This window comes from Olea europaea, chromosome 5 (genome assembly GCF_002742605.1).
Source record: "Olea europaea var. sylvestris chromosome 5, O_europaea_v1, whole genome shotgun sequence".
Classification (NCBI taxonomy): Eukaryota; Viridiplantae; Streptophyta; class Magnoliopsida; order Lamiales; family Oleaceae; genus Olea; species Olea europaea.
In genome coordinates, this window is record NC_036241.1 from 7,486,978 (window position 1) to 7,553,965 (window position 66,988).

The 66,988-nt window shown below is 35.1% G+C and overlaps 2 protein-coding genes across 2 annotated transcripts; both read left to right on the forward strand.

The window, feature by feature from the left end:
- The first annotated feature begins 4,377 nt into the window (after nt 1-4,377).
- LOC111394525 (heterodimeric geranylgeranyl pyrophosphate synthase small subunit, chloroplastic-like) lies at nt 4,378-9,867 on the forward strand. Its single transcript, XM_023020379.1, has 2 exons — nt 4,378-4,900; nt 9,010-9,867. Exons 1-2 carry the CDS (start codon nt 4,544-4,546, stop codon nt 9,673-9,675), a joined length of 1,023 nt encoding a protein of 340 aa, XP_022876147.1. The 5' UTR covers nt 4,378-4,543; the 3' UTR covers nt 9,676-9,867.
- Nucleotides 9,868-24,399: 14,532 nt separating this feature from the next.
- LOC111394196 (serine/threonine-protein kinase ATR) lies at nt 24,400-40,689 on the forward strand. Its single transcript, XM_023019960.1, is given in 19 exon segments — nt 24,400-24,648; nt 24,736-24,955; nt 25,233-25,372; nt 25,709-26,040; nt 26,154-26,278; nt 27,051-27,195; nt 27,443-28,021; nt 28,100-28,193; nt 28,564-28,637; nt 28,639-28,694; nt 30,287-31,192; nt 31,430-34,856; nt 34,938-35,504; nt 37,009-37,632; nt 37,842-38,036; nt 38,188-38,390; nt 38,822-38,972; nt 39,391-39,654; nt 39,777-40,689. Coding segments are annotated over 16 exon segments (7,809 nt in total). The 5' UTR covers nt 24,400-24,491; the 3' UTR covers nt 38,356-38,390; nt 38,822-38,972; nt 39,391-39,654; nt 39,777-40,689.
- The last annotated feature ends 26,299 nt before the right edge of the window (nt 40,690-66,988 follow it).

The window sequence follows — 66,988 nt, forward strand, 5'->3', positions numbered from 1 at the left end:
GGCCTTCTTCACATACCAGCACACAAGCTTCTCCTTCGTTGTCCTCCCTCTCTTCTTCTTTTTCTTTATTCTTGAATTCATTGGCCAGTAAGTAATTATTGGCCACGACAGGAGGTAACGTACCAAACTGGATGGTAAGGGGCTGATTTTGATCTTCTCCATCCCTTCTGTCTCGTTCGAACTTTGATCTCCCAGAAGAAGTTTCTGGCAATTCCTTTATTGATTCGTCTGTACCGGTCTCTTCACTATTTTTGAGGATATTTTGATTGGCTACCTTGAGTAGTTTAGGCGCTTTAGGATGTGGCACTCCCTGTTGCTGCCTCATCATCCATCCGTAGTTTCGTTGAAAACGCCTTTGTTGGGTCCTAGTCATCTCATCAAAGGGTATTGTCCTTCCTGCATTGTACTGGAATGAATGCCATACATTTGGCCGGCAAGGTTGCGGCCTGAATGTTCTTCCATTATCTCCTGACCTGAACTGCCTCTCAAAAGGCGGTCCTCTATAGAATGATGTACCTCGCCCTCTACTAGGCTGAGTGTTTGGGAAGAAGGTAGGGCGATGAGGATGCTGCCATGTTCCGGGTTTCTCCGTATTTCCGTTCACTTCTCTTTTACACCTTGCACACAGGATGTCTTCGTCATTTTTTGGTTCTTTCCCCTTGATTCGTTCAAAGACGCTGGGATGTGGTCTAGGATCCTCTTCTCCATCATCTACGACCAACTTGAATTTTGGCAACTTGTTTTTAAATCCAGATGTCACCATGTTTACTCCAAGTGGCTGTAGGAAAGGATTTTCATCCACTGCCATCTTCTTCTTATCATCGAACGTAATTCATCCTGATTCAATGGTATCCTGCAATACATGGCGGAAAACCAAGCAATTGTTAGTCAAATGTGATCATGCATTATGCCACTTACAATATTTTTTACCCTTAATTTGTTCAGGGTTTGGCAATTTGTGCTTATCGCTCAACTTTATTTGCTTATCCCTATATAATTTATCAAATATAAGGTCAGCTTTGGTCACGTCGAACGAGAACGTTCTAGCCTTTATGTTTCCATCTTTTATGGGCTCATCTTTGCCCGATGGTCTAGGTTTGACCATTATGGGACAAGTATATATATCTCCTTTGACCAATTCGGCCAAACACATTTCGGCCCGGTCGTATGACTCATCACTGATGGTATTAACATCAAAATTTGGGTCTTCGTAATAAGTCCCTTTACTAGAATTTTTCATCTGTTCTTCCTCTCTTATCAGTCGTTCATACCTAATCACATTCGCACTCAACTGGAAAAGGTCAGGAAATTCCTTGTCTTGGAATTTCTTCTTTAAATCAAAGCTCAAGCAGCCCTGAGCAATTTTGACAAATTCTTTTTCGGGCAGAGGTACAAAACACTTGCTTCTTGCTGTCTTGAACCTTTGGAGAAAACTTTCTGCCCATTCGTTTGGCATTTGACGTAGATTCGCCAAATCAGCCAAAGTGACTTCAGACTCATTTTTATAAAACTGAGCGTGAAATAACTGTTCCAATTGTTGCCATGTTTGAACAGAGTTCGCTGGCAAGTTGATGAACCAGGAGAAAGCTACTCCTGTTAATGAACTAGGGAAAAGCCTCATTTTATGGTAATCGGTTACATCACCACTCTGCAATGTGAATCGCCTTATGTGTTCTAGAGTAGACACCTCTCCTAAATCGGTAAACAGTGAGAATTCTAGCACTTTGTACCCTCTAGGCCATGGATATGCTTAGTCTACCTAATCAGGGTGTGGCTTTGTGTACGTCGGCCTAATGACGGGACGCACCCCAAAAGCCATCTGATCATGTACGATTTCCATAATCTGATTCCTTAACATGACGTTGGGATCATATGGAATTCCTACAGGCTGATTAACCGGTTGATTTGCATGAGGCCTGATGTTTGGTCCTTGATTGGCAACAAAATTGCCATAATTAGGGCCATTACCATTAACCTGAACATCTATTCCCTCATTAACACGTGGGATGTGCTGTCCATTGTTTAGGGCATTATCTCTTATAGTTGGATTACCCCCAAGTTAGGCGTACCACTACCATTGTTTTGATTTGGCGCTGCAGTACCCCCTTAGTTTGAAGTAGAGGGACTAGAAAGTGGTTCTACCCCTTGATTCGGATTTAGGACTGAGGGATTATGTCCCACAATTGTCCTAATTTGAAAATGATTTGCAAGGGGTATAGCCGATTGACATAATTGGCCTACTAACTTATTCATTGTTTCGTTCAAAGTATTTAGTTGTTTGACCATATTGTCATAGTGTGCATTTCCATTTTGGGTAAATCTTTCCATATTATGAATACTTCGAAGATTTACCTATTCAACAACGTCTTGTGTGAGTTCTCCCAGTAATGCACGCATGGTTCGAGGACTCAACTCCGTCATTGGTTCGTAACGACTGTTACTGCTCTAATTCTGTCCATCTGTTCGTGGAGAGGCATGCTGCTCCTCATATCGCTCGATCACAGACTGGACTCCTTTTTGACTTGCTGCTTCCTTATCGGATCTCTGAGGCATATTGTTTCACCTTTTGTACTTTCAACACCAAACACCACTGTCCCACTGGGCGTGCCAAATTGTTTCGCGCGGGTTAATCGCTAACAATTAAAAAGGATCAGACGATTGTGTAAGGGACAAACCTTTTGAGACAAAGTTCCAAAAATGGGTGTTCTTTTATTAGCGATGACTTTACAATTGGGAATTAAAAACAAAGTGTCTCCAAGGGGCACAAGCACACGAGTTACTGAAAGAAAAGTGTTTAAGTCTTATTAAGGAAATTAAAATTACATGTTCTCTGTTCGAGAGTTTTTGATTCAGTCATTTGCTCTATGTTTTTTCTCCCTTTTATACGTCATGGACGATCTCTTTGTGATCAACCGCCTAAAAACTGCTTAATTATCCTATAACTGCCCACTTTCCTCGTGATGGCCAACTTGTCATGAAAACTGCCTTCTTTTAACTGCTGCCATTACTCTTCGTCGTTCAACCGCTTTCGATTGAATTCTTTGAATCGTGGAACGTGATAGGGCTACTTTAACAACTGCTTTGATAACTGCACTTCTTGATAACCACAACGCTTTATGTTTGTTAAGACCTTGGACGACTTGAAGGTTTGGGCGAGAATAGAGTAACAGCTCTAGGCGACTGTATGGTATTCCATTCACTCAGATTCTGGGCGACTTGCAAACTTGGGCGATGGCGTTACCGCGTTCTTGGGCCTCCCTATTTGGGCCTTCGTCTTGATTTGTTTGATTGGGCTTCGTTCTTTGGGCTATCTGATTTGGGGATCCTCCAATTGGGCTTCATTCCTTAGGCTGTTCGATTTGGGCTGAATTTTTATGTGTCAACAGCTATCCACTCTACACAATACTAAGGCCATGTTTGTGGCCCTTTAATTTCAAAAATTGGAATATGAAATAGTGATTGATGTTGAAATGTGTGGTTAAAAAGAAAAAAAAGTTTTTAATTTATGTGTAATATTATTTTAATGAAAAATGTGTAGTTGAAAATGAGTACTGTAGAAAAAAAATAATGTAAGAGAATGTGAGAAAATGGTTGACAAACAAGGGCTAAACGTGTTATACATCTCAATTGTACAAAGAAAAGAACGAAGAATAATTGTATATGTAAAAAATACCCTTTTAGCCCCCGTTTGACCCCCATTACTTGAAAATGAAAATGGAGGAAATAGAATTTTTTAGAAAAATGAATGATTGAAAAAGAAGGAAAAATTTTCGATTTACTTGTAATATTATTTTATAGAAAATTGTGTGGTTGAAAATAGGAGAGAGAATAATAGAATGTAATGTAATTGAATTTAATGGGAATCAAACGGGGGCTATGTCTTGCCTACGTTTTTCTGACACCAACCTTGTTAAACTAAGTCCTTGTTTGGCTTCCCATTTTTTAAAATTCAATTTTCATAAAATTTATTTTTAACCTCATATTTCATGGAATTCACAATATTTATTAATTTTTTAATCATACATTTCACTAACTTTTATCAAAATAACTAAAAATTTAATTTTTTATTCAAATTAAACAAAGACTAAGGATCTGTTTGACATGACTTTTGTTTTTGCATCATGTAGAAGAATTTTCAAAAGAAAGCTACCTTCATTTTTGTTTCGAAACTAATTTTTAAGATACTTCCTATTTTAAAAGTACTTTTACAGAAAATTACATTAAAACGACTTCCTCTAAAATTTCTTTTAATCAGAAAAATATATTTTCATAAAATTAATTAAATAAATTCAAAAATAACTTTTAAATCTCAAATTTTCCTTTTAATTGCCCTATTCCCTTGGAAAATAGAGCTGTAATTATACATTCATTTTCCTCATCGCAACGAGTCATCCTTCAGTGTGGAAGGTTGGAAGCCACTTCCAAAATCCCACTATAACACAATCTTCCACGTCTCTACCTCTATCTTAACCCCTCTCCATCTCTCTCTATCTGTGCATCTCTTCAAGTAGAAATCACAAGCACAATACATATACACAAAGAAATGGTCTTCTCAACAGTTATAACATCCTCACCTCAACTCCATTTCCCAAAAACCAGTTTTCCAATTATCCAAAGGGCAATTCGAACCTGTTCTGCTTCTCTTTCTACAACCCCACAACGAATTTCGACTTCTCAATTTGATCTCAAGACTTACTGGACTACTCTGATTCAAGAAATCAATCACAAACTCGATGAGGCAATTCCAGTACAGTACCCACAACAGATCTATGAGGCCATGCGTTACTCTGTTTTAGCCAAAGGTGCCAAGAGGTCTCCACCTGTCATGTGTGTTGCCGCCTGTGAGCTCTTCGGCGGCAATCGCCTTGCCGCTTTTCCCACCGCCTGCGCTCTTGAAATGGTCAGTGGTTTCCTTCATATTTCTTCATTCAATTTTTAATTATTATTATTTTCTTCTTTGGCTTCTATTAAAATTACTTCTCAAGTTTTTGGGTTTTCCTGTTTATTTTTGTTTGAATTTCTTGGTGATAAGAGCATGTTTAGTTAAGAATTAGCTTTGAACAAAATAAGTAATTTGACTTCCTTTTAAGCCAAATGAGGGTATATAATTGTTGGAGCTGGACCCAGCCAGCTATTTGCCCCTCAATTGGTGATTGACTAAAGAAATATTTAATTCTTTCAGAATGCTACAAGAATCAAGTTTTTTATTAGCCAAATAATGTAATATTAAATGGATATATTCATTATCACTCGAGCCTTTCTTGGATTGGAAGATAAAAACTTTAATTATGAATTTAAGATGTTACTGTTTCTTGAATTCTTGTTATTTGCCGTTTGGTGTCTATGGGTTTTCATTTGGCATTTAGACTAAGCCAAGAGGGATATAGGTTCTAATTGAAGCATCAAAGGTATCTTACCCTCTTTTATATAGACAACTTATATACTTATGTGTATAAAATAGAATTTGACTTAACATGAGTTCGCATTTCTTCTTTTTTCTGAAAATGGTAACATGGGATAAATAGCCACGCAATAAAAATACATGCATATCCACATTATAACCTCTGATGTTCATATAATGTATCCAGACAATAGACTGTGTAACCTTATTAAGACATGCTCACTTTGGGGTTACAAAAGTATTACCATACTATTTCACAAGTCATATATACATAATACAATTTTCCAAAATAAGTAAAAGGACTGTAATACCAAAAGATCAGTCCCCGAAATAACCCTACACGTCGTCATCCTGGTACATTGACTCTCGAAATCCTACAAGTTCTTCAGAGCCATCCATGTCTTTTATGCAATTATATGCTCGTCTATAATGCAAGAACTACATAAACTAATGCTCAGTAAATAAAAATCATATATGCCATGAATATATGGTATGTGTCCATAACAATTCCTTGGAAAACATTATGCTAGGGATGCATCATATTCAAGTATTCATGAAGCAAGCTTAATATAATTTCATTTTAAAACCTTTTTTCGTTGGACCCTTGACTCACCTACCATGCATCGAATAATGCTATGCGCAGTATCGGTATCAATAATCAGATAGCCAATATATAGTATCAACACAGTCCAGTGGACCATCCTCATGTAACCACTATAAGTGCATCCCCTATAATTACCCAAGAAGTATCCCACCTGCGGCGTTAATAATCACAATATTATAAAGGCACAATCAAGTGATTTATCCTCCCATGATCACCAAAGGTACATCCCCTATCTTTCTCTGTGATCACCCGGTAAGTCTCACTTGCGATAGCAACAAATATCACATAAGCATATCTCACATGTCTCGATTCTCTAATAGTGGTCAACTTTCACTTATATGTTATGGGCCTTTAAATGCATTCAATGTGTTGGGCCCAAATTTTAAAACAAGAATTTTAAAATCAGCCAATTGATAAAATTGGTTCCGGTACACCCCGATTTACGATTAATAGGCAAATATGCTGGGTCTTTTTGCAAGTTTTAAATTATTTAGGTTTTGAGAATTAACCAAACTGGATATTTAACCAGTTCCCGACATTTCATGCTCAACTGGCCAGTCCGGTTCGGTTTTGATAACATTGCTTTTACCACACATATATAATGTGTATATGAATGTAACAATGCCCTAAAATTGCCAAAAGTGAAGGGTTTAAAGCTTCAAAGTCAGTCCCTTTTTCAAAACACCGAATCAAGAATATCACTATGACTGTGTTGAGTTTCACTTGAATTAACATACCACAAATCAAGTTCTAACCTATCAAAAATAATTTGTAGATTTATAACTCTTATATAAAAACATTCAAATTGATAAATATACATTGCTTTCAAAGTATTAATGTCTAAAATTGAGAAACCATCAATTTCTGTCCATGGTGGTTTAACTCAAGTTCTTGCAAACCAATTACCCCTCTTTTGTTATAACAAAATCATCGACAACGCCCCAAGATAATCTTAATCAAGTTCAGAGTTTCAAGAGGTCATAATCACTCAAAAATAATGAAGACAAACCTCAAAACCGTGACAATACTTGCTTAGAAATTCAGTTCCTAGCTACTTGTTTCCTACTTCTCTTTGTTTCCTTTGCTTTCTCTCTCACTTCGAATCGATTGGAGGTAAGTTGGAAGAGTAAATCTCTTATTTGGGAGATATATAGAGTCTTAAAGTATTGGGGTCATGATACCTGCTTAAGGACTAAGAAAAATTATTGTTTGAAGTGTTACAAGCATGAGGTGTAATAAGCATGATGTGGCTTCTTGTAGTAAAAATCTGATTTTGCACTTATCCTTTTTGGAGATATATGTGACTTAGGATATACGTGAAGTCTTAAAGCAGTTGGAGAAATGAGGAAGGCTTAGGAGTGAAGGAATTAGCTATTAGGAAGACAAATCAACAAGCATGAGGTGTACTAAGCATGATGTGGCTCTGTGTAGTAAAAATCTGATTTTGCACTTATCCTTTCTGGAGATATATGTGACTTAGGGATATATGTGAAGTCTTGAAGGAGTTGGAGACACGAGGAAGGCTTAGGAGTGAAGGAATTAGCTATTAGGAAGACAAATCAACGAGCATGAGGTGTACTAAGCATGATGTGGCTCTTTGTAGTAAAATCTGATTTTGTACTTATCTTTGCAGGTACAAATCAAGTACTCATGACCTATTTTAATTTGTTTGCCACCTATTTTACTTGCCTTAAGATCCCAAAATATTTTATTGTGCGAATTCCTTAACCTTTCGTTCGATTGCTTACCCTATTGACGGTTCTCAACCTATATCAACACTTTGATCTCCAATATTTATTACTTCACATGAACCTTATATTATTACGTTGTGATCACGTCACTTCGTGCTTTATGTCCCAAGTATGTTAAGGACTTACCTAGAACTTGGGATAACCTGGATCATTTCAAATTAAGAGCATGTAACCTTATCGATAATAATTGTGGTACCTCTAAAATTACAATTGCTTAACAAATTAACCTCAAAACACATCGATGAACCTAATTTTCCACCATAAGTCAATGTAAAGTTCACTACCTAGGTCGGGAAGGCCGAAGACTAATACGACAAGAGATATTAAATTTCGATGATCAAATGTACCATTAAAAGGGAAAGCAATTATGGACAATCGATGCAAATGCAAATGGCAATGTAAATAGCATGAAATGCATGAATTATATTGGCCAAGTGTATAACGTGAAGTTCGGGTATTATGAAAGGTAGTTATGTTAACATTTGTTACTTGTATGCTGTAAAATTTTAATGCAGTTTCACTTGGAAGAGAGGTATAAAACAAATTCAGATAAAGCATGTTTAGGCGTGCTTGAAATAAGTCAAATTGTTGTAAGTTAATTACTTTTAAAGTTGATCTTTTAATAACCAATCTTACTTTTCATAACTTGCTATCTAGAAATAGCTTTTAAGGGAACATATGTGAGATAACTAAGAAGGGAACATACTAGGTTAATTTTATTTGGGCAGAGGGGGTACCAATTTAAGATCATCCTCATGTGAGAATTATGAATGCCAATTCAAGAGATAGATTTATGTGAAGTAGGGATAAATTAATGTCTTAATTGTTTCTCTCAAATCGAGTTTTAGTAAAATATTATGAATTACTGGGCATGATCAAATTGTTGCAATCTTGATTGTTTTTCAGGGCACAAAAAATATTTTAAGACGGCAATGTATATTTTTTAGGGTGAAATTTTTTTTTAAAAATAAAGTTCTTGGTTCCATCTTTCATAGAAAAATTAAGGAAAAGCTTAGTGTTTACCAACAAAATAAGCTAGTGATCAGTGCTTTGTTGGTATGGTTATATAAGCTTATAAAGGTCTGCATTTGTGAGACTTTAGACTTATGTTTTAGCAATTATATTAAAGGATTTTAGCAAATGAATCCCTATTACAATTAGTCTGTTCTTAAAAAAGTGTATAGCTCCAGTAATTAAGACCATTGATTCTGATAATTATTCTCTTATTCGTCATTCTGGTACATTTTGACTAGGTTCATGCTGCTTCATTGATTCACGATGACTTGCCATGCATGGATGATGACCCATCCCGAAGAGGCCAACCTTCCAACCACACAATGTTTGGGGTTGATATGGCAATTTTAGCCGGGGACGCCTTGTTCCCTCTTGGTTTCCGCCACATTGTTTCCCATACTCCAACTGACCTTGTCCCTCAGACTCGCCTCCTAAAGGTCATTGCAGAGATTGCTCGAGCCGTGGGGTCCACCGGTATGGCTGCTGGTCAGTTTCTTGATCTTGAGGGTGGACTGAATGGTGTTGATTTTGTCCAAGAGAAGAAGTATGGTGAAATGGGTGAATGCTCTGCTGTGTGTGGAGGTCTCTTAGCTGGTGCTTCAGATGAGGAGATCCAACGATTGAGAAGATATGGTCGAGCTGTTGGTGTTTTGTATCAAGTGGTGAACGATATGTTGGAAGCAAAAACGGATAAAGAAATCAACGATAAGAAGAAAAACAAGAGTAAAAGTTATGTTGCAGCATATGGTGTAGACAAAGCGATGGAGGTGGCCGAGGATCTTAGAGCACAGGCTAAGAAAGAGTTGGACGGCTTAGAGGAGTACGGTGAGAAGGTTGTGCCGTTATACAGTTTCGTGGATTATGCTGCTGATAGAGGTTTCAGTGTAGGTGACCAAGCTCAGTAATCAACCTTGGATTTTAAATGCCTCTGAATGTTCAGACTATATTATATTGATTTACCGAAATGAACTTTTTTTTTTTTTTGGCATTTAAGAATTTGACATATATATATACACACTACAGATATTATTGCTAGACCCGAAATTGGATGCTTGTTGAAACTTTTGTTGGGAAAAATTACAGAATATTATAATATATTTATTATACTGGAGAAGAACAAAACAGAAAATTAACAAATTGAGGCTTCTGTAAATACAATGTCCTTATGTTCGTCTTAAGTGGTTGATGTTTTATTGAGTGTTCTATTTTCCAGGATACAATGGAAAAACAGGTAGAAATTGATCTATGAACTTAATCTGAACTATCACCAAGACTAGGACAGGAGGAGGAAGATTCTGGACACGAAGATAAGAAAAATTTCTGACCAGAGCGGTGAGGCTTCTTGCTCTCTTTCCTTTGTGGGACAATGGAAAGAAGAGCTCTGTTACAGGCTTCAATGAATGACTTTACAGTCTGATTGTTACAGGTGTTACAATCATTATCACCGCCATCAGCCCGAATGTTAAGTCTCTCCATTAACCCGCATGAGATTTTCAGAAGTTAGAGAAGTTGGGAAGGTTTGTTAGAGAAAAAAACAAAGTAATAATAATATTAATAAAATATATAGAAAAGAAAGGCAAAACATGGACCCCTCAAAGGAGCCAATTTCGGTATGATATTTGTGTTCGCATCGCAGATCGTGCTTACACGAATTATTATGCGTTTTTGCTTAACCAGAAGAGACAACATGGCTTGATTAACCAACTCTAATTAGTTATTCGACCTTCCTCCCCCATAACCAACATATAGGTATATTTGTGAACATGGATTAAATGGCAGTGTCAACATTAAGAAGGATAAAATCTAGTTGGCTGTATGCCCACTATAGTCTAATATTACATACAAAAACATGGGTATTTGTCTTCACTTTGCTCGTGCTTTTCCATCAACTTTTGCAAATCCATCTTTAATGCTAAAATTTCCCTGGAATTCAAAAAACATTGAAGTAAATTTTTCATTTTGCTATTTAATTCTATAGCACGCATAATATATTCTTCCTATTATTGTCAGGTTGGAGACTATGCAGAGGAGAAATCATTTGGAGGACTTTTTCGAAAAAAATCTTCTTGAACAGGGCCACGTAGAGGGGGCGCCTAGACGGATAGTGCCTATGTGGCCCTGTCCGTCCAGCAGGGCTCTTTTTTTCGGCCCTAAGATATGGACATCACTAATTAAATAAATGAAAAATTCGTGAACATCTAATGTATCTTTGATTTTGGTTCATTCGCTCTCTTAGTTTTGTCTACACTATATAGTACAAGAGCATGTTTGATTTGGATTAAAATCTAATTTTACTCTAAATCAAAGTTAAGCAATCAATATTGTTGACGATCAACCTCCGATCTCACATCTATTGTTTGCAGGGCCCACCTCATATATGTGTGAGCTCGATCATAAGCTCAACTCGACATATTGTCGCCGTTACCTTAAAAGATAAAATGATTGCAGATTCCTTATATCATATCACATCATTCCTTCAATCACATACACTTGTAAAAGGTGATGTTAGCACCACCTATACCTACCAATCAACTGCCTTGGCTCCCCTATCCTTTGCAATCTATCATTACCTGAAGGAAAAAAGTGACGTGATGGCTATCGGCCTCATTAACCAATCACGGGAGAGGTTGGCGGCATGTGGTTTGAGCTCGGCACAAGTGACTGATTTGATTAAAATGACACAATTTTCGGTCAAGACCTTTATAAATAGTGGGAAATGATTCTCTTTAACGGGGTAAGAAAAAAGAAACATGAAGTGTACAAACTGATCTCTCAGAATGAACATGAGTGGTCCTTTTTCTTAAAGTAGACTTAAAAATTAGTCTTCACAATTTTTTACGTCAACAAATATTAACCACATTTTTTTTGTATTCTACAACTTTTCAACCACATATTTCAAAAACTTCTATCATAATCTACTAAAAAAGTTAATTTTAATCCCCACCAAACATCCATTAAAAGATAAATCGTTGATAATTTGTTTATTTGGGAGGACAATATTCCTCAACCTCCACAAGTAAATTGTTTAACTCAAATGTGGTTGTGGAAAGAAGTTGATGATTTTGTTATTACTTATTTTTTATTTATTTTTTTCAATTTAGAACAAGAGTATAATTATCCGTGAAATAGAAATTTGTGCATCACAAGCAGAATTCTCACTTTTCATCGATTTTCGTTGGGAGAGATAGTAGTCATATGAAAATTGAAAGTTTTTAAGATTTGCCTAGGAACTTTTGTTGATAAGTGTAGTTTCTATATTTATTTGGGATCATAAATGATGATATTTTGTTATTTTTTGAATAAATTAATACCTAATTTGTTATTTATTACTTTTATTAGAAAAAATTCATGTTTCAAAGAAGAATTTGAAGAAAGGAACGAAAAATGAGCAAAAATGAAAGAAAATTCAAAGTATAGGGATCAAAATGTAAATATCCAATGGTTGATTTGGACCACAAAAGATACTTTGAAGTTTGATAGGAGTCAATTGAATGTAAATTGAAGTAAAAAAAGAAAGATATATGATCAGAATATTACCATAAATCGACTTTAATTACATAAAATATCTTTAAGATTTTTGGTCAATCTGAGACCCATTTTTCGGATAAAAAACCTTCGAATTGGAAAAATTGTGTCTCTAAAAGAATTTTAGCTTTGAATTAACTTTCCAAGGCACTTTGAATCATCTCAATCGAACGCCGGAATATAAAGTTATGATCAAAATATTGAACGCTGTACAAAAACAAAATCATGCACGCGCGAAAGGAACTTTCCTTATTTAATTAAAACACTTTTGGAAAGCATTTCTGGACGTAAATTTTAACCAAATTTCATCATATAAATACAAGATATGGACAGCAATGAAAAAGTCTATTTCTTGCATCTTCATACACAATATTTTCATCAAATTCATCAAGCATAAGGGGTCAATTACTATATTTTGAGAAAGGAGATTAAACCATAGCAAGGAATTGAAGTTCAATTACATCAAGATTTTGAAGAATTCAATTTTGGACTTGAAGATCAACATCTTTTCTATTCATTCATGATCCGATGATATTTTTTTATTATTCTTCTTGTAATTTATATATTAATATGTTATGTGAGTTTTTCATTATATTGAATGAATGAAGAACCTTATTATTTGTTTATTTTAATTCAAGATAATTAATTTAGTATTTCATGATTTTTCTTAATTGGTTTTGTATTCCCATTGAACTATTTAATTATTTGGTTACCAATTAGATAGTAAGTTGCTTATTGTAGTATAGGAAGAATGCAGTAAAATCAACACATGGACAATATGTATTAAGAATAATATTTATAATATATACAATTATGTGTGATAAATCATGTAAATCAATGTATCTTATTCATATGAATTCCGACTAAGAATATGATCGGGTCGTGTTAAACATATGTTTAATATATTTTGAAAAAGAATATTGAATAAGAGTGAATTATTGATTATTTTGAATGCACGAATTTACTAAATTATGAATTAAGAGTTGAATTAAATGGTAATAGGGGATTCACGATTCCAATACAAATATTCATATATTAGAGTTCCGTTTGATTCTCATTTTTATAAAAATGTATTTTTCTTTCTCTTCTTGTTAGTCACACATTCTTGATTAAAATAATATTACACGTAAATCATTTTTTTAAATTTTTTATCCACATATTCTCCATCAATTTACCATTCTAAATTCATTTTCCCATAAAACAGGTGCCAAACACCCCCTAGATAACTATTTTATTTGCTTTCTTAGTTTATGATTGGTATAGAAAACATACAAATCACAACTCTCTTGATATCACTACACTTTGAATTTAATAACCACTATTGAACTACAGATTAGACCTTATTCCTCATGGAAACGATATTCTTAACTCACAAATCTTATTCCTTGTATAACGATCCCGTATGTTTGCATGTTTCACACGAACATTTGTCGAGGTTATGCAATTTTAAAATTATGATCTCGGATTATGAAATGCTCCCAAGTTGCTTAGCAAACTTAACGAAAAGGCTATCCGTGAATGCAAAATGAAAATAGTATTCGAGCACGTGGAATACTAAAAAAAAAAAACAACGTGGAAAGTGTTTATAAATAAATTAAATTATAATGGATAAAAATGAGTAATAATATGTATAAAAGAAAATGCTATTGTTTGTAAGAGACTCTTTTCTTTCAGAATCTTCAGAATTAGGTGTTTGAGCCCCATTTTAAGGGAGAGAATGAATTTTTGAACAGTGTATTGATAAAAAATGTGTAAAATAAGAAAAAAATTTAAATTTACATATAATATTATTTTAAAATTGAGAATGAAAAATATAGGCGCTATAAGTTCCACACAAGAAATAAAAAGTCAAATATAGTGATTTGATGTGATGGATAACGATCATATTTTTCATTTTAATGAAAAAATAATTAAGATCAAATAAGGCCTAAAATACTGTTGAAAAATGAATTTTTTCAAAAGAATGGGCTCAAAGCCTCGAACAAGGGCTGGTTATATAGCCCTTGTTTGACCCCCATTACGTGGAAAAATTAATTGATGGAATAGTATTTTTTTTTTGAAAAATGAGTGTGTTAGGAAAATGTTGTAATTGGCAATCTGTGACCAAAGAACCAATTTGTCATGTTTGTAAAGTCAAGGACTAAATTGTAAAGTTCTAATAGTTCAGGGACTTGTGTTGCAATTTTGCAAAGTTTATAGCATAGGTCTAGGGTAAGGTTGGATGCTTTGAAGATGCAAATGGCACGTTGATCTCGCTAGAGTTTCGCCCTGACCTCGCTCGAGCCTAAATAACAGAACTGTTGTCGCTAGAGTTTCGCTGAGGGGTCGCTCGAGCGAAGGTGCGTCGCTCGAGTTTCGCCAACACTTCGCTCGAGCGACAGTGCTATATGGCTTTTGGTAATTTTCCTTCCTCGTGAATTTTAAACGATCCCTACTACCAAAAACGACCTACTACATAAACAAAAATTCCGTTTTTCATTGAAAACCTTTGGCAAACACACAAATAACAATTTCTCTCTACAACCAAAGGATCTAGAGCCAAAAATTCTTTTTTTTTCATCTTATGATTCATTGAAGGAAAACATCAACCTTCACAAAACCAAAACACCATTCAAATCTCCATATCAACTTCGGGGAAGGAAATTGTTTGAAGAAATGGAGTGCTTGGTGATTCACGGGAGATAGAAGAAATTCAAGGCTGGGATTTTGGAGCCGATTTGCAAAATTCATGAGAGCTTTGGTTGATACAGTAAGGAGGTCAGAGTATTGTTAGAGTACTGTAAGTCGAAATCTTCTATAGTGGATACCTACTGGCTTGTGCCCGGAGTTTTTACTCAGTTGGGTTTTATTCGTCAACATTTTGTTGCGTTTTTACTGCTTTCTGTTGTTTTGATTTCAACCGGCAATTCAACGTAGGTAGCTAAATTATGTGAATGAATCTGGACAAAGCGTAATTTATGTGACATGTTGCATAAGTTAATTAAATTGTTAAATTTCGCATAAACACCTATTCACCCCCCTCTAGGTGATGTTTGGGTCGAACTATAGACTTTTCAAGTGGTATCAGAGCCAAATCTCGAGTCCTGACCCATAGTTGTCTAGATGAGTCAATCACTTTCTGTACCTCCGTATTTTGACGGAAGTAATTATGCTTACTGGAAGGTTAGAATGCGTGCGTTTCTTAAGTCTCTAGATGAGCATGTTTAGGTGAGTGTGCAAAATGGTTGGAAACCTACCTCCACTACCGTATCAGGAACTGTTAATCTTACTGACATATCACTATGGACTAAGGATGAGATAGCTGTAATTGGAATAGCAAGGGGCTTCATGCCCTGTTTATGCCCGTGTCTCCCGAAGAGTTTAGAAGAGTGTCAATGTGCGAAACTGCTAAAGAAGTTTGGGACATTCTTGAAACTACACATGAGGGAACTAAAACGGTAAAGAACTCGAAATTACAAATGCTAGCCTCTAGGTTTGAAGAAGTGAGGATGAAGGATGATGAAACTTTTGATGAATTTTACGCAAAACTGAATGATATCGTTAATTCTAGTTTCAATCTAGGTGAGAGAATTCCCGAGTCTAAAATTGTGAGAAAAGTACTTAGGTCCCGGCCCGAGAGATTTAGGCCTAAAGTTGCTGCTATTGAGGAAAGTAAAGACCTAGATGAAGTTAAAATTGAAGAACTGGTAGGATCCTTGCAAACTTATGAACTCACTGTCACATAACCTAAGAAAGGAAAGTCCATAGCCTTAAAATCCATCAAAGAGGATGAATCGTCTGATACTGAGTCTCTTAGGGATGATGAAATTGCATACTTTGTTAAGAAATTTCAAAAAGTTCTCAAGAATAGGAGAAAGCCTCAGGATAGAAAAAGTAGAGTCCCTAGCAGATTCTCGAAAGAAGAAACTGAAAGGTTTAACAATAAAGGGTCGAGTGATAAACTACTTTTGGTTAGGTGCCATGAGTGTCAAGGTATAGGTTACTATAGGAATGAGTGTCCTAGTTATAAGAAGAATCAAAGAAAAGGGAAAGGTAAGGCCTTAGTTATTTCACTTACAGATAACGAATCTGAGACCAGTGATAGGCAGGAATCATCTAGTAGTGAAGATGAAGGGAACTATATGGCATTTGTATTGACTGTTAAGAGTGAATCTGATAAGGAGAGTGACAAGGTTGAGAAAGAACTTCATAATGATAATTCTAGTAATGAGGATGAGGATGACATAAACATACAAGAGGCCTATCAACTTTTGTTTAAGGAGAGTCTTAAGATCAAAAAGGTCAATAAAGCCCTACTCAAAAAGGTTGATGAACTGGAAAGAGAAAAAGAGAGACTTGCTAGTAATCTTCGGGATTCACTTAAGAGTGGTAGTGAGTTAAAATGTGTCAACGAAAAGTTGGAGGACAAGGTTAAGACATTGGCTAGTGAATTGGAAAAATCTAATGCTCATCTTCAGACTCTCATAAGTGGGACTAAGAAATTGGATAATCTTTTGGGAATGAATAAGCCAGTGGGAGATAGGAGAGGTCTAGGATATGTTGAGGGTAATACACATGTTGCTGGACCATCTAAGACTGTTTTTGTATCTGCCTCTAAGAAGTCTAATGCTGTCAGTAGTTCAAATAAGGGTAAGAATGTTCCGAGGGAACAGAGTCATTAATCACGTAGGAACATCATGCCCAGATACCCACAGACATGTACCTTTGAGCCTGGGTTCATTCCCACCTGTCACCACTGTGGAGCTCTAGGACACACTAGGCTTAGATGTTATAAGTTAGGCAATGAGCGTAGAAATTAGAACATTCCTAGTCAGGTTAGCATTCTGTCTAATCAGGCTAGTCATTTGACTGAGAAGCTTACTAAGCTAACTAGGAGTACTTTGTCGCCTAAGAAAGTTTGGGTCAAAAAGGGTGATCTAGCTAGACATTCAGGTCAAGAACATTGTTATGTTGCTCATGTTGCGTTAAAAGCCCAAAATTATAATATGTGGTACCAAGACAGAGCATCTTCTAGGCATATGTGTGGTAACAAGGCTTTATTCACTACTCTTGATGAATGTAATGGGGGTATGGTTACCTTTGGAGATGGGGGTTCTGCACCTATTCTTGGCAAAGGTACTGTACAAATGCATGGATTACGTGTGATTTTTAATGTGCTTTATGTGGAAGGTCTAAAGTCTAACTTGTTAAGTATTAGTCAAATTTGTGATGCTGATTTTGAGGTTAGCTTTGTGCAAAAGAGATGTACTGTGTATGATTCATCTGGTGGGATGGTTCTTGAAGGGGTTAGAACATCTGATAATTGTTATGGAGTTCTACCTAATTCTAATTATATGTATAGAAGTGTAAAAATTGACATGAGTGAGGGGGAGAATGTTGAAAATTGTGATAGGATGGACAATAGAAAATGGCGATCTTATAAGGTCTAGTGATCCTACTGAGCCACATGTGTCTGAGTCATCTCTTAGGAAACCTGAAACACCTGAAAAGGAAACACATCCACAAGATCGAGGTAAAAATCCTAAGGACCCATCGACTAGGGTCAAGTCTAATCATCCTAAGGACAATATCATTGGGGATCTAGATGAAGGTATGAGGCTTAGTATGAGGGTACTGAACAATCTAGCTTACACTAGCTATGTTTCTCAGGTAGAGCCTAAGAAAGTTGAAGAGGCCCTTAGTGATGAGTGTTGGATGAATGCGATGCATGAGGAACTCAATCAATTTGCTAGGAACAATGTGTGGATCTTAGTTCCCAGACCTGAGAATTGTAACGTTATTGGTACTAAGTGGATCTTTAAGAACAAGACAGATGACCAAGGTACTATAACTAGGAATAAAGCCAGATTAGTTGCTCAGGGTTATACTCAAGTTGAGGGAATTGATTTTGATGAGACTTTTGCCCCTGTTGCACGACTTGAGTCTATTCGGATTCTGCTTGCTGTTGCCTGCACCTTAGGATTCAAGCTACATCAAATGGATGTTAAGAGTGCCTTCTTGAATGGACTTCTTCAAGAAGAAGTCTATGTGAAACAACCAAAAGGATTCGTTGATCCAAAGTTTCCCCACTATGTCTACAAACTCCACAAAGCACTCTATGGTCTGAAACAAGCTCCTAAAGCTTGGTCCGAGAGACTTACTTCATATCTTGAGGAATATGGGTTCTCTCGAGGTGGTGCTGATAGGACCTTATTTATTAAACATTTTGAAGAAACTATCACCATTGCTCAGATTTATGTTGATGACATCATTTTTGGTTCTCCTCTTGAGTCTCTAGTGTATGAGTTTGCCGAGTGTTTGAAGCAAGAATTTAAGATGAGTATGGTGGGTGAGTTGAGTTATTTCCTTGGACTTTAGGTGAAACAGACTGAGAATGGCTTGTTTATTTCACAATCTAAGTATGTAAAGGATCTAGTTAAGCGCTTTGGTTTAGATAGTAAGAAGCATACTAGGACACCTATGAGTACTAGCTTGAAGTTAGGTCGTGATCTTTTAGGTAAGAGTGTAGATCCTTCCCTAAATCGAAGCATGATAGGTAGTCTTCTCTATCTCACAGCTACTAGACTTGACATTGCTTTTAGTGTTGGAGTGTGTGCTCGATTTCAGGCAGATCCCAAAGAATCACACTTAAGCTCTGTTAGACGCATCATTAGATATGTGAGTGGTACTGTTGATCTAGGGATTTTCTACTTTAGAAGTTCTAATCTTGATTTGGCTGGCTACTCCAACGTCGATTGGTCCGGGAACGCAGATGATAGGAAAAGTACGACAGGGGGTTGTTTCTATATGGGTAGCAATCTCGTAGCCTGGTTAAGTAAGAAACAAAATTCCATATCTCTTTCCACGGTAGAAACCGAATACATAGCAGCGGGGAGTTGCTGCACTCAGCTTCTCTGGATGAAGCAGATGCTGAGTGATTATGGGATTAGTCAAGGGACCATGACTGTTTTCTGTGACAATACCAGTGCTATAAATATCTCTAAGAATCCTATCAGCACTCGCGAACAAAACATATTCACATATGACATCATTTTATTCGTGAACTTGTTGAAACACACGTTGTCTCCCTAGATCATGTCTCTATTGATAACCAATTGACCGATCTACTTACGAAACCACTGGATGGGTTGAGGTTTGAATCGCTTCGGACGGTTGTTGGTGTTTGTTTGCCTATCTAATCGTGGACTCTTGCATATTCATGCATTCATCACATCTGCACCTAGTTACTTCATATCTTGCATGTGATCTATGTGTGTGTGGTGCTTTTTGATTGTTTGCTTGTCGTTTAGTTTTATTTTATGTATTATGTGTGTGTTTAAAAAAAGAAAAAAGAAAAAAAGGGGGATTTTTCTTGGTTGTGCCTCTTGTGTGACGATTATGGCATTTGCATCTAGGATCGAACTCTGTTTTTCATCATATGTACGAGTTTAAGGTTCCATCATCGTTCTCTTTGTCTGTGGAGTGCCGGGTATATGGCTCGTCATTCATTTTCGCACCGCTCACATTGTAGTCCTGTAAGTGAGTCTTGTCCGCATGGGTGAGATTTGGGACGGTGTTCTTTTGTGATTGGGGTTGTATGTCCATTTCACTTGATCTGGGACGAGTGTAACCTAATCAATATTATCTTTTCCCACTTTTATTGTGCTATTCGTTGAACTTATGACTGTCTTCGGGGCCTATTTGACTCGAACAATTAAGCCTGAGGGGTTTCTAACCTGGTGCCTTATGGTCTTCTGACTTGGGAGTCACAGGCCCAAAGTTTGTTACCGGGGTCATTTATGTCGCCTAATGAGGATAGTATTGCACTTAAGTTCTTATATTATTTACAAAAAAAAATAATTAAAAAAACAAAAAAACAAAAAAATGAGCATACTGTTAGGGAGAGTAAAATTGTGACAATCGTACTGCTTGATTTAGGTCCTCGTGGAATTGGATATGATTGTCACTTGGTCGATTTACACCTTTGTCCGGTTGTTTTCACGTGTCCTTTCTCATTAATTTAAGGTTTTGAGTCTAACTTGAATGGACTACGTGGCACATTTCACGGTGATGGTCTGTATACACTTTACTCCACGAAATTTTGAACTCTGTGTGGGCTTAAGCTTTGTCTATGTGCTCTGAATGTCGGGTTTGTGATTTTATGCTTATTGTTCGTATCGATTACATATTTGGTTACATGCTTCATTTTTGAATTTTGGGATTATTTTTCGGTGTTAAGAAATTCTCTTGATTTTGAAAATACACGGTTTGGGGCTAAATTCATTATTTTTTGAATTTTGTGCTATTTTTTTTAACATTCAAATTTTTGGTGCTATTTGTGACAATTCGTTTTTGCTCGAGTTTCGCCTGGACTTCGCTCGAGCGACAAAAGCAGATTGCTTGTCGCCCGAGTTTCGCCCAGGCCTCGCTCGAGCGACAGATCAGGTTTAAAAGCCCTGTTTTCCATTTTTTCGCACAATTTCTTCATTTTCACTCTCGTTTTTTGCTTTCCTTCTTGATTTCATTCAAACTTCTCCCCATTACTTTGTTTATTGACCAATTTCGAAGCCCCTAACACAATTCTTCTTCCGAATTTCCATTTCTTCACTTCGAATTTGAGGTATTTTTTTCTTCGTGTCTTTCTCCTTTCCTATTGTGTTTTGATTATTATTATTTTTTTGCTTCATTATTTCTTACGTTTTTTGGTGTTCGTGCATGCCTTTGCTGTGTTTGTTGCTCTTCACCGCATTTTACATTAATATTTCCATTACATTATTTATTCTTTGATTTTTTGTTTATGTGTTTTTCGTGTTTTTCACCGAGGTCGTTCTTGCGTTATACTCATCCGTTTGGTGTGTGGTTTGGTTGGTTGCGTAGTCCTTAGATTGTAGTTTGTTGGAATGTGCTTGGTGTTGTGATTGGGTCTCGTATGTGCTTGGAATTGTGTGCCGAAGTTGCGCCCGTCACATGTTCGATGAAAGTCCTTCTTTATATTTTTTTTCGATTCCTTTGTTTCATTTGGTTTCTTTTCCTTTCGTTCTTTCTTCCTTGTTTAATTGTAGTCCTGTGCCGTGTTGGGTCTTTGTTTACACATATTTTTGACTCTCTCTCCGTTATGGTTGGTTCGTTCTTGGGGTTGCTTACGTTTCTCGATGCATTTCTTTCGTGCCTCATCCGTGTGTGTATTGTTTCATCTCATATTGCACCGTAGTACGTGCGTTCTTCGTGTTACTTATTATTTCCATCTCCACGTGTGCTAGATGGCCCGTAAGCGTTCTCGACCCTCTGCACAGCCAGCTAGTGGTTCGACGTCGTATAGTAGAATCAGATTTATTTCTGCTACAGCTTAGGAGGTCTTTACTTCTCAGTTCTCCTTACACCCAGTTCTCATGGAGCGTGAGGTAATCTTATCTGACCTTCCTGTTGACATCGTCGCTATTTTTGTTTCCCGGAGTTGGGAGCCCCTTCTTGTTGGTCTTTCACCTCCGCCCCCACTTCTTGTTCAGGAGTTTTATGCTAATATTCACGATGTAGACGGCTCGTCGTTTAAGGTTTTTCTTAGGGGTCATTCTTTTAGAGTTACTCCGTCAGCCGACTTATCCTTATATTCTACCTGCTTCTATTCCGGCCGATGCCCTTGTTCGGTCGACTCTTTTGAACACCCCGCCTGTTGGGGGCCTACGATTATGGCCACGGGTTCATTACCCACTGATCGACAGGTTTTGTTGCGCATCGTGTGCACAAATCTGTGGCCTGTTACCCATACCTCTTCGTTACCTATGGTGAGTGCCCGTTTTCTCTATGCCCTTCTTCATGGGGATTCTATCGACCTACCTAGTTTTGTGTGCCAGCAGATTCTGGCTTCGTTTCGTACTCCTGGGGGTCGGATAGGGTTGCCCTATGCTTGTCTAATTCATAAAGTTGTTTTATCTCTGGGTGCTTCTTTTCCTGAGGGGTCTTCTACTCGTATAGGTCACCCGATAGGACAGCAGACCATTTACCAGAGTCGATCCCATGTCCCGTCTTCTTCCTCTTCTGCACATGCTGCCGCTCAGGCTGAGCCCATTGATGTTTTTGATTTTTCAGAGCCCTTTGATCCTATTACTGATATTCTTACTGGGGGTTCCTGTGTCTTTCTTCCGCCTCGTTCGGATTTTCCTTCGACATTTACTTCTGCTCCAGGGTGGCTGCCTTGCCTGTTGACCCCATGGTGACGCTTATGGGTCAGATGTCTACTTTAGTCCAGCAGCAGGCACGCATGATGGCAGAGATCACGCAGTTACGTGCTGTTTCGGAGTGTCAGTCAGCTAAGCTTTCTACTTTTCGGCGTGCTCTTGCTGTGTGTCAGCGTCATTTGCGTTGGATTCGTGATAGCATGGAGGAGAGCGCGAGTGACGAGACTGGTGATGAGTCTTCAGGTTCAGGAGGTGCTACCTCGTAGTTTGTTTGTTGTTTTTGATCCTTTGTCATTTGTGACAAAAAGGGGAGTAAATATTGGATAGGTAGGATATTGGATAGATATATATCAATTCTTTTGTTAACTATGATATAACGATGATTTTGTATATATTTCATGACTAGATTAAGTTTTTGATGTTTTGGCAATATTGATGTATGTTTTTGGTGTTTTTGACTTACATTAATATTGCTTCTTAATCTGGTTAATGACATATGCACTGTTCCTTATTTTTATTTACTGTTTCCATTTCACATGCTTTTACATTTGGTATTTGAGTTTCTGGATTTCAGGAAACAGGTTCAACAAGTGATAGCTGCTTTGGTTGAAGAGATAGGTCGTTTAGAGTCACATTTACTTTTATCCTTGACTGTCTTATTAATTTTGTTACAGAATGCCAAAGGGGGAGTTTGTTAGGAAAATGTTGTAATTGGCAATCTGTGACCAAAGGACCAATTTGTCATATTTGTAAAGTCAAGGACTAAATTGTAAAGTTCTAATAGTTCAGGGACTTATGTTGCAATTTTGCAAAGTTTATAGCATAGGTCTATGGTAAAGTTGGATGCTTTGAAGATGCAAACGACGCGTTGATCTCGCTAGAGTTTCGCCCTGACTTCGCTCGAGCCTAAATAACAGAACTGTTGTCGCTAGAGTTTCGTTGAGGGGTCGCTCGAGTTTCGCCAGCACTTCGCTCGAGCGACAGTGTTATCTGGCTTTTGGTAATTTTCCTTCCTTACGAATTTTAAACGATCCCTACTACCAAAAACGACCTACTACATAAACAAAAATTCCGTTTTTCATTAAAAACCTTTGGCAAACACACAAATAACAATTTCTCTCTGCAACCAAAGGATCTAGAGCTAAATTATTTCTTTTCATCTTACGATTCATTGAAGAAAAATATCAACCTTCACAAAACCAAAACACCATTCAAATCTCCATATCAACTTCCAGAAGATCATCTGTTTGAAGATCCGGGAAGGAAACTGCTTGAAGAAATGGAGTGCTTGGTGATTCACGGGAGATAAAAGAAATTCAAGGCTGGGATTTTGGCGCCGATCTGTAAAATCTAGGAGAGCTTTGGTTGATACAGTAATGAGGTCAGAGCATTGTTAGAGTCAATAATATCTGGCGTACTGTAAGTCGAAATCTTCTATAGTGGATACCTACTGGCTTGTGCCCGGGGTTTTTACCCAGTTGTGTTTTCTTCGTAAACATTTTGTTGCGTTTTTACTGCTTTCTGTTGTTTTGATTTCAACCGGCAATTCAACTTAGGTAGCTAAATTATGTGAATGAATCTGGACAAAGCGTAATTTATGTGACATGTTGCATAAGTTAATTAAATTGTTAAATTCCGCATAAACACCTATTCACCCCCCTCTAGGTGTTGTTTGGGTTGAACTATAGACTTTTCAGAGTGGTTGAAAAAGAAGGAAAAATTTTCAATTTACGTGTAATATTATTTTATGGAAGATTGTGTAGTTGTAAATAGGAATGAGAAAAATGAATTGTAATGTAATATAATGAAAATTAGTGGGGTTCAAACGGGGGCATAATTATTAATTCATATTGTCCAACCTCTTTAAAAAATGAAAAAATAAAAATAAAAATAAATAAATCGACAAAAAGCGCGCCTTCTGTATTATACCGACAAGGCACGATGTACAATTCGAAATAGGAGGGAAAGCAAATCAGCGAGCATTATCTCGTTTGAGAGAAGTTTCAGAGTGGGAGTCACTAAGAATTCACTATCGGGCATGAATGGCGAACCTTTCAAGCCTAGTGCACGAGCTCCGAGAACGCATAGCGGCCTCGTCATCCACTCCTCTAAACAACCAAAACGACGACGCTTTAGAGTCCCGATTCCGCGCCGTCCTCCCCAACCTCCTTCACGCCTATGTCGTCCCTTCTTCCTCCGGTACGGCGGTACCCACCTCCTCTGCGTATAAATATATTTGCATATTATGTGATTTATTTTTTTATTATTTTTTTAAATTTTTTGTAGCGAAAGAGAGAGAGGTGATTGCTGTACTAAAACTATTGGCACACACTGCCAAGAATTTCCCGGGCGTTTTCTATCACGGAAAGGCTAGCGCAGTGCTTCCTGTTATCGGTCGCATTTTGCCCTTTTTTGCTGAGCCCTCATTCCGGTATGTTAATCTTTCACTCATTAATCACCTAATTTCCTCGTCTTTCCTTTGTTGCATTATCAAATTAAAAAAAAAAAAAAAAAAAAAAAAAAAAAAATCTGAAACGGGTTCAGTTGAATTAAATTGCTGTGCTATCAAATAAGGGATTTTTGTGTAAAACCCATACCGAATGTGGGATTTTGCTTACATCAAGTGAATTTTTATGGGCTTCATTAAAAGATTTATGGGGAAATTCAAGAAATCAGAGGACAGGGTTCAAGAAAGAATTTTTAGGAAGAAAAATGAAGGATTGTAGCTTTACACCACCTGCAAGTGTTTATATAGGGTGGATTTGATTTGTTTTACTCATTAGGCGAATGGAGGAAGGTGGGAAGATGATTCAACAGAGGAGTGACGAGTGTTGCTTTATCCTAGATGAGGGTATAATCATTTTGGTTTTTCGATTGGACCATGCTGGGAGTACAGGGTCTCCATTTTATAGACATCCTACGGGTACTCACAATGGGTAGGGAAGGCAGTTTTTTTGGTCATAGTTTATTACACAGGGGCCCACGTGGGTTTGACCTCCATGGGAGTGGTCTGTTAGAGCTCTGTAAGTTCAGAGCCTATACACCTAGAGTAATCCTTTTCGATTTTCATGGAATATAAAATTGCTTTATCCTAGATAGTTCACTGGCATCATCTTTACATACTTGGTTAGATTTGAACGAAAAAGAATTGTTTCCACAAGCTTGTTTCACAGCCTTGTTTTAAGCATTAAATTAAGCTGGTTCATCTCTCTCTCTCTCTCTCACTCTTTATTTTTTATTTTTTTATTTTTTTTTGTAGATCTGTTCTATGTAGCTTCAATTAGTGACAAGTCAAGCTCTTCAGAATTTAAAAAAGTGTCAGTGAAGTGTTTCCGTGATTCTTTTGCTGGAATTGGAAATGAAAATGCTCTTCTCAGCGATCTTCCAGCATGTAGCAAGCCTTCAAATGGCTATGGAATATTGATCAATCTCTCTGGGAAGGATAGGTGGCTACCTTTTGCTACTTCAGCCATCAAGCTTCTCTGTAAATGCCTAACTGAAGGAACTTTATATGTTGAAGGACTCCTGGATGCTTCATCTGCTTGGGCTGTCTGCACCCTTTTGTCCTATGGAGATGATGATCTGCATATGGTTGGTAGTTTTCACAGCAAGTTGGTGCTGTTTCTTCAGAACTTCTTTTTGCTGTACTGTATGCTTTAGTGTTTGCCTAATATTACATGTCTAACTTCCCAAATTTTATGAAGGCATGTTTTGACTTCGCGCGCCTTATTGGAGCAGGCAAAAACAATGACATTGTTCCCATTGAAAATTTAATTCGGTCAATGATTACTATCTTAAGCGAAGCTGTGGAGGGTGTTTCAGTATTCAGGTATTCTCATGATCTGCCTGTGCTTCTATCGCATTTCCAAGTGAAAATTGTTATGTGTACAAAATTTCTGCTTTATGCTTATTCAAATGCTTAGAATGGACTAGTTACTGAATTTCGTTTCTCTGTGTTGGTTTTGGTTTCCATTTTTTTTTTCCAAAAAAAATAAAATCTACAACTAGGAGAGAGGCTCTAGTATTATTTCTGTCGTGTAGAAGAAATATTTTTAGAGCTTGAGTTTGTGTACCTCCTGTAAAGCCATTTTATTTCTTCAAGAGGAATTTGCAAGCAGCCATGCTGTCGAACAGGTTGGATACATGATATACATATTCTTTCATTATTTTTTTTAGATCATGGCCATGTCCAGGGCTAGGATCACTTGCCATACTGATAATACCTTCAGGTCCAGTGGTAATGCTTGTTACTCCTAGCAATGCAAGGATTGTTGTTGATTTAGACAAAAGTTACTCGTAAGGCAAATAATAGTTTTGTTGAATGGTTTCATGTAAATTTTCTTTTTTAATTAATTATCCCACTGCTTCCCTTTAAATTAGTTTGACTGGCTTTACAGTTTTTGATGATTTTAAACTTGGAGAACCATATCAATTTGCATTCTCTTTCCTGCCGTCTGGATTTTATTGGCACTTGGTTTATATTTGTCTGATGTTTGTTTTTAGAAATCTTTGTGGTTGCTTGCTTCATTTAGTAACTTTGGCTATTGAAACTGCACCCTCTTGGTTATTTTCTCTAACAAATACCAGCCTTTTGAGTGCAGAAGTGCCGTTTATGATTCTTCGTTGGGGGGAAGCCTTCATGCCTTACATTCTAGTTGTCCTGATGACATTATGCATGCTACAGCTCAAGAGTTAGTTCACATCTTTCCTGAATCACTGCTGAAAACAAGGAGCCTGGAGCTTAAGGTTAGCTCATTATATCGATGACAGTCACTCTTGCAATAATATGCTCGCAACAGCTACTGCTTGTAATAATTTTATTTTCTGCCAGTATGATGTTATATCCATTGTGTAGGTCTGTATGGTCATGTTATCTACGAGCTTTTGCATTTAGATTTTGGAGTCAATCAGACTTGGTACATGGTACATTTAAATATCTGGCTGGCAGTTCTGTTCTAATATATTAGACATTCGTTTTTCTACAAAATTTCAGGTTGGCTTGTGCAGTGCCTATATGCGGATAGTTAAAAGTTGCCCTCCACATATCTGGAGGCCAGAATGTCTTATTCATGTGCTTTGCTCATCCAAGCCTATTTTTCCATTGATAGACTGCTTTCAGGCTGCTGTATCCAGGCTTGGTCCTGATCTTGTTGGAAGTGGAATATCTGATGAAAATGATACAGGTTTATCGACATCAAGAGATGATGAAGATGATAGTTCAAGAATTGGGGGGAAAAGACCAATTAAGGACCCAGACACGACGCATACAAAGCGACAAAAGATAGATGATAAATGTAAGGATCCGAGCAAATATTGTGAAGAACTGAGCCAGTTTGCTCATAGTTTTACTCGGCCAGGGAAACAGGAATACACTGATTATATGCGTACCTCCTTAAGTTTATTTGTTGAACTTCTAAAACCTCCTAGAGAGAACTCCAATCCATTAATGACAGAAGTCGCCTTAACAGCTCTAAGCACACTTTGTATTGTTTTTTCTGATAACCCTCAATCCAATCTTTCTTGTTGCATATTTCGGCAGATGTGTGACTGGATTTCTTGGATGTCTGAGCAGGTTAGTGTTTTTCTTTTGCATCTATTGTTCTTTAAAATCTGCACTGTGTTTCTTTGTGACTTTGGATAGTTTTTCCAGGCAAAGCAAGAACTTCTGTTCTCTCTTGATTTGCCCATATTTCTGGAAGCAGTCGACAGCTTATTGCTCTTGCAAGGTAATGGAATTGTTATTGGTAAGCATATGTTTTATCTATGTTCCTGTTCATATTGTTTTAGATGAGATTATGCAAATTCGGTGTTGTGCTTTATTCACGATTAACTTATGCCGCTTTCCAATTATAGCTTGGTAGTAATAGCTACAGAATGACCTAAGAAGGTACATCTGTAAGCATTAGTACCTAGTATCATTATCTCCTTTTTAGGAATTGTTATTTGAACTTGGAGAGTTTTAAGGTTTAGATGGTATCTGGATCTCCACATTATGATACCCTTTTGTTTACTAGTCATTGTTAGATTTCTGAGTTTCTTGCTTGTTAACACAAATCTCTATTGTACTCTGTGTCTTATGTTACATAACACATCACATGTATTTTATTTATTTAGGATCACTTCCTGCAGAGAATAACCCTATGCTCTTGAAATGTGAGGGTGATAGTGCTGATCTTTTGCAACCAGTGNGCGATTGTTCTGAGCTCTGGTTTTGGTTTCCTGACACATATGTTCAGCAGGCTGGAGTAAGTGAACAGTGAAATTTTACATTTATCTGTATACTAATATTAGCACGTATATTGATCTTAATAGTAAGGTGAATCAACTTATACATTTCAATCATACTATGCCATTGTGAAAGTAATGCTTTTGCATGCTGAGGTACTTCTTTAGCGGATGACTTATTTTTGCGTCAATGTTTTAATGCACATTTCAATCATACTGTGCCAATGTCAAAGTAATGCTTTTGCATGCTGAGGTACTTCTTTAGCGGATGACTTATTTCTGCGTCAATGTTTTCATGCTGTAGCTATATTTGTGGCTTCTTCATTTTCTTGACCACAAGCCCTCATTTCTTCCCTGAAACGCTTTAGTTTTCTTGTGGGCATCACTTCAGCCATCATTGTCTTTTGTCTTCTTTTGGTTTTGTCTTTGTTCTTCATGTTAGTAATCAGCTCCATTTTAAATTTCTGCATAATGAGGAGCTGTACCCTCAATATTTTCTGTCCTGGAGTACATCTGCTATCCAATTTGCTTTGAAATTTGATCAACTGGAGGGCTTTAATTTTTGGAACAGTAAAATATGATTAATTTCGTATCAGATGGGGTTTAATTACTTTGATTGTTTCAATAATTCTTCAGTCTAAATTTCTTTGATCGTTTCAATAATGCTTCAGTCTAAATTTCTTCTGGCTATATCAAATGGTTCTAGTTTAAATTCTCTAAATTTCTTGTGGGTTTTTCTTATTATAGTTTCTCTAGAAGATTCACGGTCTCATTCGCACTGCAATCCGACATTATTGCTCACTTTTCCAGATAAATAACAAACATTACCTTGAAGAAGACGAATAAAAATTGGACAGATTAATGTGCCAGTGCATAATCTTTTTCAAATTTACTGCGGTAAATCAATTGTGCAATTTGCTGAGTTATTTACTCCCAAAAATAAACTTCTCGCAGAAATGAAGTTGCCTCATAGAAGATTTCATATTTCAGTTGTTTACTGATTTCAAACACACACATAAATACTGTTCATGAATTCTCAGGCAAAATGTAAAAGGTTTTCTGCTGTTATCAATCATACAGCTCATCAGTAAACTGAAGATTGGTTCTTTATTTTCTATCTTTTTGAAGATCCCAGATGTGGTGGCGGCGGTGATTCTAGTTGGTGGGTTTGTGGTTGGTGGTGATTGAAGTCTTGGGTGGTGGCCTGTGTATTAGTGGAGCAGGGGGTTTTATGAGTGGCTTGCCTTTGGTTTGGTTGTGGTGCTGTGGGGTGGACTGGGGTGAAGAAATATCTCTCTCATTTATTTTATTTTATTTTTAAAGTGGGAAAATGTAGAGTTACCATTTTGTGCTTTTAAAATTGGTCAAATTAAGGTCAAATGCTTGACTTTTGGTCAACTAACGGATCTTTGGACAGAAACTGTCCACAGAGGTCCATCTACTACACATTTTTGAAAGGTTTGGGACCATGCTTCACTTTTTTTTTAAAGTTTGGGGACCTTCACTGCAAATTTCTCTAAAATCAATGACCTGACTCATAGACAATTGGACATTGTGACTAGCAATGCTCATTTTAATGTGCTAATAACTTCATGCTTAATTTTTTATTCAGAATTCTGGAAAAAGAGAAAAATGAGCAAGTTAAGAAAGTCATTCCCCTCTGTATTGGTTATTTGGCATGCTTCTATGGAGCCTGTAATGGTGTAGCTGGACTGTATGAAAGTGAATGCAAATTATACTTGAAGAAGGAAATGGAGAATCAAAACTTTTCAGTAGATTATCTGTTGCGAGGATTTTGGTGTTCAAACTGTGACCAAAGAGTCTCTCTAAATCATGGATCGTATTTAACAGTGCTACATCTGCCTAACACCCAGAATACAGAATTTCTTTTGAGTTGTAATTATATCCATTTGCAGTCCCTCCTTTTCAAGCTCCTATTTGATGAATCATCTGAAGAAGTTCAAGTTGCCTGTGTAGGAATGATTAAGCGGATCCTTCTGCATGGAACTGAAGAAACTCTGCTTAAAACTAGATCTGAATGGGTAAGATGCATTGATTTTTTACTCCTTCACAGGAAAAAGCTTGTGAGACAGGCATTCTGTGCCCAGATTAGTTTCTTCCTTGAAGACCGTGTTTTGAATTGTTTATTCTTAAATGAGGATGATGTGAATAAATCCAAAGAACAGAGGTTCATGGATAAAATAAAACATGCTCTGATGTCAACTGAAGATCCCCTGGTTTTTGAGACTCTTCTGGAAGCCACAGCAGCCATCATGCAAGCTGTTAGTATTTACAGTCAATTTTATTTGTTCTCTCTTATTTTATTGATTGGTCAGCTTGATAGTCCTCATGTGACTGTGAGGTTAACTGCATCAAAATTGATTAAAAGATCCTGCTACATTCATCATAAAGGAGGATTTGAACCGCTCCTTGCCAAAGCTCTGCATATTCGAAATGAACTTTATGATTATCTGTCTCTGAGGCTTGCAAGCAGACCAAAAATGGTTTGTTTTTGTGTGTTTTTTTGTGTGTTTTTTTTTTTTTTTTTTTTTTTGTGTGGGGGGGGGGGGGGGGGGGGGGGGGACAAATAAAATGTTCCATCAGTTTGAAAAGTGTATCAAGCTGGTAACTAGTACTTGTCAAATTAGTTATCCGGACTGTGATTAGGTTTTTACTTCAAATGGCATTTCGTTTTATTATCTACTTACCCCATTTTTTGTGGAACTTCACCATGATTTTCATTTTCATGTTGAAGGAAAAATATGTTACTGCTTTCATCCATTTTTCTCAGGTTAGCTAGGGTACCTCAGATGATAAAAGAAGTTGCAAAAATTCTGACTGGTAATGAAGATCTTCCTGGATTTTTAAAAAATCATTTTGTTGGTCTGCTTAACAGCATTGATAGAAAAATGCTCCATGCAGAGGATCTGGCATTGCAAAAACAGGCCATTACACGCATAGAGATGCTAACTAATTTGATGGGTTCCCATCTCAGCACCTATGTGCCAAAAATTATGGTTCTTCTCATGCATGCCATTAATAAAGAATGGCTTCAGGGTGAGGGTCTTGCCGTCTTGCATTTCTTCATAAAGCAACTTGCTTTGGTGTCACCTTCTAGTACCAAGCATGTGATCTCTCAAGTTTTTGCTGCTCTGATTCCTTTCTTGGAGAGAGAGAAGGAAAATTCTTCTTCAAATTTGCAAAAGATTGTTGATATCTTGGAAGAGCTTGTGCTGCAGAATAAAGTTGCTTTAAAACAGCATATCAGTGAGTTACCTCCTGTACCCGACATTCCTTCTCTAGCAGAAGTAAACAAAGCAATACAAGAAGCGCGTGGATCGATGTCCTTGAAGGATCAATTACGTGATGTTGTGGATGGATTGAATCATGAAAATTTGAATGTCCGATACATGGTTGCATCTCAGTTGAGCAAGTTGTTGAACCTGAAAAGGGAGGATGTCATGGCTTTGGTCAGTAAGGAAGGGGATGTAGTTACAGATGTGATGAGCTCTTTGATTACATCACTGCTTAAAGGGTGTGCAGAGGAATCAAGGACCTCAGTTGGACAGCGGCTGAAATTGATATGTGCTGATTGCCTTGGAGCGCTAGGTGCTGTAGATCCTGCCAAGGTCAAGGGATACACAAGCATCCGGTTTAAGATTGCATGTTCAGACGATGATTTAATTTTTGAGCTGATCCATAAGCATCTAGCCAGGGCTTTCAGAGCTGCACCTGACACCATTATTCAAGATTCAGCTGCATTGGCTATTCAGGAGCTGCTAAAATTTGCTGGTTGTGAAGCATCACTTGATGAGAATGTTTTAGGTTCACTTTCAGTACTACAAAATAAACCAACCTTGAAGGTGTCAAAATCTTCCAAGAGAGCGGATAATGACAATGAAATGTACGGAAGGGGTCAGAGATTGTGGGACCGTTTCTCTAATTATGTTAAAGAGATAATAGCACCTTGCTTGACATCTAGATTTCAGCTTCCAAATGCAGATTTGCCATCTTCTGGTCATATTTATCGCCCTTCAATGTCTTTCAGAAGATGGATATATTTTTGGATTAAAAAATTGACAGTGCATGCTACAGGACCTAGGTCAACTATTTTTAATGCTTGTCGAGGTATAGTGCGCCATGATGTGCAAATTGCAATGTATCTTCTGCCTTATTTAGTCCTGAATGCTGTCTGTGATGGTACTGAGGAGACCCGCCACGGCATAACAGAGGAGATTCTATCAGTTCTTGATGCAGCAACTTCAGATAATAGCACTGCTACTGTTCAAGGAATTAATTCTGGGCAAAGTGAAGTCTGCATTCAAGCTGTGTTTACTCTTCTTGACAATCTAGGCCAATGGGTGGATGATGTTGAGCAAGAACTTGCTCTTTCCCAATCTCTTCAATTGTCCAATTCTAAGCAACAATCAGGGAAATTGAAGGATCAGAGTACAAGTCTTCCAACAGGTTCGGACCTGGTGCTTGTGCAGTGTAGACATGTCTCAGAGCTCTTGGATGCAATTCCTAAAATGACCCTTGCCAAGGCATCTTTCAGGTGTCAGGCTTATGCCAGGTCTTTATTGTACTTTGAGTCTTATGTGCGGGAAAAGTCAGGATCATTCAATCCAGCTTCTGAAAGGAGTGGTGTCTTCGAGGATGAGGACATTTCATTTCTAATGGAAATATACAGTGGTTTAGACGAGCCTGATGGCTTATCAGGTTTAGCATGTTTACGAAAGTCAAAGAGCTTACAAGACCATCTTCTAATAAATAAAAAAGCAGGAAATTGGGCTGAAGTGTTGACTTTTTGTGAGCAGGCTTTGCAGATGGAACCTACTTCTGTTCAGAGGCATTCAGATGTCCTTAACTGCTTGCTAAACATGTGTCATTTGCAGGCCATGGTTACTCATGTGGATGGATTAATTTCCAGGATTCCTCAATACAAGAAAACATGGTGCATGCAAGGTGTTCAGGCTGCATGGAGACTCGGCAGGTGGGACTTGATGGATGAGTACCTGACTGGGGCTGATGAAGAAGGTTTACTTTGTAGCAGCTCGGAAAGCAATGCTCTCTTTGACATGGATGTTGCAAAGATTCTTCAGGCAATAATGAATAAAGATCAATTTTCACTTGCTGAGAAAATTGCATTGTCTAAACAATCTTTGATTGCTCCTTTGGCTGCTGCTGGGATGGATTCCTATGCACGCGCGTATCCATTTGCTCTAAAGCTTCACATGCTTCGGGAGCTTGAGGATTTCAACTCTCTCCTCAATGGCAAGTCTTTCTTGGAAAGAACTTTTGATATCAGCGAACCGGAATTCTCAAAGGTATTGGAAAATTGGGACAGTCGGCTCAAACTCAGTCCACCATCTCTCTGGGCAAGGGAACCCCTGTTGGCCTTCCGGAGGCTTGTTTTTGGTGCCAGTGGTCTTGGTGCTCAAGTTGGGAATTGCTGGATACAATATGCGAAGCTTTGTCGTTCGGCTGGTCACTATGAGACATCGAATCGGGCAATTTTGGAAGCCGAGGCTGCAGGTGCTCCCAATGTTTACATCGAAAAGGCTAAGCTTCTGTGGAGCACTAGGCGAGCTGATGGTGCTATTGCAGAGCTGCAACAATCCCTTCTCAACATGCCTACAGATGTCGTTGGCTCTGCTGCTATTTCATCAATCACCAGCCTCTCAGTAGTTCCTTTGAACCCTCAACCTTTACTTTGCAATGTCGAATCTATGAATGATAATCAAGATGTAGCAAAGACACTCCTCCTATATTCCAGGTGGATTCATTACACTGGGCAAAAGCAGAAGGAAGATGTGATAAGTCTGTATTCCAGGGTGAAGGAGCTACAGCCCAAGTGGGAGAAAGGATACTTCTATATGGCAAAATATTGTGATGAAGTGCTTGTTGATGCTAGAAAACGACAGGAAGATAATTCTGAGCAATCTCCTAGAGCAACTCCATCCAATTTATCTCTCGTTGCTTCCACAAATGCGAGCGCTGAGAGAAGGTGGTGGACATACCTTCCTGATGTGCTTTTATTTTATGCGAAGGGGCTTCACAGGGGCCACAAGAACCTATTTCAGGCTCTACCAAGGTTGTTAACATTGTGGTTTGAATTTGGGAGCATTTATCACAGAAGTGGTCAATCATCGAATAAAGATATGAAGAATATCCATGGGAAGGTAGTAAGCATACGATTAATTTTTCTCTTTATTTTCTCAACTACAATGCTTTCTTTTGTCATTCTTCCTTTTACAATGTAGGTCATGAGCATAATGAGAGGGTGTCTAAAGGATTTGCCAACTTACCAGTGGTTAACTGTTTTACCTCAATTGGTTTCAAGAATTTGCCACCAAAATGAAGAAACTGTCCGTTTGGTGAAACATATCATTACTTCTATTCTCCGGCGATATCCACAACAAGCCCTTTGGACCATGGCAGCAGTTACAAAATCCACAGTTCCGTCAAGGAGGGAGGCTGCTGCAGAGATTATACAAGCTGCAAAAAGAGGATCCTCTCAGGGAGGTTCCAATTCCATGTTTGTACAGTTTGCTACTCTAGTTGATCATCTAATACGGTTGTGCTTCCATCCAGGCCAATCAAAGACAAGAACAATCAATATATCAACTGAATTTAGTGCCTTGAAGAGGATGATTCCCGTGGAAATCATTATGCCAACCCAGAAATCCCTTACAGTTAATCTACCTTCATACGATATGAATATTACTGATTCTGGAACATCTGATATCTTCTCGTACACAGATCTGCCTACAATATCTGGAATAGTGGAAGAGGCTGAGATCCTTTCCTCTCTTCAACGTCCAAAGAAAGTAAGACTTTAAGTAGTAATCTATTTCTGTGTTCTTTTTCTTTTCCCTGGTCTCTTGTTTCTTGGCCAAATCGTTATGTATTTTCCTATTCCCAGTTGGGGGTGTAATTAATCCACTCCGGTCAAGAGAACTCAATGGGTATTCCTAGAAACTCAGTTTCTCTTAGAGTATAATAAGACTTATACATATACATCTAAGAATTGGACGGAAAAAGGAAGAATGATAAAATGCATAGCCTGCAACAAATTTCTGAAGAAGTTTTAGACCGTAAACTTCTTCCAGTCTCAACATGGAGACAACTTGGTAGAGTATCCTACAGCCATTACCAAATTCACTTCAAGCTACTGGCTTAGGGATATCCCCTGTCCTGTTTATACCTTTATTTATTTATTTTGTAAATTCTATGAGCAAGTGGGTAATGGGCTTGGTTAATCAGTTTGGGTTTGGCATAAGAAACTAGTGATAGGATGATTTCAAACAATTTTTTTATTTTTTATTTTTTTTAATTTAATGATTAGACTAACGGGGTGGTGTGGGGATTCCCCACCCCGGGGCAACATTTAATGCCCGAAACCGTTTGGGGTGGCGGGGCTCATGGAGGGATAAAATTGCCATCCCTAGACTGGCTTCCTGTTTAATTCTGAGTTTAGACACACATTACCAGCTTGAAGTCAATTTCTTGCAGAATAGGTTAGACAGGCAAAGTTGATTTATGGGTTCTTAGTCTTGATGCAAATTTCTTTTTTGTCTGTGAAAAATCAAGACTGCAACCAAAATGGTTCATGATACAGTGAGGATGGTAGATCTAGTCATCTAGAGTGTGGAATAGAAAAATATTTTCCAAACTATGGTCGGAGAAATTGATATCAAGGAAAAAATGATGACACGTTTTCAATTGGCTGTACGTTACAGTTCTTGTATGTCAGGGTCCCCTCTTGTTGAGAATCTCTAGGCAAATCGCCGAATCAGGCTATTCTGCACATATCCTACTAGACAATATTCCAGTTATTCCGGTTTTAATTAGGATGGGTTGTTTCCAACATTAGACTATTTTCTATCTTTAGAATTATTTTGCCAGCGTTGAATAATTTTGTGTGCATATTCAGCAGTAACAATGTAGAATACGTACATTAATTTAACTCTTCCCTTGCATCTATATCGTGTACTTCTGATTCCTTGTTCTCCTGAGAGATATCTATCATCTGCTAGAGTATATGGGAAACTAATTTGAATCAGAAAATAGTAGCACCATGTGCATTTCCTAGTTCACATTATGGACTTACAATTATTGTACAGTTTATCTTCATTTATTTTATTAGATTCTACGAACTTGCTATACAACGGTACTAGTTACGTCATCTCAGATTAAGAAATTTTAGTGGAAATGTTATTTTGGCTTATTCAGTTGATATCTTTGGAGAAGCTTCCTAGAATGTGGTTATGTGAGTTGTAAGATGAAAGTGAAGTCATATTATACTCAAGCCATATTTTCTATTGCTTGCAGGTAATTCTCTTGGGTAGTGATGGACTTGAGTATCCATTTCTCTGCAAGCCAAAGGATGACCTTAGGAAAGATGCCCGCATGATGGAATTCAATGCGATGATAAATCGTTTACTATCCAAAAGCACTGAAAGTCGTAGGAGGAAGCTTTACATTCGTACTTTTGCAGTGATTCCACTGACGGAAGATTGTGGCATGGTTGAGTGGGTGCCTCACACTCGTGGCCTCCGACATATACTCCAGGACATTTATATAAGCTGTGGAAAGTTTGATCGTCAGAAAACAAACCCTCAAATTAAGCGTATTTATGACCAATGCCAAGGCAAAATGCCAGAAGATGAAATGCTGAAAACCAAAATTTTACCAATGTTCCCTCCAGCATTCAATAGATGGTTTTTGAACACATTTTCTGAACCAGCTGCTTGGTTCAGGGCTCGGGTTGCCTATGCACATACTACTGCAGTTTGGTCCATGGTTGGGCACATAGTGGGCCTTGGAGATCGACATGGTGAAAACATCCTTTTTGATTCTACCACAGGTGACTGTGTTCATGTTGATTTCAGTTGTTTGTTTGATAAAGGCCTGCAGTTGGAGAAGCCAGAACTGGTGCCTTTCAGGCTGACGCAGGTAGGGGACAAATGGAATACAAATGATTACATATAAACATGCATAGTAGTGGCCAGCTCTGCAACCACAAATTTTTTTAGATTTACAAGAGCTTTTCTCATATTTTATGAATCTACATATTCTGTTAATGTGAATCTTAGGCAGATCTGTCAGTTGTGGCACTCCCTCTTAGTTTTACTTCATTGACCTCAATTTGTGTGGACATGTAGAACATGATTGATGGGCTTGGCATTACTGGATACGAGGGAATTTTTCTTAGGGTCTGCGAGATCACACTTTCGATTCTGAGGTTGCACAAGGAAACACTCATGAGTGTTCTTGAGACTTTTATTCACGATCCTCTAGTCGAATGGACAAAATCTCACAAGTCCAGTGGGGTAGAGGTTCAAAATCCCCATGCACAGGTTTGAGCCTTTATTCTTTATTTTGTTATCTGTTAAGAGTAGTTTTAAATAGGCTATATACGTTACAAGTTGGGCTGATATGACTTAACTAGATCATATGATAGCAAATTATTTTTAGATAAAAGCTAATATCCTGTGGTTGAATCTACAGCGAGCCATCAGTAATATCGAAGCACGTTTACAAGGAGTTGTTGTTGGTGTTGGAGCAGCTCCATCGTTGCCTCTTGCTGTAGAGGGGCAAGCCCGTCGTCTGATTGCCGAAGCAATTTCACACAAAAATCTCGGAAAGATGTATATATGGTGGATGCCTTGGTTTTAAGAGTTACAAGTAGAGTGATTGCCATTAATTTATCGGTATTTGCCTTCTCATCTTGACTTCATTTATGATCTGAATTCTACTGTTGATTCGTGGTGTTGGTATTGTTGATTTATTATGATTTTCAGGGCTTAGTTGTTTTGAAGAGCTATTTTTCATTTCATTTGCATCATTGATCATTCTAAATTCCTAGTACTTTATTATGCCTTTATTTTAAGAAAATCTAGCAATCCAAGTTGGTAAAATGCGTGTTGCAAATGCGAAGTCTAGCATATGAAGTTTTTTACGTGCACGAGTCCACATAGCAGTACATCAACATTATGGACACTAGTGAATCAGAAGAAATCATGTGAAGAAGAATTTTTATATTTAAGCATGTCAGCTGGTCTAATCCTACCTGTAAATCTGATGTTTACTGTGTTGTGTTGGAAAAATGATGAACTTTTGTATCGCTTTTCATATTTTGCAGCTACGGTGAGGTTACTTCCTGGATATGCTGGCTGGCAGTAGGTAACTTCATCGTGCATATTGTTTTCAACTCATTGAGAGGTTTCAAGATGACAGATTTGCCTTGAATAATTTCTTCTTTTACTAAAATGGAGAACGTTTCAATAGCACTGGTAAATTTCATTTTTGATATGGGGATGAGACAGTATCTTAAGCAATATGCTATTTCCTCTGCTTGAATCATATAAAAATATATGTAAATTGAGACTGACTATTTGTCTACTCTTGCATTGTTGTATATCTTGTTGGTTAGATAAGTTGCAATTTTGAGCCTTCAAAACCTGGTCATCTTTTGATAGAGTTCAAGGATTTGTGCTCTCGTCTTCTTTATATTTTAAAAATCAAATTCTATTGCAAGATAATAGTCTAATAATTTGAGTCAGTAATACCTGTTTGTACGCTACAGATTTATGTTATTTATTCGTCGTTTGATAATGACAGGAATGGCAAAGAAAGTTTCTTTTTATCTGAGACTAGCTATATAGATACTGGCAACCACTACTTGACCTCTTGAAACGTTTTCCATGACAGGTTTTGATTCTTGTCACCACCCACAAGAGCAACTGACACAAAGCATGCTTGGTATGGATAGTCAAGACAATATTAGAGCACCGAAGTAGCTAAATCTTGGTTATTATATTGTCTAGTACTACCAAAATTGCATTAAGAACACCATAGCTTCAGGTTCTGGCTTTCTGTGTAGATGGGAAAACAAGATATTTTGTCAACACATTGCAACATTCTCTGAGGTATCAGCTTTTGCAGAATCATCTGGTGAATCATACTCATTTGGAGGTAATTTGTTTAACCATACCTTTAAAACTTTTCCTTTTGCAATAAGACATCCAATATTCTTTCGATCAATTCTCATCGGACATTTCAGCCACAGCATAATCTGTTTTGCCAAACCTTTGAAGGGGATTCACCTTTCACAACATTGCGCTTTCCAGCGACACACCAACAGAACTTCAGCCAGAGCCACCTGATTTCCAGCAATAAATCTCAGTTGCATCTCACCAAACCAATTAGTGTGCACTACTTAAATGCTTTCCGTGCAAATCCAACTTCAACCCTGAACATTCCATGGACTGATCAGAACGGATGACTTCACCAATTTCATAACCAAATTAGCTTTATCTTTATTCAAATTATCCACTAACTGGGAAGATTTTTCAAGTCTTGCCCCATTGAGGTAATTTCTGGGCACGAATTTGAGTCAGAATTGTAAGTTCTAATTGACAGCAAAATTCCTGAGCCTGATTTTTTTTAAGCCAAGAAACCATGCCCAAAATGAAACTACCATATTACAACAAACTAATCCAATTCAAACCCTTCTTTTTCCATTTGAACTGTGCTTCTTTACATGTCTTCAAAAGATCCCAATCTCCCATACCCGTAAATTACCTAATCTCAAAAAGATGTAGTTTCAGTCCCATGTCTCTCATTTCTTCTATCCAATTCTCAGATTCATTAGGTTACCTGATTCCACAAAACCACCAACTATTGATTCGTATCCTTTACGCTTCACAGACAGATGATGACTGCAAAATGAGCTGCTTTAATTCTTTGCAAGAAACCACAACCTCTTTCTCTGATTCATGCTGGCGTGTGAAACTTTTCTGCCTATATAACAAAGCAATCAAGACTTTTGTGTTCCAACTGAACCTGATTATAAAGTACAACTGCAAGCATATGTAAAATGAAACAGTATATGCATAAATCATCAATGTAAAAGAAAAAATGGGAAGAAAGTCTGTTCATTTATCAATGAAATTTTCATTTGTAGACGATACCAAAAGTATGGAATCTTCAGCAAAAGCATTTGAATTATTTTCTTGTCCTTGACCACCTAATGAAGACCCATCACCCATTGAGTTATCTACCACACATCTTTCACTGTGCCATAATCACGTATGGTATGTCAGATCTATTCCATTAATAAACAAATAATCCTTCGCAGCCTAAATATTTGTCCTACTTAACACATTTCATACATGGACGTCGTATAAAGCAGAAATTATTTACATTTCGTACTGCAAACTTCGAGAGCCGCTAGACCATTGCGTTATACTCACGTGACAACCTATCCATTAACATCCATTGTTTGTTCATGTTTAATTATAGACTAATAATCTGATAACAACAAAGTCAGCGTCACAGTTTTCTCAATCGGGATCTCTACCAAATAAACAGAAGTTGTAAATATGCTATGTATTCGTTATAAAATTGTTCTCTTGTCCATGGTGGACAAAATAAAATCTGCTCACAGTTGATGTGATATTTGGTCAGGATAAAATGTGTCCAATGCCATGTTAGCTATGGATATAATAAGCTCGTCCATTGTGAGCATGTAGACATCCCTGGTACTGGATATAGTAGAAGTTACAGGAACATGATCCAAAAAAAATAGGTACCCACAGTAAGACCAACCTGGCAATATAGCAGTATTGAACACGAGCTCTCTGTTACATTGTTCGCTATAGTATGAAATTTTATTAATAATGAAAGGGAAAAACAAGATGTTATTGAATACATCATCGGTTTATGAATATAGATGTAGAAAAAGAAATCAATTTTACACCAAGATCTTCTTCATCTTCTTCTCCTAATTAATGCTTCAAAACTTGAATTTCTTGATGTTCTCCTCCCTTGAATTGCGCTCTTCAATCTCTAGTTGTATTCTCTATCTCTAAATGTGTGGAATTCCCTCAACAGTATCAAAAACTTGTATTTATACTCCTCATGCTTGTATAGAATGTAGGGCTTTTATGAGCTTCAAAACGGGCGAAAAATGCTCCTTAGATACATCCAGGTGTAGGCGTTGTGAAGACAGAGTGTAATTTGGTGGCGCCTCGGCGCCATGATGGTGGTATCTCGGGTGAAACTCAACATTGCGCATCCTTCAATATTTTTATATAACTCTCTCTCGATATTAGATTGGGACGATTCAAATTGGGTTGTAAAGATAACTCAAAATGCTACAATTTTACTATAGATAGCTCTTTTCCATTTCGAACGTTTACTAGGCGGAAAATGGGTCTCAATCTCCAATTAAAATCTGGAACATTCTTGTGAAGCTAAAAATTTATTTGTTAAAATATTTTAATTATATTTTACTTCTTTTGACTTCTAATTGCACTTGACCCTTAGTAGTCTTGAATCTTCATTTTGTGGTCCGATACAACTTTTAAGTATTTATACTTGAGTAAGCTCTAATTGTTCAAAAGAGCTATTATATGTCTATATTTTTAGATTTAAATAAGTGTATGAAATACACTTACCAAACACTTCCAAACTTAAACATTTGTTTATCCTCAAACAAAACCATAACGTAACTTAATAAATACACAACATACAAAGGTTTTGGTTAGATAACATGCCGTTTTGTCTCCGGATTGGAATCATTGTATTAAATCTATAAACAGCTTCAAGGTTGCATTACCAAAAAAATATCTACTTTTTCAACATAAAACTAATGTGTGTATGTGTGAAAAATTAAGTAAAACACTCTATGTTCACGAGTTGTTTCAATTTCTGACTCTCGATGGTCAAATTTTTAGTATCTTATGTGTAGATTTCCCTCCATTAAACTTTTTAAATGAACCTTGTGACGAATTTTAGGCCGTTAATTCCCAGATCAAATGATCATAGGGCATTAGGTTTTTAGATATCCATGCAGGCTTAATTACTTAACTTACAACGGCTATGAAGAAAAATTTCATAATGAGATAACTTTTTTCTCTCTTTTCTCTTTTCTCTTTTCATTTTTCTTTCTGTATTTTTTATTTTTATTATTATTATTATTTTGGCTATGATTAGTGTTGTTCCCCTCATTAAACACACATTCTCAAAAATTGACCCCTAACTTAAGATTTTCACCTAATTTTCGTCATATTGGCCTTAGATAATCCACAAAAGAATTTATACACATAGAATCCCCATTCATAATCATTCCCAAACTATTCTAAATTTGGTCAAAAGATGTATACTATAGTAATTTAAAATTTACTATTTCAACCTGTCAATAATATTAATCAATCCATTACTTTACAATGCTGAACTTAATTCATGTTCGCAAATAGTATCAAGTTATACATGAATAAGAATCAATTAATCTAAGTATGTAACATATCCATAATTCATAAATTAACACATAATTTCAAAAATATTTCTTGGCAAGGTCACCTAACACACAAAATAATGATAAAAGATCACATATGATCAATTGGATGTAATTTGAAGTCAATGAGTGAAATATAGCCGAAGTATTTTTACAAATCAATTTCCAGCTGAAAAAGTTATGCTCTTGAGATTCGTTCAGATAGCAAACGTTTGAACTAGAGAAATGTATTTCTAGAAGAATTATAGGCCTTGGAGTCATCTTTCCAACGCATTTTAAATCACTTCAATTGGATAGCGAAAAAGAAAATAATGACCAAAATACCGAAGACTACTCAAGGACGTCACGATTCAAACCGATGCGCAAGTGGGCAATCATGGCGCGAAAAGGGTACATTGTTTTCACTAATCCGAGAGCCATTTGGCTTAATGGTGCGCGTGCGGGAGTTATGCCTGTGCGTACTCACGAGCAATTTTGCATATGAATGAGCAGTTTCTATTCACGATTCAAATCTTTTCAAACCTAAATTGGATTCGATTTTGACCTATTTTTAAGCTCTTACAAATACGAAACAAGGGCTACACATGGGAGAAGCCTCTCTTGCCTATTCATATACAATAATATCATCAAATTCATCAAGAACAAGAGGTCAATTGCTATATTTTGAAAAAGAAGATCAAGCCATAGCAAAGAATTTAAGCCAATTACATCAAAAATTGAAAATTTCAACTTTCGACTTAAACATCAACATCTTTTATATTTTTCATGATCCAGGTGATATTCTTCCATTATTCTTCTTGTAGTTTATTTAAAACCATGTTAGGTTAAATCCCTTTTTTGTATTGGATGAGATAACCCTATTATTTATTTGTTTTAAATTCAAGACTAGAAGTTTAGTTCAATTCTCATGTTTTTTTGATTAATTTTGCATACCTATTACATTATTTGGTTGATTGACCATGTATTAGATAATTAGTTGTTTGTTATAGTGTCTGTTTTGGATTGATTTTGGGGCAAATTTGAAGTAAATTTCTAGTTGTTGCTCCGTATTGTGTTAGTTTGAAAGAGCTGCAATATTTGACTCAGTTAGTTGTAATGACAAATAGTAAAAATGAGTGAATGATTACTACAAAAAAGGGACCCACCTGTAGAATGCAACGGTCAAATTTTCACTTAAAATCAATCTCAGACAGGCACATAGTCTTGAAAAACTCATAATAAGATTAAAATGCAACAAAATTAACATATTTGCAATAAATTTTATGAATAACATTTATCACTTGTGCAATTATATAGATAATCTAAAATTTAATACGTTCTAACCATTCAAATTTGGGTTAGGAATATATTCGGGCTTTAGTTAGGATAGAATTGATTTTTCTTGGAAAAGAAAGTTAAATACATTAGCTTTACCGATTGTCAAAAACGTATGAACGAAACTAGATTAAAAACTAAGAATTGAAATAGAAAACAATAGGCGAAGACCAAATCCAATACAATCATCCATAGTTTGATTAAAATCAAACCTTTATTGCTTTCTTAGATTATTTAGAAAGTATAAAATCAAAATCTCTTTTGTTTTACATAATTTGAATTACATTCATAACTGGTAAATTTGAATTGGATTTATTCTCTGTAGGACGATACTCTAAACTCACTAAATCTATTACCTAACAACGGTCACGTATGCTTATGGGTTTCACATGAGCAAGTTTTTGACGTCGATGCCGATGAATAAAATATTTAATTTGAGTTTATTACTTCATGTAAAGTTTGAATTTTCTTTTACGTTATTTTAGGCTATTAATTGCATACATAATCTCTATTATTTTGGTAGTTTATGCAAGGTTTTGGAGAAATCGAGCTCCTACCAATGGATCCTTAAATTGAAAGAATTTTCAAACAACGAAGAAGAGAACACAGTAAAATAAGAAAAATGATAGAAAAGCAAAAATAAAATCAAAATCAAAACCAAATTTAATTACCACGAGATCTGTCATAACAACAAGATCCGTCAAGAGCAGTCGTCGACCGTGGAGAAGCTCTTAAGGATTATGCGAATCCCGTCTCATCTTCTGTGCAATATAAAATTTATTCAATTCACCTTTTAGGCAGGCCAACTTCCACATTTGACCAAATGTCACGAATTTATTTCAAAATAATTAGGACATTAGGTTCTCTGAAAGATCAATTGAAAATCCTCTTAAACTTATTGTAAACTTCTTGATACTTTGCGATATGATCAGTCACAAAGGCATGTCTACTAATGCTTTTCGACCGCGCCTATTTCCTAACACTTTAAATGATGGCATACGAGAATGGCTAAATTCACTAATTCCAGGAAGTATTGTTTCATAGAATGAAATGGTGTAGAAATTAACTTTGAAATTCTTCCAACCTTCTCAAGTTCATCAGATAAAAAATGAGGTCTATATTTTCGAGCAAAGAGACGCGGAGAGCTATGTAGAAGCATAAGATAGATTCAAAGATTGCTTCAGAAGGTGCCAAATCTGAACATTCCTAAAGACTCTAAGATCTACATATTTTATTGAGGCCCAGACCTGAATTTCACAATATAGCCAATGCTTCAGCACGAGGGTCAATCTTGGATATTTCTTTGGACAATGCCTTAGTGATTTTTTTTGAGAGAATTGCAAAAAAAATCAGTCCATATGTCCAATATATAAGGAAGTACCAAGGAAAACAACAGAGACTCACAACATAGATGTAGTGATAGAAATAGCAGCCTAGCTGGAAGTACTAATAAAGAAATTGGAAAAGCTATCTCAGAAAGTAAGCATGGCACACCAAACAGCACTAGTGTTTGGGGCTGTTAGGGGAGATCATATAAATACAAGTCATCCTTTAGCCTTAATGCATGTTTATCAACCTAAGTAGATCAGCTGTGCATGGAACATTCAGAGATATCAAGAACAATCCTTACTCTAACACCTATAATTCAGGTTGGAGCAAGCATCTGAACATCTCATGGGTTAATAATCAGGGTCAAGGATATCAGATTCAAGGCAACCCCCACCCACCAGGATTTCAACAACAGCAAGAGAAGAGGTCATCATTGGAAAAATTAGTAGCTTAGTTCATCACCAAAAGTAAGACGAATTTTCAAAACCAGTAGGCTACGATAAAAAATTTGGAAACTTAGGTGGGACAAATAGCAGCTACATTGGCCAATAGAGTATAGGATATCTTGCCAAGTGACACAAAAAATAAACCAAGGAAATAGGTATTAATGGTTGAAGCATTGAATTATGCTATTATTGAGGCACCATCAATCAAGCTCACTATCCTATTTGAGTTTATGTGCCACCTATCTCATTCTCTCAAAGACTTAGAAGATAGCTTAGAGGAACAGGTTCAAGGCATCACAACAAGAAGTGGAGTTCAACTGCCAGAAATCACTATGAAGAAGAAAAGCACCGAGGAGAGTCAAGTACCTATCATGGAGAGAAATAAGTGGGTCAGTCTAAAGAATCATCAATTATTAATCAAAAAGAACAGTCGGACAATCCACAAGTTAAGGAAATAATTCTCGTTAATGAACACATACTTCTAGTCCCATTCCTTCGAAGGTTGTTGAACAATAAATTGGACAAACAATTCAAAAAGTTCTTAAATGTCGTCAGACAACTTCACATCAACATTCCTTTCATTGATGCCATTCTACAAATTTCAAATTATGCTAATTTTTGAAGGAGATGTTAACCAAGAAGAGAAAGATGTTAGAAGATGAAATGGTAGCATTGGCTGAAGAGTGCAACGCAATCATACAACACAAGCTTCCTCCTAAACTAAAAGATCCAGGGAGTTTGACTATACATTGCTCTATGGGAAATTTACATGATTTAAATTTTTTTATTTGAGTTTGGAGAAAGTATTAATCTAATGACACTGTTTATTTACAGGAAATTAGGATTTGATTATTCAAAAGCAACATCAATAATCCTACAGCTGGTTGACAAGACACTCAAGTATTTTTATGGAGTGTTAGAGGATATACTTATCAAAGTTGAAGGTAATTTCTTTCATGTTGATTTCATCATCCTTAATATAAATGTTCAATACATGCCTTTACTTTTGGAAAGACTGTTCTTAGTAACTGCACAAGCGTTAATGAATTTTGAAAGGTGGATTAATCTTAAGGGTAGAAGAAAAACAACAAAACTTCACAATAAGTGCTTCACTCAAGCAACCACTTGACATTGACGAATGTCGAAAGATCGACCATTGGGGAAACAACAAGAACAAAAAGGAAGAAGGTGTAAATGTTGCGGAGGAAAAAAAATGAAAATTTTGTAAGTTGGAGGCTTAAAGATTAATTGAATGACAACTGCTAGTGCAACCAATGCAAAGCTGAAAACTCTCTTTTCAAGCCACAATGAATAGTCAAAACAGCAAAGTCAAGCTAATGACTATAAATTAGTGTTATTTTGAGGTAAATCAATTTTGTTCCTTGTCTTTTATTTTTATTTTTATGTATAGGATTAGTAATTTTCATTGCTTTTAGTAGTATAGGGTATCTTCATCCCCATATTTCCCATTAGGATGTGTTTAAACTTAATATAAATTGTTCCAAATTATCATTGATTTTATAATTATGTTGAAGGAACATGTTAACTGAACATATTGAACAATGGAAGATACATAGAAAGTGATTCAGCACTTTCAAGCCACTCCATCCAGCACCTGCAGATTTATACTTGTGGAGTACTAAGTTCCCTTCTTTGTCCTTAATTTTTTTGTATATTACTTGTTTATTTTTGGACATTGAAGACAACGTTTGTTATAAGTTTGAGGGTGGAAAAATATCCACTTTTTATCTATTTTTACTATTTTGTGTGCTTGTTCAAGTGCAAAAAAGTTCAAAAAAATATTTTATTTTTAGATTTATTATTGTTTTTGTGTGCTTATGTAGGTTTGATAAATTTGTCTACTATTATGAATATATCTGGAATCATGTATTATGCTATAAATTGTGAAAAAGTTCTACATTAGAGTTGGTTTACATTTATTCATGTGAAACTTGATAATTTTGGGGTGCAAGATTTATGTTTTGCATTATGAAGGAATAATTTGATTCGATATTTGATAGTGGACCTTAGATGCTGAATCTAAATAACAACTAAAGTATACATCCTTAAACCAATTCTAAGATAGTTTTGGATGACTTATTCGTTGTAAAGAGATATTGAGATGAATGTGAATTTCATGTGTGCTAAATTTTGTGTGGATTATCTAAAGTCAATAAGATGAAAATTAGGTGAAAATCTTAAGTTAATGATCGATTTTTGAGAATAAATGTTTAATAAGGGACATTGTACTAGTCATTTTATAAAAAGGAAATAATTGTCTCATCGTGAAATGTCTTTTCGTAATCTTTTTATGACTTGAGTGATTAAGATTGTAAGGATATTTAAAATCTGGTACCCTAAAGTCATCTGACTTGGGAGTCATTGATCAAAAACTCGCTATAAAGGTAATTTAGAAAGCTTAATAGAGAGAAGTTATGCATAACATGAAAAAAAGGGAAAAAAAAAGAAGAGAGAAAAGAGAAAAAGTAATTGCATAAAATAGAAGATGTACTACATGCCTTGATTAAGTCACAAACACTTATTTTAGAGAATTAAACCTTTGATAAAGGGTTATTAGCTTAGTTGATTTTTGGGAGTTGAACAATAAAAAATAAAGAAAATATTCATTTGTTGATGTGTTGAGTTGCAATTGGTAAGGTCTAACCAAACTAGAAAGGGTGTGTACTAGTATATAAATTCAATCTTAGATCAAACTTTGGGAAATGAGTTAAAAGAATAAGTTTGGAGTGTGCATCTTACAAGAAAAGAAATTATATATTTGATTATTTAGGGTCAGGACTTTAAATCGCTTTATAAATTTAAGATGTTTGACATGAATTTTCACATACACACATTGATTTTCCATTAAACAAGTAGAAATTAATCTTAAAAATGTGATTTTGAAGCAGTTCATAGTTTTAATACAGGAATTCCAATCCCGTGACCAATGACAAACTATCTAACCATATTTGTTTAAAAAATTTGTTATTAAGTTGAAATCTATTTTTTTGAGTACAAACAAATGTTCAAGTTTGGAGGTATTTGATAAGTGTATTTTATACATTTGTCTAGGCCGTTAAATGATATTAATTATAATAAATTTTGATGACTTATGAATTAATTAGAATTTAATTTTTTTTATTAGGTAAAATTCGAGGCAAATTGGTGAAATTTGAAAAAAAAAAAGGAATAAAAAAGGTAAAAATGAACCAATCTAAAGTTCAAAGACCAAAGTGTAAATATTCAATAGTTGATTCAGACTATAAAGTGATGATTAATATTTATATATGATCAATTTGAAGTCAAAGAAGTGAAATATAACCGAAATACTCTCGCAAATCAATTTCTAGCCAAAAAAATTTTGCTTCGATTTTTTAGTCTCAATTTGATATATATTTTTCAGATAGCAAACGTTTGAATCGAGAAATTGTACTTCTATAAAAATTGTAGCCCTTGAAGTTATCTTTCCAACACATATTGAATCACCTCAATTGAATATTAGGAAAGAAATTTATGATAAAAATACCGAAAGCTGCTTAGGAACGTTGCGGTTCAAACTACCCCACTCGGGCAATTCATGGTACGCGTACAATACATTATTTTCACCAACCCGAGAGCCATTTGGCTCAATGGTCCCCATACGGAAGTTATGTTAATGCGCGCGTACAGGCTATTTTCGCAGATGAAACAACATTTTTCTTTAATGATTTAAACTCTTTTTGAACCCAAATTAGACGCGATTTTAACTTATTTTCTTACTCTTATAAGTACAAAACAAGGGCTACACATGGGGAAAGTCTCTCTTGCGTCTTCATACACACTAATATTATAATATTCATCAAAAACAAAAGTCCAATTGCTATATTTTAAGAGAGAATATCAAGCCATGGCAAGGAATTTAAGCTAATTATATCAAGAAATTGAAAAATTCAACATTGAACTTGAAGATCAACATCTTTTGTATTCTTTCATGATCCAAGTGATATTTTTCCATTATTCTTCTTGTAATTTATTTAAAACCATGCTAGGTTAGATCGCTTTTTGTATTGGATGAGATGAATCATATTGTTTATATGTTTTAAATTCAAGACTAGTTGTTTAGTTTAATTATTGTGTTTATTGATTAATTTTGCATACCAATTGCATTATTTAATTGATTGACTACCAATTAGATAATCAATTGCTTGTTATAGTGCTAGAAGACTCATAATAAGTTTAAAATACGAAAAAATTAACATATTTGCAATAAAATGTTAGGAATAACATTTATCATCTGTACAATCATATAGATAATCTAAATTTAATGCATTTTAACCATTCGAATTCGGGTTAGGAATAAATTCGGATTGTGTTTGTGATACAATTAATTTGTCTTAGAAAACAAAGTTGAATATATCAGCTTCATTGTTTGTCAAGAATTTATGAATGAAACTAGATTAAAAATCAAGAATTGAAATAGATAACAATAGGCAAGTCAAAAACCAATACAATCATCCATAATTTGATAAAACTAAATTTTAATTGCTTTCTTAGATTAATTTAGCAAACATCAAATCAAAATCTCTCTTTTGTTTTACATAATTCGAATTACATATATTACTAGTAAACTTAAATTAATTTTATTCCTCATGGCACGATAATCTTGACTCACTAAATCTGTTAATTGTCAATAATCTTGTACACTAGCGGGTTTCACACGAACAACTTCTGTAATAGATGCTATACATTTAAATTTTTAATTAGTTTGACTATCACAATGGCTCGACATATGTCTTATGAATGTAGTAATATAGAAAAACTCCCAAAGGACTTAAAGAGCTAGAAACAAATTATACATGCCCAAAATGACTTAAAGTGCCAGAAGCAAGTGATACATGCCTCCAAACTATGTTTTCCATTAAATTTCAAAGATCATTACATGTATGAAACAATTCGGACGTCTATTGTACAATCTAAACTATGTTTTGCGTTAAATTTCAAAGATCATTTTATGAATGAAACAATTTGGACGCATGTTGCATAGTCATCTTAGCAAATATTTATTGAATGAGGATTACAATGATTACAATATCTATTCATGTGTTTTCTCTCATAGAGGAAAAAAAATATTAGATTTGCAATTGTAACAAGTTATGTTTGATAATTTAAATCTAATTGAAACTTTTAAAGAGCTCAACAAAACATCTAATTATTTAAAATAAAAATTTGAGATAAAAATTTGAGAAAGAGACCAAATTTTGTCTTGAGCTGTAAATTGAATATTTCCAAAAATGATCATTTTTTTATCAATCTTTATATAAAGCAAAAGTTTTAAAATGTTTTTATATTGCTATAGCACATCCATTGGCATTATATATTGTTATTCGATCAGTTGATGTGAATAGAGATCCATTTCATCCAATTGAATATGGAAAAAAAGATTCTTGATCCCGAAATACCACTTATTAGTGTAATTGAAGCAATGAATATTCTACATATACATTAGGGTTTATACCCTTGCATACATAATGTCCAAGTGTCATTTTATCGATGGCTAATTGAAAATTTTATTTTTCCAACCAGCCAATAATGAAATGACAGTTGGACATTATGTACCCTGTAGCAAAACCCTTGAAGTAGTGGCTTATTTCGTAAATTATATTCGAATGGATATGAATTCTTTTGTAAATTTCCCTTCAAGATATATATTTACACCAACTCAAAGACAATGAGATGATGTTAAACATATTTTTCATTACCTAATAGGTACTCTTGATATGAGATTATTTTATTCTTAAAAATTGGGATATTCTTAGTGAGATATACAGATGCAAATTATTTCTAATCATATAGAGCTAAATCACAAGCAAAATATGTATTTACATGTAGTAGAGCATCTGGCATATAGATCTGGTGTAAAGCTCAACCACATCTTTAAATTGGTTTGAAATTATTGCAATCCGTGGAACATGTCTACATTATGTATGGTTGAGAAATATAACCCATTATATTCAATCGTCTTGTAGATTAGCTTCAATGAAATATGGTAAAAAATAATGTAACTTATATTGCACAACTCAAAGAAGACTATATTAAAAGAGATATGACAAATGATATTTCTTCAAAGTTCTTCTATACTCATTGACTTTAGAAAAAATGGTAAAATTGATGTTCAACCCGTTCAAGTGATAATGCAGCTAATTTATTCACAAAAACATTATCGATAATTACATTTAAGAAATTGGTATAGAAATAGGAATGTATATACTAGATAATTTTGGTGAGCAATATTAAAGGAGTAGCTATACTCTTTTTTCGTCCATGTTTTATTCTATTAAACTTTTCTGACAATGTTTTATTGAGACAACATTTATTTTTTAATATTTCAAAAATAATTATACTCTTTTTCTTTCGTTTGATATTTTTGGTCTACTAAATTTTTAAAACAAGATTTGAACGAGGCATATATTTGTAATAAGGGAGCTGCTATTTCCGTCTACCGTTATTATATATTTATCCACTTTATTTTTAAAAAAAATTCTATATTATATTTTTAAACCTTTTGTGAATTTACTTGAATAGATAAAAATAAAATCTATCACTCTATATTTAGAGTTTAACTAAAACCCTAATTTCCATAAAAATTTTTCTTCAACTAAAGCTAAAACAAACAATGAAGAAAACATCATTAGAGCAAATACATACAAATATAATAATATATGAAGAAGAATGATGCTAAGCTTTTTAGGTATTCATAATATCGTACAACCACATAAAATTCATTATTAATAAATGCAAACAACAAAATAATTTTAATTATCATAGTAAAGGAACAAGAGAAACCATTCAACATTTTCTTTTTGCTCATTTAAACTATTCACCATTCAGTAGCTTAAATTTGCCTCCATTCACATGATCCATAATTATTTTAGTAAATTAATTTAGAGAATCCAAATAAAAAAATTAATCTTCCTTATTACAGCACTTGCGATTCAAAAAATTAAATTGATGAATCAAAAAGGCACCAAATCTACGATTTTGAAATGGAGATTTCGATTTGATTCAACAGTTTTTTAACCCCTAACTTGAACATAGATAGAAAACAAGAAGACTACTAAAGAACAAGGGGATATATTAATCATAAGCAATGCATCCTGTATCTTTCTTGTGAAAAAGAATTATTAAGAAATAACTAGGGATGACAAAAAAATCTGTTCAACCCAATACCCTTAGGGGGGAGGGGATTACCCGCCTAACTAGGTACATGGGGCAGGTATGGAACAAGGGTCATTGCCTCGAAGCGGGTATGAAATGGGTACGGGAAACATAGTCCCCGTCCCGTTACTCGCCCCATTAAATGTTAATTTCAAATTTAAGTTTTTATCAAATAAAAATAATAGATTTATCATCATTTTTAAAGAGAATATAAGTTGTTTTTAACAAATTAGTAAAAAAGTAATAATATTTACTAACTAAAGTCATAAAAAAATAAAAGTTAAAAAACAAAATAAGAAAAGAAAAAATAAATGGGGCAAGGGACTTGTCCCGCCCGCCCCGAACCCGTCCTATCCCTTTTTAATTGGGTATGGTATGAGATAAGATATAAAAATACCTGACGGGACGGGGTGGGAATGGCCGACCCGTCTCATATTCACCCCGTTGCCATCTCTAGAAATAACCTTGAAAAATATTTTATTTATCTTTGTCAAGAAATATAATAAAAGTAATAGAGTTAAATTTAGAGTGAGATAAATATATACAAACGTCCTGTGGATACATAATGTTTAAGTGAATGAATTTAATAAGGGAAAATTGTAGCAACAATCCCTAATATTTTCATTTTTTACATACTTTACTCTAACTTTTATTTTGTGTCAACGAAGGTCCCTAACATTTCATAACTATGCACCTGAGATCCATTTGGACGGAAACCGTCCAAAACACCGTCACTTGACTTGAAAAATTCCTTGAACTATCTACTACCGCGATGATTTTATTGGATGTTGATACCTATCTAGATGGTGTTTTTGGACGATTTTATTGCATGTTGATTCCTTAAATTTCTCAATCAACTGAGGGTATTTTGGACGTTTTCTGTCTAGATAGACCTTAGGTGCATATTTATGAAAGGTTAGGAACTTCCGCTTGCACGAAATGAAGGGTAGGGTAAAGTCCACAAAAAATAAAAAGATTAGGGACCGCTGCTACAATTTTTCCTTTTAATAAAGATAATGTTGGAATGTAATGTCCGTGAATATAATACATTTTAAAAATTTTACTAGGGATATATTTAGAGTAAGATAGATATATAAGAATTGTGCATAAAAAATTGCGTGAATCATCATCTATTCTAATTCTTTATTCTCTTTTTTATTTCTCTTTTATTACAACTAGTGAATGCATGTGCGCGTTGCACGTGTAGTTGGTAATGTAGTGTAAGTAATAGTGTTGAATTTCGATTTTGCGGGATTTCAGTGGAAAATGAAATCTGTTTTACATGAAGATTATATGTGATTATATAAATTGTGTCCAAAAGTATTTTCATTGCTGATGGTAATACTAAGCAAAAAGCAAAGTTGTTTCATACCATAATTAGATACATAGGTTTAACATGTTTATATGTACAATAAAAAAAAGCTATTACGACAAATGGAAGTATGGTGGATTGTAGGCATAAGCATGCAAAAGAAAATCAAAATACATATTTGAAATTCTCAAATAACTGCTACTTTTGCTTTTTGTTTGTTAGGTTATCAATATCGTATTTAAAAATTCTTTGAATTGGTGAGCTATTTGTTGATGCAACGTTTGCATTGTTAGTTAAGGAGATGTTTGTGAAGTATTTGGTTGTATTCAAATTAGCTTCAAAAAATATCTTGTACTTTTCTTTAAATGCTAACTTAAATTGCTAAAAGTCAACATTTATCAAGAAGGAAATAAGCAAATCTCGAATGAACACAAAGTTTTACCTCAAAATTCAGAATTAAGAACAATAGCATCTGAAGGGTCTCTACATATAATAATAGATTTTAAACATGCTTTCATTTAAAGGAAAAATGGGTTTGTGCATACATATTTTGGTCAAATAAAACAGATAATGAGATCCACCATCCATAATTACAAAGTCACACATACTTGAAGTTAATTTATTTCTATACACAAAATTTATTTGCATGGGTATAAAGAAAATTCCCAATTTCTTTCATCTATTAATAACACTTTCCAAGTAAACAATCTCTTCTAATATTAAAACTTAATTTACAAAAAGTTTAAAAGAGAAGAAAATGCAATCCATGTCCTTTGCTTTATGAGAGAAAGTAGAGACAAATCATTTGCCATTAACAATAATGTATTAAAGCAACACTTTTGACACATAATCAAGACAGGGAATAAAGGAAATCAGATTGTCATAAGCATCATTTGTGCTAAGCATATTTTGAGGTTCTCCCAAACATTAAATTGTCTTTTTCATATCAATCGAAACTCACAAGGACAAATTTTGCACTAACCATGTAGACGTATTACCGTATTTCAAAGTACAAATAGTACTTTTGGTTCAAAATCACAATAGTAGTTTTAAGGATAGCAATTGCTAACTGCAATGAAGTCATACTTTCACTAAAATTAAAACTAACATTTATTCACAAAAATATAATTTACAATATAATGGAAAAGAAGATGGAAAAGATAGGTCTTACTTCCACAAAGTTCTTCCCTAATTTAGCAAAGATGCCAGTGCTCCTCCATCGCTCACCAATAAGCTTGGTTAGGTCTTCGGGAGGAAGAGGTCTCATATGTTAACTATTAATCCAAAGGCTAAAGCAAAAAGTTGAAGAAGTCATTTCTATACAAGTAAAAATTTTAGCCGATTGATCGTCTGCAAGAGGAAAATTGTATCGATTATTACTCTAAATTATCAAATTGAGTCCATAATCATGATCCAAAAATTAATTACATAACAATGATCTTCCCAAGGATTGTATTATCTATTACATTATCTCGAAATCTTAAAATACCAATGTTAAATAATTGAATTCATCCATATGAAACATTCTCGAATAATTACTACTATCAATTTATTAATCAACAATGAATTATTTTGACAAATGTAGAAATAACAAAAAGAAAAAAAATTAATCAAACATATGGAATCAAATAAAAGCAAGAGACGATTCTTTTGGACGTAAAGAAAGAGAGGTAGTAAAGGTGCTTGGAGAAATACCGTGGCTTCATTGTGACAGTGGCGACAATCATAGACCTCATTACAGCAAGGAGCCCAAATCTTGCATCGTCTTCTGTAATGCTTGCATATACAATAGTTTCACATAATCAGAAAGTTATAAAATTTACACTATAAAACTCAAAATCACCTCAGAGATTAAAGATTTGAAACTTTATTTAAACACTCAAAGATTGAAACTATATGCATATATAAAGACAAATACATCACAAGAAACCTATATTTATGCACTCCAAAACTAGAAGTTAGACCCCTCAATTAAAGAGGAAAGATCCAAACTCTATGACTAAATGTTACATGGAAAATTAAAAAAAACACAGCAAAAATTCAATAATCTTCTGCATATTTGAAGATTCAAATATACATATAAATACACATGAGAACAATAATCTTCAAATGAAATATCAATAAATAAAATTGTTCACAAAATTATTTCTTTCGATTTAAAACTACCACAAGTTTACGGTTCGTTAACAAGTAATAAATAAAATATTAAGTTCTGAATATCGTCCCACGAAATATAAATTTAACCTAAGGAAACCATAATATACCAAAAACACGAATTCTAGAAAACCCTAATTTGACTAGAATGATTGTTGAATGAAATTAAAATGCAAACGATGTATCTAAAAGAGTTTAAATGAAATGTGATGATTTGAACGCAAAAATGATTGTATTCAATGAAATTAAGTCGCATTAGGATCACTAATTCCTACGTAATAATCACTTGAAACCCTAATTTCACAATCTGACAATACAAATTGATTATTGACGAATCAACGCTCCTAAATCTATCCAACACACTCTGTCGAGAAATATTGAACATATTCTTATATACCACCAGCCTATATCTCTATGACGGATGCATATACATAAGAATGCATGTAGTTTTATGAGCAATTAACGATTCACAAAAAGCATAGAGGTATATTTATATCCTCTATCGGACCCTACGATAATTTATACCTTGTCAAATTAATTTCCTTCTCTCGAATGTAAGAAATAAATTACTACACATCACATAATTGCGTGCAATCAACGATGAAATTAATGTATATAAATCATTCAAATAATCAAATATGTATTTAATTATCAATTGCAAAAATTTAAATCAAAAGATCATGTTACATAGTTCACCGATCTCCTAGTACAAGAAAACTTAGCCTATCATGGAGAAACTAAAGGACCAAGCAAGGATCGAAAGGTGAAATTTATAAGAAGAAATTTCAAGGGAAATGCTTCAATTGTAACAAAGTTGGTCACAAGTTTTCGGAGTACAAATTGCCAAAAAAGAAGATAGAAGCAAATATGATTGACTACATGGCACATGATGTGTCGGAGCTGAATCTCTCAACCGTCATTTCTGAAGTGAACATGATAGGTTCAAACCCTAAAGAGTGGTGGATTAATATCGGTGCTCTGATAAGGAGCTATTTGCTGTGTTTGAAGCAATTAAGAATGGGAAGAAGTTGTTTATGGAAAATTCAACAATTTCTGAAATCAAGGGTCAAGGAAAGGTGATTCTGAAGATGACCTCGGGAGAGGAGCTGACTCTAAACAATGTGCTAAATGTGTTGGAAATTCGCAAGAACCTAGTTTTTGGGTCTCTTTCAAATAAACATAATTTTCGTATTGTATTTGAGTCAGACAAAGTTGTTTTATCGAAAAGTGGAATGCTTGTTGGAAAATGTTATGTTTCTGATGGTATGTTTAAACTCAATGTAATGGTTGTTAAACCAAAAATGAATAAAGTAAACTCTTCTACTTATTTGCTCGAATCTTCCAATTTGTGACATGGTAGACTAAGACATGTTAACTATGATACTTTACGAAAATTAGTTAACTTGAATTGCTTACCCGAGTTCCATATTGATTCCAAATATAAGTGTGAAACTTCTTTTTGAGACAAAATTGACAAGGTCATCATTTAAATCAATTGAACGGAATATAGAATCACTTGATTTAATTCACAGTGACGTATGTGACCTAAAACTTGTACAAACAAGAGGTCATTACTTTTATCAACGATAGCACCAAATACTGCTATGTGTATTTGCTAAAAAGTAAAGATGAAATCATAAATAAATTTATTTTCTATAAGAATGAGGATGAAACTCAACTTAGTAAGAAAATTAAGGTGTTAAGAAGTGATTGAAGTGGTAAGTAAGAAGCACCATTTGCTGAATTCTGTGCACAACACGGAATCATACATGAAATCACAGTAGCAAAATGGTGTTGTTGAACGGAAAAATCGTACTTTAAAGGAAATGATGAATGCAATGTTAGTAAGTTTTGGGTTATCTTAGAACATGTGGGGGGAAATTGTGTTATCAGCAAATTACCTTTTAAATAAGTTGCCTAGAAAGAAAATGGGAAAGACCCCTTATGAGTTATGGAAAGGAAGAGAGTCTTGTTATAAATACTTACGAGTGTGGGAGTGTCTTGCTAAAGTGATCGTTCCAACACCAAAGAAGATAAGGATATGGCAAAAAATAGTAGATTGCATCTTCATTGGCTATGCACGAAATAGTAGTGCTTATCGATTTCTTGTGTATGATTCTAATATCCCAGACATATACAAAAACACGATATTGGAATCAAGAAATGCTTCAATCTTTGAACATATATCTCCATACAAATCCAAAGAAGAAGCAAACTTTTTTAAACGAACTTATGAGACTATAACTGAAAATAGTCATGACGAAGAACTAGAAAAGGAGATTGAGGTTAGGCGTAGCAAATGGGAAAGAACAGAAAAATCTCATGGTTCGAATTTTTTGACCTATATGCTATAAAGTAAACTTCAAAATTATCAAGAAGTTGTGAATTCTTCAAAAGGATCTCAATGGAAAGATGTCATTAAAAGTGAAATAGATTCTATACTGCAAAATCATACATAGGAGCTAGTGGATTTTTCTCCAAGGAGCAAACCATTAGGCTAGGATTTTTAAAAAGAAAATAAAAGAAGATGAAACTATCGAAAAGTATAAGGTCAGATTAGTAATAAAAGGTTACAAACAAAGGGAATGCCTTGATTACCTTGATACATATTCTCCAGTGTCTATTAGGGTGATATTTATGATTGCTGCTTTGCGAAATCTTAAAGTACATTAAATGGATGTTAAAACTGTCTTTTTAAATGGAGATTTAAACAAAGAAATCTATATGGAACAATCTAAGGGGTTTTCATCACCAGGGCAGGAAAAGAAAGTTTGAAAATTAGTGAAGTCACTATATGACTTGAAATAAGCATCCAAACAATAGCATGAAAATTTTGATAATGTCATAATAAAGAGTGAATTTAAAATCAATGAGTTTGACAAATATGTTTACGTCAAAGACACTAAAGATGATTATGTCATTTTATGTCTTTACGTTGACGACATACTTATTGTTGATAGTAACAATAAGATGATTGAATTCACTGTAAATATGTTAAATTCGAGATTTGACATGAAATATATGGGGTTAGCTAATGTTGTACTTAGAGTCAAAATCTCAAGAACATCAGAAGAGCATGTTCTAAGTCAGTCACATTATGTGGACAAAATTTTAAAAAAGTTTAATAAGGATGATACTGACTTGGTTAGAACACTGATAGATACAAGTCAACATCTATCTAAAAAAAATTTGAAAGTGTATCTCAAGTAGAATACTCGAGAGTTATTGGAAGTCTAATGTACTTGATGAGTTGTACGAGACCAGACATAGCCTACACAGTCAGTAAACTGAGTAGATACATGAGTAATTCATGAGCTGATCACTGGAAATGAGTAGTAAGAGTACTAAGGTACTTAAGTTATACTCGTGACTGTAGACTACATTATACCAAATAGATTGGAGGTGCTACCATATTGTAGAAATCCTCTAAGCAAATAATTAGAGCCAGATCTACGATAGAATTTGAGTTTATAGCTCTAAATAAATCTGGTGAAGATGTCGAATGGTTGCGCAACTTTTTAGAGGATATTCCAAGATGGTCAAAACTCGTGCCAACAATTTGCATATATTGTGACAGTCAATCAGCAATAGGAATGACACAGAGTAACATGTACAATGGTAAGTCTAGACAGATACGTCGTAGACACAGTACCATAAGACAACTACTCTCAACTGGAGTTATCACTATTGACTATGTAAGGTCGAAAGATAACATTGCGAATCTACTAACCAAAGAGTTAAATAGAGAGTTAGTTGAGAAATTATCGAAAGGAAAGGGAGTTAAGCCCTTAAATAGATAAGTTATTACAAAGGAAACCAACCTAGTTGACTGAAAATCCCAAGATCTAGGTTCAAAGGGACAACCTAATTGTGAAGACTTAATAAAATCACCGTGGGGGTGTTGCCTCTTGTCCATTCCTACGATGTAACAGCAATACCCGTAAGGATGAAGGATAAGCAATAAGATTTTAATAATTCCTATGTGTCGAAAATCGATCCAAGTAATGTGGGTTATTTGTAATAAGAAATCACCTATATGAGAGAGAAGTGGGGCCACATCTGGGGCTCAATTCTTAAGAACTCTTACAGAACCAGACATATGTTCATGGCCAAAATGAACATAATAATGATAACTGAATTGTGTTAGGAAGAATCTTGTGTGGAGTATATAATCGTTTACATAAACGGCAGAACAGTTCAAGGACAACAAGTCTACTGGTCAGCTAGTAAAGTAAATATACTTTCATAAGGGAAGGTTCAAAGGGTAATAATACCTACCTATCCTATGCAGGCTTCAACCATTGAACTTTGTCACCAAGTATTATGTGTCATAGTCTCGTGTATCTCCCAATTTTCATTCGTGTGGGGGATTGTTAAACAAATGAGTAAATGACTCACTTTTGGCACAATTTTCGATGGGATCCGTTGGTCCAATTTGGAAGATCGAAATTGATTTGTGTTCTCCTCTTTGAAAACATTGAAATCATATATTTAATTGTCAAAAATGAAGTTTGGGTGAATGAAAAATTGGAGCTCAAAGTTGACAATTGGAAGATGATTTATGTGAAAAAAATGAGTTTATCTCACATAGGAAAATCATGAAAGCAAGAACCAGTTTATATATGGTTACACATTGGAAGGGTGTAATCATGTGTAACATAGAGAATCTCTCCACGTATGCGTGCAGGGAGGTGCAAATCACGGATTGAAATAATCTTCGGACCTTGAACTTGTGTGCGGGCGCAATCTACGTATATGAATGTCATATCCAATGGAGCAAAAAAATTTGGCCCGTTTGGAGTGTTCATATTTTGCAATTTTTTTTTGCTTTCTCCAACTGACTTTTAAATTTCTGAAACTGTTAAAACTCCAACAGTTACTAAAAAACTGAAGTGACTCCAATGTTCATTGTCATAGAGTTAATGGGCAATTGTCATAGAGTTAAATGGACAGATTTAACTTATGTTATATCTCATTTTTCCAGCAATTTACACTTACACGAAATACAGGAGAAAAAAACGGTGTCTGCATTCTTTGCGAAGTTGGTTTGTTTGCATACATAATCTTTCCGTCAGTGTCGTTTTGGTGGTGATATTATTCGAATACTAATCAATTCGTCGGAGTAGTATCTGTGGTGCTCGAATCCTACTAGTTTTACCATTGTATCCTTAAAAACTGACACTCAAATTAAATTTCAAGCGCTTATGGTGAGAGGACGAATCTATTTTAAGGAAATTGTGCTTGCACAGATCTCGAGTTGAAAATTCATTATTTATTTATTTATTTCTTGAATTTTATCTTACTTGTTCGACTTGCAGATTCATGTATACTTATATTCTTTTTGCATTTCATATATTTTAAAGTTTATTTTCTGCTTATGTTAAAAATTAAAATTTGGAAAAAATTTACTAACATTCAGTTTGGTAAGTGCATATACAATGTTCTACAATTTTGATATTTGTAAGTGTAAAAATCGGTTTATGAAAATACGGTATCTAATATCACTGCATATAGGGTATATGCAAGATCGGTAGATGCAAATACTGTAAATTGTTGCATATACGGTAAGCTGGTACATATACGATATTCTAGTACAAATACGGTAAGCTTTTGTAAATACGTTAAGCTGTTGCAAATACGGTAATCTGCATATAAGGTAATTTGTATATACGTTATATTTTAAATACGGTATGTTACATATACGGTATGCATAAATCCAATATGTAAATTGCATATATAGTATGAATGAATCCGATTTCACCCACTACACTAAATAAATTCCAACAACTAAAACTTACAAAAATCATTCAACTTATAAGTTAACATACATATACATATATAAAGGGGTTCATAGAAAACTTTGTTCACGATAGCGTTGAGAGAAGGGTGCTTGAAAGAGAAGCCTATTGTGAAATTTTTTTAGAAATATTAGCCGATTAAGAAATTTTGAGAGAGAACAACTGTAAAATTTTGAGGTTTGGTGCTGAAATTGCTAAAGATTTTGTTATTTATACGTAAGGCTCTAAATCTATTGAAATCTATTAAAATCAATCAAATGAATGAAATCCTTCAAAATCCACTAATTTTTGAGAACATCTAAATTTCTAAAGAATTTATTAAAATTCAAATTAAATACACCTAAATTTTAATGAATGCTATTAAATTCTGAGTTGAGGATGCCAAAATTTATATGGACTTTTATAATTGATTAAAATCTACGTTGGGGGCAAACAATTTAAATGTTTTAATAATCACTAAACTTATACCATTGTACAAGTTACTCTATAAATTTCAAAGTGCTTCGCAATGCTCACTATACTTTGTCTACTTACACTCCATTATCATCCATTGGATTCTGTGTCCCTTTATTTGCTAGCGTGTCAAATAGAAAATCTCACATGATAGGTTATAGTCGTTAAAAACATTACAACTCAACCAAATCATTCAAATAAAATGTTTCATTACTCACACAATTTATACTATAGTCATGATTTGCTTATCAAACTTCAAAATACTTCTCAATGGTCACTCATCTTTGAGAGTTGCACTCCATTCATCATTTGCCAGATTTCGTTCCTTTCATTGCCAACGTATTGCGTGAAATAAGTTACGATTGTTAAAAAAATTATAACAAAGCCAAATCATCCCATTCTTCCAAATTAAAAGCCTTATAAATTTTTTTTAGAGGGGTTTTCCTCTTTACTAGAGCCACATAATTTTCCCCCACCTATCACACGGGGCTAGCTTAATAGGGCCTATGTGGCCCTAATAATGTAGCATGAGTCTTTTTTAAACTCAATTGTTCATCCCTATATTTAGCCTAAAAAATTCTTAGGTCCCCAATTTACTCATCTCACGCACGTACAATTAAATTGTGGGGACGATTTGTTGAGAAAGATATGAGAAGCTATTACCTATTAAGCCTTATTCTCCCATTCTATCTGCCAACGTCTCTCTAATCCTAATTTTTCATTTTGAAGGCATGTGTTGGACCTTGAAATGTCATCAAACTCCGATAGCTACTGTACAGCTGGAATACCTTCTAGGTCGTATTCGTGTTTCTTATTCTTTGTTCCTCAATCTGACCAAAATTTTTTTATGACATTTCCTTCATCAAATAGTTGGACATGTGTATGCAAAAATGGAAGATTGGAATTAGAGATATGCTTAACAAATGCTACAATATGGGATATTGATTTATAAGTAGTATCTTTTCGCATTCTTCTCAACAATCGACCATGTCTTAGTATACAATTTAGTTGTCAGTTGGTGAGATAAGTGAGTATGGAGTTATGATTTTTTTTTTTTTTGGCTGAAATTGGGAATGAACTATTGGGGATTAAAAGAAGTTTTATGGGGGCGACATTTCATATATGGAAATTTTGATGAGTTGAATGATTTGACTGAATTGAAATTTTTCAATGGCCGTAACTTGTCAAGTGTGATTTTGAATCATTTTGATGGATGGAGTGTAACTCTTAAATGGATCATTTGAAAGCATTTTGAAGTTTTGCGGTATATTGTGACTATTGAATAAGTTGAATAAGTAATGAAATATTTTACTAGAATGATTTAGCTGATTGTAATTTTTTTTTATCGACTGCAACTTGTCTTGTAAGATTTTTGTATGACACAACAACAGTGAAGGAAACAGAATTTGGAGATGATGAATGGAATGTAAACCGATAAAATTTGGTACTATAGTCAATAAACCATGATCATTGTATAACTTAATATTATTGAAATATTTAGTCCTTGTTTGGGCTTTATTAAAATCAAATTTTGTAGAAAAATATATTTTGGAACAGTTTGAAGAATGTGTGTCGTTAAAAAAGAAAGAAAAACTTTGAATTTATGTATAATATTATATTATTAAAGAATGTTTAATCGAAAAGAGGAGGAAATACGTTGGAATAAAATGGACACAAACATGCTACCTGGGGCACAGCTCAACTGGTGGATCAATCAACATTGGCTTGCTTCTAGTGGCAGGGTGAAGAGTTTGATTCCTGGTGGGAACCTGCGGCCAAAAATTTGGTATGGAGCAATCACTATGGAGGAGGGTCTCTTGTGCGCAGAAGTGTACAATCAATGGGGGAACCTGTGATTCAGTTGAGGCATAACCCGCGATTTATTCCCTCCAAGGTTCTAGGGGCATGAGTCTTGGAGGTCCAGAATTTAATTTGGTGTAAATTGGGATACCTGGATATCAAAAAGAAAAATAAATAAATAAATAAAAGGACACAAACATGGGCTTGACTCTATGGACATACCCTGAAATAGAGCAATAGACAAAAGAAATCACGTGCTGTTGCACTAAACTAATGCCACGGCGACATCTTCAATAGATAATCATAGTATACGGTATAACAAGGGTTTCAGCGAATTTTGGATTCCTTTCCTCCTCTCCCAAGGGGACTTCTCTTACCTGAGATAAACACGAATTTGGGTGGAATTAATTGTTAATTATTACCGCGATTACTGTATAATTAATTTGAGAACATCAAATTAGTAGTTATATTATACCTGTTTGGAAATTTGAATTGTTGTTGTTAGGGTTCTCAATTATGGATATGATGAGAAAGAGAGCAAGAACGAGCATGGATTCGACGATTGTCGATGTATGGAAACGTGAAGTAGGCGAACTACAATCCAGAAACTTCGCTCACCGGCTCGCCGCTTCCGAGGTTCTTTCCCGATTCCCAATCTTGATTGTCAGAAAAAAAATTTCTAATTCGTATTTATCTATGTGTGATGGTGGAATTGCTGTTTATTTAACTGTGTTTGTTATTACCTCGTAATTGAAGCATGTAGAAATTATGTTCTTATTTTATGTAGCAGTTTTGTGTTGAATCAAGACCGCGACTACTCCGTGTCCTGAATTTTCTTGGGGTCTTATGCCTTTTCGGTTTTAGATTGTGCTATGTTTAGGATTTTGGTTTTGGTTTCGGTTTCGGTTTTAGATGATCTTGAGATGGTGTTGTTGCTAAATCCTCTCAAGTGAAGTTCAAATTTAGGAGTTGGGGATATCTTGACAAGTAAAGTGACAACTTTCATCACAGAATTTCCGGATGATGTGGGCTCTAATCTTATTTCATGTTTATATGTTATACAATGAAATGATAAAGTTTGTGTGTCATGCAACCAAACCTAGACGGTTGCTTCTGCAGTGTCTTTCAAGAGCTATTTGAGGAACACGGGGGAAAAAAAAGAACTGTTCAACTTCTTTTAGGAAGTTTAGGCCATTGCTTTTTTGATGCGTTGAGTATTGTCTGAGAACATCTGATGATACTTCTATTTACTTGATTCACGGATATATGATATCCATCCCTTATTAGTATTATCAGTTTTCAGAATAAATTATACATTTATGATTTATGCTCTTGATGCAAACAGGCAATGAGAAGGAAAGATTTTATCCTCAAGAAACTAGTTATTGTGGGCTTATCTTGCGTCTCTGTGATGTTGATTCCATTTTGATTCAACAAGGTGTTACCTTGAACATTGCGTTACCTGCATGAGTCTCATGAGTCTATTACTGGGCATAGTTTCTAAACCAATTGTTATCACATTTGGTAGTTTGCTTCTGACCTGCATTACCTTTAATGTTGAAGTTCACCATGTTTTTATTGATTCAGTGACATAGATATTGATTGAGTTTTCACATAATAAGAACTACGCATTATATTGAATATGCAAATTATGGACCCTTAATTAGGTTTAGCAAAAGTAATTTCTGGAAAACTGACTCCCTTTAACTGAAAGAAGCATTTTGTTCCTATTGCTTTCTCTGAAATTCATATCCTATTTATGCCCATCCAAAATATTCTCTTTTCTTTCTCTTCTGTCTTCACGAGTAATAAGAATAGTTACATGACTGGAAACATTGTTATGTATGAGCTTCCAAATGTAATCCTTTCTTTTTTTCTTTTTATAGCTCCCGTTTAGCCCCCATTATTTGCCATTTAAATTTTTGGAATAGTGTTTACTTGAAGAATGTGTGGTTAATGAATAAGAAAAATTTTGGATTTATATGTAATATTATTTTATTGAAAAATGTCTGGTTGATAAGAAGAGAGAGAAAAATGAATTAAGATTTTAATGAAGGCCAAATGAGTCAATACTACCAAGGATATCACTTTTTCTTGTTCTTTTTTTTCCTCCCTTTCCTACTTACGTATGCTAGAAAGTGAAAAAAATAACATTTGCTGTTATAAATCATCAGTCAAATCTTCATGAATTCACAAAAATAAAAGATCC

Coding starts and splice junctions, on each gene's coding strand:
- LOC111394525 (XM_023020379.1), top strand. CDS start 4,544: ATGGTCTTCTCAACAGTTATAACATCCTCACCTCAACTCCATTTCCCA. Junction 4,901..9,009: donor CCGCCTGCGCTCTTGAAATG/GTCAGTGGTTTC, acceptor CATTTTGACTAG/GTTCATGCTGCTTCATTGAT.